Source organism: Watersipora subatra, chromosome 10 (assembly GCF_963576615.1).
Source record: "Watersipora subatra chromosome 10, tzWatSuba1.1, whole genome shotgun sequence".
NCBI lineage: Eukaryota > Metazoa > Bryozoa > Gymnolaemata > Cheilostomatida > Watersiporidae > Watersipora > Watersipora subatra.
The window spans coordinates 53,590,644-53,659,525 of record NC_088717.1 but is presented as its reverse complement, the minus strand read 5'-3'; the positions used below and the strand labels follow the sequence as shown (position 1 = coordinate 53,659,525).

General features: G+C 34.6%; 3 protein-coding genes across 3 annotated transcripts; 2 read left to right on the top strand and 1 right to left on the bottom strand.

Moving 5' to 3' along the window:
* Positions 1 to 8,340: 8,340 nt before the first annotated feature.
* Positions 8,341 to 31,220, bottom strand: LOC137406189 (coadhesin-like). The gene is made up of 7 exons (XM_068092724.1): positions 31,111 to 31,220; positions 30,870 to 30,902; positions 25,731 to 25,883; positions 19,841 to 19,972; positions 12,846 to 13,141; positions 11,285 to 11,458; positions 8,341 to 8,807 (listed from the first exon to the last, which is right to left on the bottom strand). The coding sequence occupies exons 1-7, from the start codon at positions 31,139 to 31,141 to the stop codon at positions 8,652 to 8,654; spliced, it is 975 nt and encodes a 324-aa protein (XP_067948825.1). The 5' UTR covers positions 31,142 to 31,220; the 3' UTR covers positions 8,341 to 8,651.
* Positions 31,221 to 49,426: 18,206 nt separating this feature from the next.
* Positions 49,427 to 60,952, top strand: LOC137406174 (coadhesin-like). Its single transcript, XM_068092708.1, has 9 exons — positions 49,427 to 49,481; positions 49,953 to 49,991; positions 51,140 to 51,286; positions 56,562 to 56,672; positions 56,985 to 57,232; positions 57,580 to 57,741; positions 58,101 to 58,259; positions 59,023 to 59,187; positions 60,054 to 60,952. Exons 1-9 carry the CDS (start codon positions 49,451 to 49,453, stop codon positions 60,237 to 60,239), a joined length of 1,248 nt encoding a protein of 415 aa, XP_067948809.1. The 5' UTR covers positions 49,427 to 49,450; the 3' UTR covers positions 60,240 to 60,952.
* Positions 54,049 to 56,471, top strand: LOC137406140 (uncharacterized). The gene is made up of 4 exons (XM_068092672.1): positions 54,049 to 54,052; positions 54,423 to 54,553; positions 54,862 to 55,212; positions 56,466 to 56,471. Exons 1-4 carry the CDS (start codon positions 54,049 to 54,051, stop codon positions 56,469 to 56,471), a joined length of 492 nt encoding a protein of 163 aa, XP_067948773.1.
* Positions 60,953 to 68,882: the final 7,930 nt, after the last annotated feature.

Genomic DNA, 68,882 nt, shown 5'->3' with positions numbered 1-68,882 from the left:
TGTGTCAGAAATTTACTGTGGTAAACTGTGTCAAAGGTTGGTTGGGATAAACCATGTTTAAGTTGTGTTGTGATCAACTGTCTCAAAGATGTGCTGTGTTAACATATATTTTGGCTTTAAAATGAGATAAGGTGTTTAGTTATATTTTCTAGTGGCTCATGATAATGAGCACAAGAGAACAATAAATAACTTTGAAGAGCTTTTGATTTGCGGTGGCTAAGTTAAATATTTTTCTTTATTTAACCTTTTTTCAAACCAATTTCCTTGTTTGCTCTTACCGTTAATTTATGACTTACCACAAATATTTTACAAAAATAGCCTTGAAAACGTTGCATCTTTGCAAAATACACATTAAGTAAACCTCAGTAGCAGTGTGATAGTTCTGTTCACTACTCTTGAACAATACTCTGCCTAAACAGATGAAAATATTAGGCTATACTACACACGCTAAAGTCAGCACCAAGTTTCTCATGCGACTGATAGCTGAGAAGGCCTCACGGCTATGAGAGTAGCTACAATATGCATTTAGCAACATTAACAGAACCCATACATCTGCATTATTATATAATTCTGTTCAGGTCACATGGAAATAGATGTGTATCGTTACAAATAGAGAATTTTGTTGAGAAATAGTAAGTCTCATGAAAATAAAAATAACAAAAAAGAGCAGCCTTGCTCTAGTAGTCCAGAACCAAAGGACCTGCAAACCACAGGTTGGGGTTGAATTGCCGAAAGGACCACTGGTGGTAACAGAAACAGCATCCAACCTTAAATTGCACTCTGCCACTGGGGATGTCATGTTATGGGCTTGAACACGTCCAGAGCCAATGTTTGTGCAACCTGACTCTTAAAAACACGTACAGCTCCTGCTTGCAGTAAGCTAAGCATATATCACCGTCGATCTTCAAGAGATTTTCCACACTAATATCTGATTCAATATTTGTATTACTGCCTTCTTGTAAGAAGTGTGGTTTAATCAAATGTGTGCATTGCACCCAATAGGGAATGAGACTAAAAGATTTCATAAAGAAGAATCAACTACATATAAGAAAGGCACATTTCCCTCAATTCGTTAGAGATTTTAACTTCTTTGAGCGTTACTTGGCTAGCAAATATTAGCAGTTTGTTTTCATCAAGCTGTCTATATATTTAGCTCCAAAGGTGGTATGGATAAAAGAAGGCAAGAGGTCACAGTTTATTTTAACACGGCAAGTGTACTAGTAATAAATTAGCTAACTGTTCAGCAGGATTAAAACTTCCTTTATAATCTGATAGCGTGTTTTCACTATAGAACCATATTAAAAAAGTACATTTATTAACTTACTGACTTAGCACATTCAGGAGACCATTTTAAAATTATAAAAAAAACACCACTTATTTTTGCTAGTTTTTCTCACAACATCAAAAAGCCATTTGTGGTGGCATGAAAGATATCCACTCATAAACTTCCTTAGCAATAAATAGCAACCTGGAAACTACTATGTACTTTTTGCAATTCTGAGGAAATGGTTAATTCTAAAATTCACTCAATCTATACATCATGGAGCTGAGAGTTACACTTTAGGTTTTGGCAGAACTGCTGCGCTATTTGTACATTGTAAATATTTATTGTTACATAATAGAAGTCTAGAACATCTCATGTAGTTGACAAAATTCTCAAATATTCAAAAACAAGAGAAAGCCATTGTGGGTGTTTCTAGTTTTAGTTAACATTTTACTTGAACAAACGTTTTGCAGTTTATTGCTACTTTTTGTTTATATGTTTGCAAGCTTATCGCTAAACTGATAGGATTGATACATCTATTAGATTTGATAGAGTTGATAGGTCTGGTAAATATTTCAAAGCTGGCAAATCTGGTAGGTCTGAAGGGTTAGTTGAACTGGTAGATCTGATACGGTTACCAAGCCGAGTAGTGTTGAGTTGATAGGTTTGGTAATTCACCTGACGCTGGTGAGTGTGGTAGTTCTGACGGAGCTAGTTGGTCTGGTTGATCTGATGAAGTTGATAGGTCTGAAGGATCTGATAAAGATGCGAGGTCTGGTTGATCCCATATGGTAGGTAAGTGTGGTAGGTCTGATGGGGTTAGTTGATTAGGTAGATCTGATAGAGTTGGTAGGTCTGGTAACTCTCATAAGGTGAGTAGGTTTGGTAGATCTGATAGAGTTGGTAGGTCTGGTAACTCTCATAAGGTGAGTAGGTTTGGTAGATCTGATAGGGTTGGTATAGGTCTGGTAACTCTCATAAGGTGAGTAGGTATGGTTGATCTGTTAGGGTTGATGCATCAAATAGTCAAAATAGTTACTCAGTTACATTATGTTGCACCAAACACTACTCTGTAATGTGAGAGTATTATTTTTGTGTGAATATCATCAGCACCAGATTACAACCTAATTAATTTTATATAAGACCAGCATTGATCTGATGCAAACAACAAACGGAATGATCCAAACAAGATTTTAGTCAGTAAACCACTGATTGATTGCTCAACATTTTTTTGGTGTATTAGATGCTATATGTAAATGCCATAAATGTCATATTTACATTTAATGTCGTAGGCTACAGAAAACTTCTGTCAGAAATTTTTCTATTTCAAAGTTTTTATATCGTTAATGACTTTTTTGCCTTGTGGTTTCTAACATTTAAGCATATTATTCTATATAAAGCAGTCATTTTTGCCTTATCTGTATCAATAAGATAAATGTATTATATAGCACTATTGAATTTGAGGATTTCAGTTTACTAAATAAAATGGCAATTCTTTTTGTAACTAAGTAAACTCAGTATCTCTAGCTGCCTTTTATCAATTATTAAATAACTTCATGTATAAACAGTATTATGAATCTACCAATCAGAAATAGAGCATTCTCATGATGCAACGGTTGGGAAATTTTTGTGTGCTGCCTGTAGTAAGTAATATGGGTAGTGTTGGCCAGAACTACTAATCAAATACTTTTAGTTGTATGTCTTAATATATAAATACACCAACCAACAAGATCAACAAGGCATGCTGGTATGCTATCATAAGGATACATAAATGAACACTCTTACTTTGCTATGACAGGAAGTTAATCTGTGGAATTTGGCAAAACAAACAACCACTTAAAAGAGAGACATGTTTTCTAATTAATCATTGTTTGCTTGAGCAGAATGTTTTAACTATGAATAATGGAAATATTTTATGGATTATAAAAGTGACAAAAAAATACCAGTGTGTCTTCCTTCACCTACGTAGCTCTAACATCACAGCATCATAACTTATTAACCATATTTGTCAGTTAATAAAGGTATCTAGTATCTCTAGTGTGTTGCATTACGTTTTGATGCAACTATCAGTTGGCACTAGCTCTCTATACAGAACAATGCTAACAATGCTAACATGTTATTAATGATAACATGTTAATATTGGTACACTGTTAATACTGTTAACACGTTAATAACCTTAACATGATAATAATGTTACATGTTAATAAGAAAATATGGTAATAGTGTTACCATGTTAATAATGTTAACAGTTTAATAACATTACCATGTCAATAATGTTAACATGGTAATAGTATTACCATGTTAAGAACTTTAACATGGCAATAACATTAATTGAAGGTTTTCAAAGGGCAGTTAAGGTATACACTGAAATGCAGCCTGAATAACAAGGTAAAGTAACGCGCAGACTAAATTTGTTATAAACACCAGCATGTATCTGAGGTTGACAACTTCCCCCAGACACGCTTACATTGTATGCAGCTGAACAAAGGTGACCTCACAGCCCATACAGAATTGCTAATCATCACAACACAACAGTACTTGCTCTCAGCTCAAAACGCAGATCTACCACTCTAGAAATGATCCTAGATGCAGGCTGTGTAAGCAAGCACTAGAGACCATCCTACACATCATCAGTAGATGCAAACAGCTAGCTGAAAATGCATACACTGAGCAACATAATCATGTTGCAGGTGAAGTGTGCAGAAGTCTTCATGTATATGCAATGAGTAAGCCTCAATAAACCACAAAACCAGTGGAAATATTCAAAGATCAACTAGAATAATCTTGCAAAGCTCTTCTGATACTTCTACTTCTGAACTGACAAACTTGTCTTGGCAAACCAGCCAGATATTGTTGTGGCGGACAAGGAGAACAAGAGGGTTACTATAACAGATGTAGCAGTACCTAATGATTGCAACATTGCCAGCAAGGAAAAGAAAAAACTGGAGAAATATCTTCTACACGGAGGGAGATTGAAAAGTGCTGGGATGTATAACTGATGAGAACTTTTCAATCTCCCTCCGTGTAGAAGATTTTTCTCCAGTTTTTTCTTATAAGAACAACTGTAATTCCAGTGTTCGTTAGAGCATTTGGTGCTATGACACCTGCAATAAAACCTGCGCCCGGAATGTGGCCTCCCAAATTCTGTCAACAATCAACACACATCAATTGCAGAAAAGTGGTATTGTAAATGGCTATTACCTTGAGGCGAGTGTTCAAACTCCCAGAACTCTGGTGGGAGACCTGAGCATTACGTAGACAATACCAACCAATCCGGTAAACAGAGGTGAGGAACAAATTTTTATTATATAAAATTACGCTTTTTTATTGTAAACTTAATTTTTACAAATACTAAACTGTGACTAACTGTCATGTGTTTCATTAGTTTTCACAACTTAAATTAATGAGTGCAGTCATTCTTTAGATAAGTGTTAATCTTTGTGTTAATCCTTGTCATATCCTTTGTGATAATCCTTAAGATATTTGTACCTTTTTATAACACTGCATAACATGGTTAATTTAAATGGAAGTACCAAAACCATCAAGACTTATATCCACAAAACAAAACAAAAAAGCAGGAAACTGCAGAGTTAGTGTCCTACACTGGAGTTTAAACTGTATGGTGGCCTTGACATTTGTATCTGGTGTACTTTGTAGGAAGTCCCTGTCAATTGACGCAGAATGTTATAGACATTGACATCACTAATGCTTTCTTAAATAAGCTTTAAGTTATTAGATTTTAATATTTTAGCAAGTAAAATATATTTATTTCCAATAAGCTTACAGAATGTATCTTCGCAGTATCTAACCAACATAAATTTGTCTGAATACTGGATTATTTTGAAAATGCATGATATGAAAAAAGTGAACAGTTACTCCATTTCGTAACAAAACTACTTCAAACAGTTGTTGATCATAACACTAAATTAACAAGTCACAGAAACAAAGAACAAGTTTATACTCCAAACTTCCATTTATCCAGGGAGCCCGTTCCTAAGACAACTCCTTATAAATTTTATTTTGCATGTCTTAGACAGCTATTCCTAGCTGCTCTTCTGCACCGCCTTCTTGCAGACCGACCAAGTGGAGAATGATTAGTTGTTCCGGAAAGGATCATTTCGCATGGAGGACTCTGACAATAAGCAGATAAGACTTAGCTGGTCATGCTTTATAGCTATGTTATACTCCACTGATCTTGCTTTATAGCTATGTTGTACCTCACTGATCCTGCTTTATAGCTATGTTATACTGCACTGATCTTGCTTTATAGCTATGTTATACTACACTGATCTTGCTTTATAGCTATGTTATACTCTACTGGTCTTGCTTTATAGCTAAGTTACACTACACTGACCTTGCTTTGTAGCTATGTGGTACCCCACTGATCTTGCTTTATAGCTATTTTATACTCCACTGATCTTGCTTTATAGCTATGTTATACTGCACTGATTTTGCTTTATAACTATGCTATGTTCAACTGACCTTGCACAATTGCTATATTGTGTTATTACTAAGGTAAATGACTTGCTTCAAATATGTACACGTATTTGAATAATATACTGGTTTTACAGAAAAATCAAATTTTTTGCACAAGTATTGCAAAGCACTGTTTCCACAAAACAATTTTGAGTTTTACTGGCAGATTCGTCACCATTTTTGGCATCTGGTCCTGCAGGAACTGGGCTGCAACAGACTTGACTTCTGGTTCTTGTTCCTATCGAGTTGCGTGGGCCAACAGAAGCTGACCAGGTCATCCAATCTTCCCACATTCCATCCACACTGCACGGCTGTAATACAAGCTGATTGGTCAGCATAAAGCAGGGCTATCAACTTATGAAAACATCCAATGGTAACTGCTGGTGTTAGCAGGAAATATTAATTCAAATTATTATTTCAATTACTGTTTGTTTTATTGCAGTTGTTTTTATTATCGTTGTTTTCTGTGCCACTGTTTTTAATTACAATTACTCTTTCTATCGCAGCTTTTATTACTATGGTTTATGCATGCCATGATTTTTATCACCATCATTTTTGTAATCACTCTCTTTATTATTGTGGTTTTTTGTATCATAAGTTGAAAAATTTATCAAAACGAAATTTTAGCTAACTTGAGGTTTAATACTTGTTAAAAAACATCAAACAGAATAATACCTCTATTTTTGGTGTTTATGATGAATAAAAAAATGCTACTTTTTATAAAAAATTGAACTACCAACTAGTTGCAACAAATAATCAGTGGCAAACTAGAAAGAATTGTATTTAGTAATAATAAATTAGTGTAACTATAGTAATACCTATACAAAGTAAAATAATAGTAATACCTAAAGGTTTCAACATTTTAAAGTTAAGTGACTGCTGTCTATTCAAACCTTGTAAGCCTGCCTTTGTAACTGCCAGAAATGATTATTAAACCTTCCGTATAACAAACATCTTTGGTGTATACTAAAACGTTTTGTCAAATTAGTAATCTATTAACAAAGTACGGTAGTTGCCCTGTTGATGGCATCACTAAAAGTGCCATGGAGAGGATAGCTCTAAGTTTATAGATGCAAACATTATTAAATAGATGCGTATTCCAAACACAGTTACATGTTATTATACATTTTTTTTAAATATTTTGAGATGTTTACTTTATCTGGGCAAGCATAGAAAATTTGAATGCACCCTAAAGAGCCCTTTTTTAAAATACTCGTAATGTAATCTACAAATTGGTGAAAATCAAAGATGAGTGATAAGATCAAACTAACCATTCTTACTGCACATTCGTTCATTAATCATAGGAAGGGAGACATTTTAAATGCAGATAAAGTCATACATGCAAGCTTAATGCTTCCGAGACTGAGCTTGTATGTCAATTTACTCGTGTCTGAAAGCATTATTCTCTACCATACCTAGCGCATACCTAAGGAAATTTTTAGGAGTGCATCGCTAGTTTCAATTGAATACCCTGGAAGTTTTTCAATACTGCAAAAATAAATAGATTCAACTGCGTGTCCTGGGAGATATTCAAAAGTGTAAAGCTAGATTCAACCAGATACCCTGTGAGATGTTTGGGGGTGCAAAACTAGATTCAACTGCATGCCCTGTCAGCTGTGCAAGCGATGAACCGCCTGCGTGAGTAGCAACAAGACAGTTGCGACATGTCCTTATCCCCCTGTCGAGTTCCTGTCCCACAAGTGACACTGCAAAGGGTGATGTCTACCTATGGGTTACCCATGCATTCAAAAGCATTACTGTTGGGGGGAGTCGAAGTAACAGTGGAGGGGGGTGAAGTTGGACATGCTTCTACTTGGAAAGTTAATCGTATATCATTGTTTCCATTGACCGCACACACATTGGTGAAAAATGAACACATAGCAGCTGCGCGGCCATCTGCTGTGTTGTCTCCCAAAATACTGATAGCTGTAGCTATAAGTAAACATCGATATAATAACTATCAGAAAGCTTAACAATTTCAGTGTGCAGTCTAATAATAACAGTGGATCTGTATTGACGGTATCATCATTCTACCTGCTTATTATTAATTGCGAGTGTCTTTAGTTAACCAACTGAGGACTTTAACACCCTCCCTGTGTATGTGAGTTCTATCATAATTCGAGACACAAGGAATTCACTGAAAATTTTAAAACAACTTTGAAGAATAATTTTAGCGCTTGAATTTCACAATAGTGACAAATATTGTTAGTAAAAATATTTATAATTTGTGTTTTCAATTATTATATAAAGCTATATAGAATTATTCTCATGCGATACTGAAAATAGAGCAAGCTAATCAGCCCTCGTTATGTGGTAGTATTTGACTCATTATTCAGAAATGATATGACAACAACAATAATATAGCAATATTTACAGGTAGTTCTTTTCTTTAATAATACTTTCACAAAAGTACTACCTTCTGAAATGTTCTAGCAAAATGTAAAAGGATGATTTAAAAACTGGCTTACCAGTTCAGTCACACATTTGAACATTATCAATTGTATATAGCAGGTATGGTGTTTATATGGTGTTTGTATGGCATGGTATGATGTATGGTGCAAAGAGAACACACAAAATAGCATAGCGTGTTGCTGAACTGGTAATGTAACTAAATTTTATTAGGTAATAAATATGGTAGGTATTTGAGTAGTTTAGAGACAATCCAGGTGAGTGTAATAGATGTTATTATATAAAACTCTGAACAAGTTAAAGTTTCTCATGCAACTGGAAATGCTACTTCATTATTTTTGAACAAATTTTGTAAATACTTTACTAGTCTGAGAATACATGATACCAAATAGGTAAACGATTTAAACTTAAACTAATACATCCGCTTGTATTATGTGTTAGTCATAATGCAATTTTGACCAATCTCAGAAAAAAAGAACAAGTGTATATTTCAAGATTTCATTTATACAGGGAGCCCATTCCTAAGACAATTCCTTATAAATCTTATTCTGCATTGCCTGCCTCGTCGGCGTCTTGGACAGCTATTCTTAGCTGCTCTTCTGCACTGCCTTCTTGCAGACCGACTAGGTGATGGAGGGACAGTACCACATGGTGGACTCTGTAAATCAGACAAAGAAATTAATATGTTACTTGTCACCATTATCATAATGTAATATTATCATATTATTCTTATTTCTAATATTATTACTATTACTACTATTAATCTTGTTATATAGTTAGCATTCCATTATATATAGCAGGTTTACTTGCAACAAAACTCACATTACAGTTATTTGGTATCAAAAGATTCATCATGTCTTACTCTGTTGTGTTGTAGGTGCAAAATATGTGGAAATGTGATTACAAGCTCTTAAAAGCTCAAAAACGAACAGTTAATCGTTGCCATCACGAAACCTGTCGTAGATCGGAATCAGTTTATTTCTCCGACGTAGTCATTCCATTTGGTTATTATTTTGACACGTGATGTTCTCACGTGAATTGAAAGGCCAAAAAAAGGCTCAATATAAAACTTCTCGTAGCACTAGTTTTTGACAAACACTTCGGGTTCTACCGGAAAGCCCGTATCAAATATAGATGCTCGCTACTTAACAGTTTTGGTTCGGCTTGGTCTAATCGTCTAGTTGTAATCAGATCATGTGACCCATACTTCCTGCCAAACAGCGCGAATAATTTCTGCAGCATTTTTCAATTATCACAGGTGACCAACAGGCTCGTCATGTTTATCAGACAAGAATATGTACTCCTTCGAGTTAAGGTTAAAAAATTAATTGAATTTTCATGGTAGGTTATAAGATATCAGTGCTGAAAGTGACAACATTACAATGACGATGAAATAGACGCGTAAGAACAATAGACATGGTTTTATTGAATGTGTGAAGTATATTTACGAAAATATTTTGATGAATGATGTTGCATGAATGTGTAAACAGAAGCCATCTCGTTCATCTATGTCCCATTTGAGCCGTTTTGGATAGAGGTTCTAATCTATGGCGGTTTGGTGATGGCGGCGATTGACTGTTCATTTTTGAGCTTTTAAGAGCTTTTAATCACTTTTCCACATATTTTGCACCTACAACACAGCAGAGTAAGACATGGTGAATCTTTTGATACCAAATAACTGTAATGTGAATTTTGTTGCAAGTAAACCTTTAACAGCGACAAAGCCCCAATCTACTAAAATTCAGATTATTGAAATTGGATTTAGTAGTAAGAGATGTATTTTACAGTAAAAAAGCCGACAAAATCTCAGCTGCTGTACTGCAGCAATCAACGGACAAACAACCACCAACCAGCATCCATCTAATCAACAACCAAATGACTACCAACCAGCAAGCAACCAACTAACTACCAACAAGCAACCAGCAACAACGATTGCAATTTTGTTATAAGAAATGATTTTATGTTGACAGGATGTTTATTTTGCATTCGAAGGTGCTTTATTATTGACATGTTTCAGTTCGAAAGCTTCTTTTCCAAATCTAAACACTGCAAATTCAAAAACTTTCAAACCAATTTAAAATCATATTTTACTACATCTAATTACTTATAAAGACATTTTTTCAGACAAATATATTCCATTTTATGAGAGCCAATACTCTAGATGAGAAGTTCAACTGTGAAAACCAATAAGTGCACACTGAAACATAATAACTTGGTTATTGCTGAAGGGAGACAATTGCTATAAACTAAAACATTTGAATGCCATAGTTTATAGTAATTGGCTGTTTAACATATTCAAATTGTATCTCCAATCTGCCTGACCATCCATTACATCTCTACTTCCCAAAAAACCCCTACACCTTATACCAGACACCAACACCTTGCCAATTTATATTATAGAGCAGCGTTGTGCAAAAAGATGTTTTGTTAATAAACACAATTTATCTTACTTTGCTATTTTTTTTGTTGTCTCATAGTCTGATTTGCTTTAAACGACATTGGTCGGTGTAAATAATGTTAACATCTATCTACCCTATTTAGTTAGTATCAGGTAGTAGTAAGATGAATATCCAGATATATATGATATATCCAGATATATATATATATGATATATCCAATATGATATATTCAGATATATATGATATATCCAGATATATATGATATATCCATATATATATATGATATATCCAGATATATATGATATATCCAGATATATATATGATATATCCAAATATATGATATATCCAGATATATATGATATATCCAGATATATATATGATATATCCAAATATATGATATATCAAGATATATATGAGATATCCAGATATATATGATATATCCAGATATATATATGATATATCCAAATATATGATATATCCAGGTATATATGATATAGCCAGATTGCAAAGGTGTTGAAGAATGTAAGGCTTTTTACCTAGCAAGTAAAAGTGTTGATCTAACTATGACATGAAGCAAACTAGCACATCAATTGGTTTTACTAGTATTCACTTATATGTAAATATGTATTTTATTTACAAAATACTTGGGTATTGACACTGCTACTAAATCTTAGCTCACATGAGCAGAAAACTCCAACATGGCAAACAGTATTTGAGATAAAGTGGTGGCACTTACAACAAAGCAATCTTCTGTGTTGGTTGAGAGGCCAACACAATTTCTTACGTCGGGTCCTGAAGGAGGCGGGTTGTTACATTCTCTCCGGCGAGTTCTTGTTCCTTGAGATTGACATGGTCCGATGCAGGCAGACCAAGTCCCCCATTGACTCCAGCCTGGTAGAGGGGTGCACGGCTACAACACCATGACTGTTTCCATTATGTATAGACCACACAAATGATCATTCAAGACAATTTTTTCTACAAACTTCATTTTCCAACTAATCCTGACTGGAGAACAATAGCAAGAACACACCGCACACTTGACAATGTTTTTTTTAAACAATGGCAAGAACATGCAACAGCTAAAAACTGCCAAAAACACAGCAGATAAAAATAATGTCAAGAACAGGCAGCAGCTAAAACAATATTAAGAACACACCGCAGCTAAAAACAGTGCCAAGAAAACACAGCACTTACAAAAAATGTCGAAAAAACAGCTAAAAATCTTAAACATTTAAAATTACAGTGAGTATTAGGTAAGAGATTATAAACACAGAACATGTATACCTTTGTGTAACATCTCCTTTTACTCAAGTGATATTAACATAATACTGATTCCACCCCAAACACAGATGTAATCTATGTAATCTGACAGTTTTAAACTGTTAACTTGATACAAAGCACTTAAGAAAATCGCACTTGCAAATGTTGTAAAAAGTTTTTTAATTAGTCTAAGATCTTTTATGCCAACTGCTGGTTTATAAAACTTGTGTTAAACAACACAAATAAAGTAAGTTCTACAGCTATAATAGTGATTCAGCAAATTTTTTGACTTTATTGAAAAATTGATTATTGGTTTCATTTACAAATTAAAAACCTATTGCTAATATAATGTCTCGTGACTACATTGTTCTAGTTGTAACGAGACCAGCAGAACGGAGACTCGTAAAAGACTCTTTTGTCGCTCTTATCCCATCAGGTCTCTGAAAGTGTTGGGTATACAGTAGGCACTAAGTCTAATGATATTGCGCTGGATAAACATTCATCTGTGAAATATCTATAAAACATGAAGTTTGGTTAATAGTATTTGTACATGAGCTTTTGATCAAATAATACTCTGTCATTTACGTTCTCTCAATTATGACACCTGAAGGTTTGTACTACATAGCAACCTAAGTCTTAATCACTGTTTGATAGCAAAGTTATTAATTTAACTATTTAGTTAATCTAACCTATTTAATTAATTTGTTTCAGTTTATTAATTAAAGGAAATACAGCACAAATTTTTTTATTATGATTGTAAAACAAAGGTTTTCTTTTGCTATGGTGTCTAATTTATGTTAGCTTTTTGTGTATATCATTGCTTGCGCATATATGACTAAGAAACCCAAATTATTTTTTGTGTTACACAAAGATTTTGCTTTTTTAGCTCAAGTACAATTTTCAATCAGATGAGTTTCTAAAAACCACTAAAACATAAAAAACTAAACTCATAACACGCGCCATATTAGGCTTTTTTGCAAGATCTACAGTATATCAGTTAGTTTGGAAATCCTACCAAGATAAAGTTTATGACTTACTGGAAGGGGGCAAGAGACGAACCGGTTTAGTTGAGAAGGTGGCACAAGACAGGGTGAACATGTTCTTCTCTGCTCCTTAAACCCTTGGCCACAGGTTCCACTGCAGGGAGAAAAATCTGTCCACGGGCTGCATGAGCAGACAGGAATAAAAGTGGGGGATGGTGGACAAGCTCCTACTCGAAATGTTAACCGTATATCATTGTTTCCGCTGGCTGCACATACATTGGTGAAGACTGAACATGTAGCCCTCGGTCGATTGTCTTCTCTTGGATACCCCAAGATATCAATTTCTAGAGCTAAAAATTAACACCAGCTAATTTTGAGAAATTAAAAAATTACTCTCCCCAGCAAAGGAGTATTTCTAAAATGAAAAAATGTCGCAAACTTAAATAGTAAGTCGACCATAAATATTTTGACAAAAACAAAATTCTCTGAGACCAAAAACTGCTGACTTGAACAAGCACATGCTAACAAATCTTTCAAAGTTTTGAACGCTTGTCTCAGACAATCCTACACTGATGTGAAAAAATATAGAAATGATATGAGATAAAGCCTTAAATTACATAATAGTCATGCTTGAAGATAAAAGACTTGTAGGTGTTTAAACAAGATTTTGTTAACTTCTTACGAGAGTTTTATTTCAGAAGTAAGCAACATCAGATACATATAAGTGGGCTGAGCACCCTGCTAAAAATTTTAGACCGTTAATTTTACTGATATCTGTTTTATGCTTTTATATCATGTATTACACTAAAGTGTATCCTGCATATGTCTTGTGCTGCTATAAGACTTGGTGTGCTACAATACATCAGGATTAGCAAACAATAGTCAAGCGCAATGTTCAACGTCCACAGTTTTTGTGGAGCTATCTTTGAAATACTCTGCTGAGTGTATTCACTCTAGATACCTAATATACATCTCAGTGTTTGTCTGTTGTCTGCCTTTCACCCAGCTCAATGCATCTCCTGTAGCTCAATTAGTTATCTTTTGCCTGGTGAGAGAGAAGTTTCGAGATCAAATGTTCAGCAATACAGATTCTTCATTTCAAAATTTTAATAGCTATAGCTGGACAGACCGACGGAGAGACACTGAGATTTATATATATATAGTATATCATATAGATTGAATTCATTGGGCGATATGAGTAGTTATCTAGGTTAAAATAGCATAGTGACTCTGCATTACATTACGGTGCAAGGTCACTAAAATAAATATAGCAATAATTATGGATACTAGCTTGATCAAATTACCCATTGCCAATGTGTCAGGCTAATGGCAAGTGGCAGGCAACTACATTACCTGCCACTGTTTATATGCTAATTTTTAATGCTCGTGCAACGCCGGATATTCTGCTAATATATATACATGTACTATATAGTATATATATATATAAATTTTCCTCACTCCGGTTAACCCATATGGGTGGTAGTTTCTGCTCTAACTCGGGTCTCCTACCAGAGACCTGGGAGTTTGAGCACTTGCCTCAAGATCTTCGCTGTTCTCAATAGCACACTTTTCTGCAACTCACTTGAGTTGATTGCTGTCAGTATCTTGGCAAGCCATATTTTATGCGCAGGTGTTATTGTGCCCAGTGCCCTAATGACCACTGTAATTACAGTAATTCTAACATTCCAGCATTTTTCAATCTCTTCTCCAAGAGGGAGCTATTTCTCTAATTTTTCTGTGCTGGCTATATTGTAGTCATTGGGTACTGCTATATCTATTATAGTAGCCCTCTTGTTCTCCTTGTCCACCACCACTATATTTGGTTGGTTTGCTAAGATATGCTTGTCAGTCCAGATGTAGAAGTCTCAGAGGATTTTAGCACGGTCATTCTCATTGACCTTACCAGATGCCTCCCACCAGTGTTGTCATATGTGTGTGTCACATAGACTTCTGTACACAACAACTGCAACATGATTATGCCGCTCAGTGTATGCGTTTCCTGCTAGCTGCTTGCATCTACTCATGATGTGTTGGATGGTCTCAGGTGCATCTTTGCACAGTCTGCGTCTAAGATCATTTCTAATGTGACAGATTTTTGTTTGGAGTTGCCTTGTTAGGAGCACTTGCTCCTGGACTGTCATGACTAGTGACTCTGTATTGGCCGTTAGGTTTCCTTTGTTCAGCCCCATACATGTCAGGTGGAGATTGCCAATCTTAGATATTTGTCCGGGGGAAGCACCATGAAGAGGTTTCATGTGCCAGTCAAGTTCCTCATAATCACTGTGAAGCTCCATTGTCAGAGCAGCCGATTGAAATTCATCTAGCAACTTATCTGAGGTGGCCATAGAGGCCACATGGGCTTTAATGCTTTGCTCTTCCTCTTTCCCTGTTTGCTGTACACTTTAGGGTCCCCTTCTTCCATCTTTCCTATTGAGATACAATCTAGTAGTATCAGATTTTGGGTGAAGTGCTCCATGCATGGTCAGCAGTTTGGGAGTTGCTATATCTGTTTCCTTGATGGCTTCCTCAGTCTACTTTATTATGCCTGCTGGGTATCTTATTACTGGCAGTGCGTACGTATTTTTTGCTATGACTTGCTTCCTGGCATTGAGCTACTGTACCTTCGTAGGACCTGCCGAACGCGCTTCTTGTATTCGGTAATGGCTTTGTGACGTACTTTGGCAATTCCAGTTCATGGTTGATGTTGCTTTGCATAATCCCCAAGTACTTGCACCCTTCTTCTACATTTTTAATGATACCATTTGACATTTTTACGCCATCTGTGAGCACAAATGGTCTTTTTTGAAAATTCGCCTTCCGAATTTCTCAATACCAAAGGTCATTCCGATGTCCTTGCTGTATACCTGAGTAAGATGTATTAGCAAATCAATGTTCCTCTCCTTGTTAGTGTACAGCTTGATGTCATCCATGTAGAAGAGGTGGTTTATCTTGGTGCCACTTTTAAACTGGTGCCCATATTGAGTCTTCTCCAGCATACTGTTTAGAGGGTTTAGGTATATGCAGAAGAGCAGCGGTGATAAGGAGTCACCTTGAGAGATGCCACGCTTAATTTTGAAACTCGCTAGCTTTTTGCCCCTAGCCTCCAGCTCCATCTTCCATTTGGTCATCGATATCTTGATAAACCCCACAAGAGTAGGGTACAACCTTGGGCACTCAAGTATCCAACTATGGGGAATTGCGTCATAGGCCTTTTTGTAATCAATCCAAGCCATGGCAAGATTGGTATGCCTTCTCCTGCTGTCTTGACAGACCATCCGATTCACCAGCAACTGATGTTTGGCTCCTCGGGTGTATGCATCCAATTCCTTTCTGAGCACTGGTCATATAGTGACTCATGTGTTCATCTAGTTTGTCTGCAACTATTCCTGCGAGCAGTTTTCAGGTGGTGGGCAAGCATGTTATTGGTCGATAGTTCTTGAGAATCGGCCACTGCTTTGGGTCTTTTCAGAAGTACAATTCTTTCTTTGGTCAGCCATTTCAGATGATCACCTTCTTTTATTAGGCATTCCATCTGCTTTGCCATTCTAGTGGGAAGTGATGTTAATTTCTTCAACCAGAAAGTTTGAATAATGTCATGGCCAGATGCTGCCCAGTTCTTCATATGCTGCACTCTGCACTTGATGTCCTCTTCGCTGATGACGACTCCTTGCTGAGCCAGTGTGTTGGTGGCTCTCTTTGAGCCTCTTCAGCCTATTTGCAGTAGTGTTATGAGTAGCCTCCTTCTCCCAGATGTCCTTCCAAAACTTTGAGGCGCTGGATTTGGAAGGATCTGGCATTGGCCACCGTTCTCGCTTTTTGGTGTGCCGCTTCAGCCATGCTGAGAGTGCTACTAACTATTGTTTGGCAGATTCTAGAGCTTCTACTGTGGCTGCTCTTTTTGGACTCTCCAAACTGTGGTTAGACTCCAAACTATGATTTCTTGTGTAAGTCCTTGATCTTATTTTGAAGTCTCATCTGCCAAGAAGGAATAGCTTGAAGCCTTGTTGACAGTGGCTTATACCCATCTCCTCTACGACGGCGGTTGCCGTACTGTAAATTAGGGCATTAGTCTCACTGACCGATTTCATTGAAATCGATTAGTGTCAAGTCATCATTGAAATGTCTCTTATTGAAATCGACTCCAGTGCCCGGTCAAGTCTTCTAACAGCTTTTTCTAACAGCTAACTCTCCATAGTGGTACCATGGCGTAGGGGTACGACCGGGCGATGTCCAAGCCGGCATGCCTTTGGTTATTGCACTCATCATGGAGGTTGTAGACATTATATAAGTAAGGCTTTTGTCGAAGGACCACCCAAAGGGTGCGATTGCTGAGATTTGAACCGAGGACCTAATGATCACTGTCCAGATACCTTACTAACTGCACCACCTGTCCAGTATATATATATATATATATATATACTCATGCTACAGACAGTACTGTTTCGGCTATTGAAGCCTCATCAGTGCAGCTCAGAGCTTAGGCAAGGGACACAAATCCCATTACCAATGAGAGTTGATTTCCTGCCATGAAACAACTAGGTTGCCTCACAGACTTTAAGAAAATCGATGTGCTGGCACCAGAGTGCTCAAATCACAAAAGTGATGAGCTTTGCACAAAGGCTAATAGTGCCGCACCTCTCACAGAGTGCTCAACCAAACCGAAGTAAGGGAGCATATACTCATATATATGCTCATATACTCATATACTTAATATATATATATATATATATGTATATTATATGTATTATATATATATTATATATATATTATATATATATTATATATATATTATATATATATATATTAAGAACTGAAAACTTTTAAAACTGTTTACTACTTAATGTTTCATGGTTGTTACCATTCATCAGGTGAAATTAAAATGATCTGAAGCTCATATGACTGTATGCAAAAACACAACGAGTAGCTTAACGATAAAAGCCAGCTATATATAATACAACAATTTAATTGGTTCATGTCACAGCATTGCAAATCAAGTGCTTATTTGAATGCTTGCACTTTGACACAAGCTCGTTTCGTGAGTTTAAACTTGCAAGCTCAGGTTTGTATAGAATTAAGTGCTTCTCCCAAATGCACAAATTACAGCGTTTACTATGGGCGTGGCTATGGGTTCATATGATGGATCAGAAATATGCGAACTGGTTGGCTGCTTTATGCTACATCAGATAAACCAGATCACAAAAGAGACTTTTGGATTATACCGAGATGATGGACTTGGCGTAGTGAGAGCAACTCCTAAACAAACTGAGAAGCTCAAGAAAAATTTGTACTGTCAACATTATTCCGTCGATATGGGCTGAAAATAACTGTAGATGCAAATAAAAGCACCATTGACTTTTTGGATATATCCTTAGATCTACAGAATGAATTATATAGACCCTTCAGCAAGCCCAATAATACGCCTAGGTACGTGCACACAGGATCTAACCACCCTCCATCATCAAAAACATTCCAGCATCAGTCAACCTGCGCCTCTCCACAATATCATCCAATCAAGATATATTTAGACAAAATACGAAAGACACCAAGAAGCCCTGAATAGAAGTGGATACCATCATAAATTGACATTTAGTGAGAATACAACATCGCATAACACCCGAAACAAACGCAGGAGAAATATACTTTGGTATAACCCCCTTTCTCTAAAAATGTTGCCACCAATTTAGGGAAGCTTTTCTTCAGAGCTCTGAGTGCAGAATTTCCCAAAAATCACAAGCTTTATTCGATGTTTAATAAAAACAATGTAAAGCTTAGCTATAGCTGCATGAAGAATATTGGACAGATTATTGCGAATAACAACAAAGTGCAGCTCTCAAACGAAAAGCCAACAGCAACATGCAACTGTCGAGACAAATATACATGTCCCCTGCCAAATGCATGCACTTCCAATTTTGTCATCTATCAGGCTACAGTTATGACCAACAAACCTGATGCTGCCAAACAAACATACGTTGGCCTAACAGAGGGCCCATTCAAGAAAAGATATTACAACCACTGTAGCAGCTTCAACAATCCATCAAAATGAACATCAACAGTGCTAAGTAGTTATATATGGCAGCTTAAAGATCGATCCATCCAGTACGACATCAAGTGGAGAGTATTGAAGAAAGCGAATAGTTACAATAAGACCAGTAAACGCTGTAATTTGTGTATTTGGGAAAAGTACTTAATTCTATACAAACCTGAGCTTGCAAGTTTAAACTCACGAAACGAGCTTGTGTCAAAGTGCAGGCATTCAAATAAGCCCTTAATTTGCAATGCTGTGACATGAACCAATTAAATTATATTATATATAGCTGGCTTTTATCATTAAGCTACTCGTGGCGTTTTTGCATACAGTCATATGAGCTTCAGATCATTTTAATTTTACCTGATGAATGGTAACAACCATGAAACTTTAAGCAGTAAATAGTTTTAAAAGTTTTCAGTTCTTAATATATTTGATATAAATGCTCTATTTTAATATTGAGCTCTCTCTTCTAGTAAACTGCAACCTTCTTCTTCATCCGTATATATATATATATATATATATATATATATAGATATATAAATTGTTTCCTCGCCATGGTTTACCCAACCGGGTGGTAATGTCTAGTTAAAATCGGTCTTCTATCAGAGACCTGGAATTTTGATCACCCGTCTCAAAATCTTAGCCCTACATTTGGGACAGATAATGCAGTAGTATAGGCGTCTGCATGGTGATCAGAAAATCCGAGGTTTGATTCTAACCAACTGTATTTTTAGACAGTCCCTGGAAAAAGCCCTTATCCATATCATGTGCATAATGAGTGAAAAAACTAGTGTCATACTAGCCCGGTCAAACAAGGTCTACACTGCCTGTAGCTGAACTAAGACAATGCGGTTACAAATGTGCTGCTGATTCAAAACAAATGAAATGGTCTCAAACCAATTTATATTGTATATACAAACTAATAGTAAGTGTTGTTAGTAAGTGTTAGTTTGCGCAAGTACTTTGTAGGAATAGTAGAAAAGGTTTGCTTATTCGAGGCTGCTGTAGAATTTATACTCACATTGTCCATTTCCTGTTGCAGGTTTTGTACCATCATTAATTCCAAAACTGAAGTCTGTACCACCAGGTATAAGCTGGCCTGGGGCAGAGCATAACCGAGTGTTCGCAGGTAAGACTGTGGTTGAAGTGAAATCTGAAGCAAAGACGGGTGGCTGTAGCTAAACTCACTGGTAGTTTTTGAAGAGTGAACTGATAGCACTCATTATTGTTAGCTAGTTATTTTTTCTAATTTATCACAACCACATTAAACTATAAAGTGTCTTATTGAGTATAAAGGAATTTTCTAAAAACATGGTTCACAGTTATTGACTTGTACATAGTTGTTGTATTTTTAAAAATTCTCACCTAAATGCAGATCACCATAAACAGAAGTGTTTTTAAGAAATGCAAAATAAATTTTAAGTAGTCAGGACACTTAAGCAGCCTTTCTTATGTTATACTGCATCCTATGTTATACTGCATCCTACGTTATACTGCATCCTATGTTATACTGCATCCTATGTTATACTGCATCCTATGTTATACTGCATCCTATGTTATACTGCATCCTATGTTATACTGCATCCTATGTTATACTGCATCCTATGTTATACTGCATCCTATGTTATACTGCATCCTATGTTATACTGCATCCCATGTTATACTGCATCCTATGTTATACTGCATCCTATGTTATACTGCATCCTATGTTATACTGCATCCTATGTTATACTGCATCCTATGTTATACTGCATCCTATGTTATACTGCATCCTATGTTATACTGCATCCTATGTTATACTGCATCCTATGTTATACTGCATCCTATGTTATACTGCATCCTATGTTATACTGCATCCTATGTTATACTGCATCCTATGTTATACTGCATCCTATGTTATACTGCATCCTATGTTATACTGCATCCCATGTTATACTGCATCCCATGTTATACTGCATCCTATGTTATACTGCATCCTATGTTATACTGCATCCTATGTTATACTGCATCCTATGTTATACTGCATCCTATGTTATACTGCATCCTATGTTATACTGCATCCTATGTTATACTGCATCCTATGTTATACTGTATCCTATGTTATACTGCATCCTATGTTATACTGCATCCTATGTTATACTGTATCCTATGTTATACTGCATCCTATGTTATACTGCATCCTATGTTATACTGCATCCTATGTTATACTGCATCCTATGTTATACTGCATCCTATGTTATACTGCATCCTATGTTATACTGTATCCTATGTTATACTGCATCCTATGTTATACTGCATCCTATGTTATACTGTATCCTATGTTATACTGTATCCTATGTTATACTGCATCCTATGTTATACTGTATCCTATGTTATACTGCATCCTATGTTATACTGCATCCTATGTTATACTGCATCCTATGTTATACTGTATCCTATGTTATACTGCATCCTATGTTATACTGCATCCTATGTTATGCTGCATCCTATGTTATGCTGCATCCTATGTTATGCTGCATCCTATGTTATACTGCATCCTATGTTATACTGCATCCTATGTTATACTGCATCCTATGTTATACTGCATCCTATGTTATACTGCATCCTATGTTATACTGCATCCTATGTTATACTGTATCCTATGTTATACTGCATCCTATGTTATACTGCATCCTATGTTATACTGTATCCTATGTTATACTGTATCCTATGTTATACTGCATCCTATGTTATACTGTATCCTATGTTATACTGCATCCTATGTTATACTGCATCCTATGTTATACTGCATCCTATGTTATACTGTATCCTATGTTATACTGCATCCTATGTTATACTGCATCCTATGTTATACTGCATCCTATGTTATACTGCATCCTATGTTATACTGTATCCTATGTTATACTGTATCCTATGTTATACTGCATCCTATGTTATACTGCATCCTATGTTATACTGTATCCTATGTTATACTGTATCCTATGTTATACTGCATCCTATGTTATACTGTATCCTATGTTATACTGCATCCTATGTTATACTGCATCCTATGTTATACTGCATCCTATGTTATACTGTATCCTATGTTATACTGCATCCTATGTTATACTGCATCCTATGTTATACTGCATCCTATGTTATACTGCATCCTATGTTATACTGTATCCTATGTTATACTGTATCCTATGTTATACTGCATCCTATGTTATACTGTATCCTATGTTATACTGCATCCTATGTTATACTGCATCCTATGTTATACTGCATCCTATGTTATACTGTATCCTATGTTATACTGCATCCTATGTTATACTGCATCCTATGTTATGCTGCATCCTATGTTATGCTGCATCCTATGTTATGCTGCATCCTATGTTATACTGCATCCTATGTTATACTGCATCCTATGTTATACTGCATCCTATGTTATGCTGCATCCTATGTTATACTGCATCCTATGTTATACTGCATCCTATGTTATACTGTATCCTATGTTATACTGCATCCTATGTTATACTGCATCCTATGTTATGCTGCATCCTATGTTATGCTGCATCCTATGTTATGCTGCATCCTATGTTATGCTGCATCCTATGTTATACTGCATCCTATGTTATACTGCATCCTATGTTATACTGCATCCTATGTTATACTGCATCCTATGTTATACTGCATCCTATGTTATACTGCATCCTATGTTATACTGCATCCTATGTTATACTGCATCCTATGTTATACTGCATCCTATGTTATACTGCATCCTATGTTATACTGCATCCTATGTTATACTGCACCCTATGTTATGCTGCATCCTATGTTATGCTGCATCCTATGTTATGCTGCATCCTATGTTATGCTGCATCCTATGTTATACTGCATCCTATGTTATGCTGCATCCTATGTTATGCTGCATCCTATGTTATGCTGCATCCTATGTTATGCTGCATCCTATGTTATGCTGCATCCTATGTTATGCTGCATCCTATGTTATACTGCATCCTATGTTATGCTGCATCCTATGTTATACTGCATCCTATGTTATGCTGCATCCTATGTTATGCTGCATCCTATGTTATGCTGCATCCTATGTTATGCTGCATCCTATGTTATGCTGCATCCTATGTTATGCTGCATCCTATGTTATGCTGCATCCTATGTTATGCTGCATCCTATGTTATACTGCATCCTATGTTATACTGCATCCTATGTTATACTGCATCCTATGTTATACTGCATCCTATGTTATACTGCATCCTATGTTATACTGCATCCTATGTTATGCTGCATCCTATGTTATACTGCATCCTATGTTATACTGCATCCTATGTTATACTGCATCCTATGTTATACTGCATCCTATGTTATGCTGCATCCTATGTTATGCTGCATCCTATGTTATGCTGCATCCTATGTTATGCTGCATCCTATGTTATGCTGCATCCTATGTTATACTGCATCCTATGTTATACTGCATCCTATGTTATACTGCATCCTATGTTATACTGCATCCTATGTTATACTGCATCCTATGTTATACTGCATCCTATGTTATGCTGCATCCTATGTTATGCTGCATCCTATGTTATGCTGCATCCTATGTTATGCTGCATCCTATGTTATACTGCATCCTATGTTATGCTGCATCCTATGTTATACTGCATCCTATGTTATACTGCATCCTATGTTATACTGCATCCTATGTTATACTGCATCCTATGTTATACTGCATCCTATGTTATACTGCATCCTATGTTATACTGCATCCTATGTTATACTGCATCCTATGTTATACTGCATCCCATGTTATACTGCATCCCATGTTATACTGCATCCTATGTTATACTGCATCCTATGTTATACTGCATCCTATGTTATACTGCATCCTATGTTATACTGCATCCTATGTTATACTGCATCCTATGTTATACTGCATCCTATGTTATACTGCATCCTATGTTATACTGCATCCTATGTTATACTGCATCCTATGTTATACTGCATCCTATGTTATACTGCATCCTATGTTATACTGCATACTATGTTATACTGCATCCTATGTTATACTGCATCCTATGTTATACTCCATCCTATGTTATACTGCATCCTATGTTATACTGCATCCTATGTTATACTGCATCCTATGTTATACTGCATCCTATGTTATACTGCATCCTTTGTTATACTGCATCCTATGTTATACTGCATCCTATGTTATACTGCATCCTATGTTATACTGCATCCTATGTTATACTGCATCCTATGTTATACTGCATCCTATGTTATACTGTATCCTATGTTATACTGCATCCTATGTTATGCTGCATCCTATGTTATGCTGCATTCTATGTTATGCTGCATCCTATGTTATGCTGCATCCTATGTTATGCTGCATCCTATGTTATGCTGCATCCTATGTTATACTGCATCCTATGTTATACTGCATCCTATGTTATACTGCATCCTATGTTATACTGCATCCTATGTTATACTGCATCCTATGTTATACTGCATCCTATGTTATACTGCATCCTATGTTATACTGCATCCTATGTTATACTGCATCCTATGTTATACTGCATCCTATGTTATACTGCATCCTATGTTATACTGCATCCCATGTTATACTGCATCCCATGTTATACTGCATCCTATGTTATACTGCATCCTATGTTATACTGCATCCTATGTTATACTGCATCCCATGTTATACTGCATCCTATGTTATACTGCATCCTATGTTATACTGCATCCTATGTTATACTGCATCCTATGTTATACTGCATCCTATGTTATACTGCATCCTATGTTATACTGCATCCTATGTTATACTGCATCCTATGTTATACTGCATCCTATGTTATGCTGCATCCTATGTTATGCTGCATCCTATGTTATACTGCATCCTATGTTATACTGCATCCTATGTTATACTGCATCCTATGTTATACTGCATCCTATGTTATACTGCATCCTATGTTATGCTGCATCCTATGTTATGCTGCATCCTATGTTATGCTGCATCCTATGTTATGCTGCATCCTATGTTATACTGCATCCTATGTTATACTGCATCCTATGTTATACTGCATCCTATGTTATACTGTATCCTATGTTATACTGCATCCTATGTTATACTGCATCCTATGTTATACTGTATCCTATGTTATACTGCATCCTATGTTATACTGCATCCTATGTTATACTGCATCCTATGTTATACTGCGTCCTATGTTATACTGCGTCCTATGTTATACTGCGTCCTATGTTATACTGCGTCCTATGTTATACTGCGTCCTATGTTATACTGCGTCCTATGTTATACTGCGTCCTATGTTATACTGCGTCCTATGTTATACTGCGTCCTATGTTATACTGCGTCCTATGTTATACTGCATCCTATGTTATACTGCATCCTATGTTATACTGCATCCTATGTTATACTGCATCTCATTAGAACACAAATTTACATCTCAGTGAATTTGCTTAATATGAAAATAATTATAATTATATATATAATTATGTATATAATAATATATATGAAAATAATTATTATTGAAGAAGCAAATGCAAGAATTGGCACCAAATTGACAGATTTTCAGTGAAATTGAGCACACTTATTAATCAATTCTATACAAGAAAAACTTATTTCATTTCTATGAAACATGAAAACTGTTTTTAGAGCTAACTTTGATTCTATTATTATGGTTAATTACCTAAAGTTACAATAAACTTCCTAAAATTTCTAAAAGACATTTTCTGAAATTTATTTTGAATACACACATTCAGAACCTTTACAGTGTTTAATGAACTGCTTGTTTACAAAATTAAATTTCCCAAATTTATTGCCATAAATGAATTACAAGAGCAGCAAGAAACTTCTACTCTGAATGCTAAACCCAGATTCTACTTACTATTTTGAAGACATACACCATCTGCATTTGACGCATCGTGGTCACACCCACTTGAGGTGGTCCAAGCTATGCAGACCTGCCGTCTACCCTGGTTGTCACAATTTCCCTCAGAGTAAACGAAACAATTTGCTATTGTGATACAGTTGTTGAAATCTACAAATATGAGCAAAGTTTGTTTGAAGCTAATCAGACAGTAGAATTATCACTCTTACAAAATACCTTTTAGACATGACCTTGCTCCTACAGCTTTAAAAACCTAATTTTTTTGCGCTGATGACCTCATAAAATTACTGTCTTTAAAACTGATAAAACTTTGTAGATGATATTAAGATAGCTTTTCGCCATTTATCATGCTAAAAAATCATTTGCAGATTGGCTTGTCGTTAGAGATTTTCAGGAAAATAGTGGAAGTAACAAAATGACTGGAGCTGTAATAGCAATGGAAGCATAGTTACATTTAGATAATACTACTAGCTGCTTGTCTACTGCCTATGTATTTGATTCTTCTTAACATAATAAAAGAAAAGTTGGGTGTTTATGTGCTTTAGAAATCTTACAGCCTGAAGTTTTTAGTGATATACAGCATGGTAAATCTATATATATCCACGCATGCACTATTATAACTGTGAATAGCAAATACTGAATCTAATTAAGGATGAAATGCGTGAGACTGAACAAGTTATATTAAAAATGTCTGTTTTTTAATTAGTTTGCTTGCAATAGGTCGCTAAAAATCTAGGTTTAACTTCAAACAGATATAATGAGCTATACGAAATAAGTTTATGATTTATGGACTGTTGGTTGGATACTAACAGGTTGGATACTAACAGGTTGGATATACGACGCCCCTGTTATATGATTTTTTTGACTTATGAAGTGGAGCATGATGTTTTGCCATCTTTGCCAAAAAAAACAAAAGAATTATTCAACTTTATTTCGCCATACGATACCAACAGAAAACTTTCTCAAGTATGCAGATTAAATCGAAATAACATATGCACTGGTATGATATTCGCCGAAATCTCTCACAAAATGCCTGAAAAAGATGCGATGCCAGCTCTCTCTCAGTTCAGCTTTATTCGTTATTAGTTATAGAGAACACGAAACCGGAAACAGATAGGTGATAAAATTTTAAGCTGATGACGAGCTTGAAGATGACAAGTTTATGATTTATGGACTACTTTGCAGATTGGTGTGAAAAGATTGCTTTCAACTCCTTATATTAAATTTACTAAGCTGAGCTCAGAACATCTCATGTTTGTTGAACTTAGTGTAATGGCCGAAGACATCGGTGCACAAGGCTGGAAAGAGCCTTCACGTCTGACCGATTGCGTTTGAGCTACAAGGTTGACTCGGCTTCCTTGAACTAGTAAGGAACTAAGGAAGAGCAACCGAGACAGATCTCGACTCGATCGAAGCGCAAACACCTGACTGCCAGTCGTTAGGAGATAACCAAGTGACCACTGAGTCGAGAATAAAGACACCTAGTGACTATACCGAGCAAAGAAAGAGAGGCCAAGCTATAACTAAACCAGTAATCGAGAGACCGACCTTCTACCAAGTCAGCTATCGAGAAACCGGCCCCCCTCCCGACTCGGCCTTTGAAAGAGACCATTTACCGAGATAGCCCTTCCAGAGTAAAAAGTAAGGCTCATCAGTGACCACAACATATAAGGAGCCCTAGAAGAGATGAATGACATAGCACGAGAAAGACTCATTGCTTGCAGTTGTCTGTTGAATGCATACATTGTACGTATTCATATATATTTCTTTAAATATATATAGTCTTATACCTAGTAGTGCTTTGGTTCCTTGTGGAGAAAAAAAGGAGCGAAGCGCACTCCTTTACATAAGGCCTACATGTACGCTTGCTGAAAACAACTTTACACTTTCTAAAGATTTACAAGTGGTAAAGATATTGTTTTAGTAGCTGTATATAAAATATATGTACATGTATATGCACACAAATATATCCTATATCTATATAGGATATATTTGTGTGCATATATATCCTAAAGTTGGATCGATAAATCTGTAAAAGCTAAACGGAGAATTGTTTTTCTGTTTATTTTTCTGTACACTCATATTTCTGGTTTCGGTAAATCTGTGAAATCTAAAGGCTTTTCAAGTAAACAACCATATTATCTTGAGTAAGAATTGCCTCTACATTTTCTCTCTGTTTGGTCAGACAAAGTACATGTACCAATGACGACAGTCTGATATCTCATTTTTACGCTGTAGCCTATGAGTGTCTAGCGGTACCAGTATCTAGCGGTACGAGTATCTAGCGGTACGAGTATCTAGCGGTACGAGTATCTAGCGGTACGAGCATCTAGCGGTACCAGTATCTAGCGGTACGAGTATCTAGCGGAACCAGTATCTAACGGTACCAGTATCTAGCGGTACCAGTATCTAGCGGTACCAGTATCTAGCGGTACCAGTATCTAGCGGTACCAGTATCTAGCGGTACCAGTATCTAGCGGTACCAGTATCTAGCGGTACCAGTATCTAGCGGTACCAGTATCTAGCGGTACCAGTATCTAGCGGTACCAGTATCTAGCGGTACCAGTATCTAGCGGTACCAGTATCTAGCGGTACCAGTATCTAGCGGTACCAGTATCTAGCGGTACCAGTATCTAGCGGTACCAGTATCTAGCGGTACCAGTATCTAGCGGTACCAGTATCTAGCGGTACCAGTATCTAGCGGTACCAGTATCTAGCGGTACCAGTATCGTCGTATTCAAATTTTTGATGAATGGCTTCTGCTGCAACAGTAACATTTTTTATACACATACACTTCTATGTACTCATTGTTATTATTAGTTAACATATTCATGATTTTTATTTTTTTTCTCAGTTTGTATTAATAGTATTATTACCAAAGTCATTTCTTATTGTTATCGTAGCAAAACAGACTTTATTTAGCCATTAAATGCTGATTATTTCACATTTGCACTTGAACACTTTTACAGTTGTTTTATTTTTCTATTAATTTATTTCAATTGCACAAAACTCTTTTTTTATGATATGAAGTTTGAAAGTTTGAACACATCCTATTTACTGAACTCCCTCTTACAACGCCTCTTTTAGGCGTTGTGAGAGAAATTTTGGTGAATAACATATCGGCATCATCATTATTTCCATGTAATCAGCATACCGACTGCCAAATTTTAATTCCGAAAGAACTTTTTGTTGATATTGTTTGGAGAAAAAAGTCAAAAATCTATTGTTTTTGTATGGCGAGGATGGCAAAATATCGTGGTTCACTTTGTAAGGTGAAAAAATTATATAACGGCGTCTTAGTCTCTTGTTGATAGAAGGTGGAACATTTGCATAAATAGAATTCCCCCAGCACCACGAGCTCCATAAGATCTTTAATCGTAGTTACATCAAGGTCAGCTATAGTTGCTGCACTAGCATAAAGAACATTATAAGTGCACACAACTCTCGACTACTGTCAACTAACAACAACGACCATCACATCAGACAGTGCAACTGCAAAGTCAAAGCTAACTGCCCCCTCAATGAGAAATGCCTAACATCATCTTGCATATATCAAGCCACATGCAGTAACAGCAGAAAATACTGATAAAACTTATGTAGGGCTAACAGAAGGTCAGTTTAAGGCCCGATACAACAATCATACTGCAACCTTTTGAAACGAGGCAAGAAAGCTGAGCACTGAACTCAGTAAATATATTTGGCAGCTGAAAAACACTAACACCCATTACTCAATTAAGTGGAAGCTACTGAAACAAGCCAATGCATACAGCAGTGCAACTAATAAATGCAATCTATGTATATGGGAAAATTTTTTCATATTATGCAAGCCTGACATGTCGTCCCTAAATAAGCGAAATGAACTTGTCTCTACATGTAGACAAGCGGCCAAATACCTGCTTAAAGGTTGACTTGCAACAAAATTCACATTACAGTTATTTGGTATCATAAGATTCGCCATGTCTTACTCTGTTGTGTTGTAGGTGCAAAATATATGGAAATGTGATTACAAGCTCTTAAAAGCTCAAAAACGAACAGTTAATCGCAGCCACACGAGACCGCCCTAGTTTGGATTCGCTTTCCAAAACGGCTCAAATGGGACGTAGTTGTTACAGGATGGTTTCTGTTTACACTTTCATGCAACCTCATTCGTCGAAATATTTTCACAAATATACTTTACGCATTCAATAAAACCATGTCTATTGTTTTTACGTGTCTGTTTTATCGCCGTTGTAATGCTGTCACTTTTAGCACTGATATTTTATAACTTACCGTAAAAAATCGTTAAACTTTTTAACCTTACCTCGAAGAAGTATATATCATTGTCTGATAATCATGATGAGCCTGTTGGTTACCTGTGATAATCGAAAAGAGCTGCAAAAATTATTTACGAAGTATTGGGTCACATGATCATATTACGACTTGACGATTAAATAATGCCGAAAGAAAACTGTAAAGTAGCGAGCATCTATATTTGATATGGGGTCTTTGGTAAAGCCCGAAGTGTTTGTCATAAACTAGTGCTATGATAAGTTTTACATTAAGCTTTTTATTGACCTTTCAATTCACGTGAGAACATACATGACAAGACGATAACCAAATTGGAATGACTACGTCAGATAAATAAACAGATTCCAATCTACGGTGGCATTTCGTTTTTGAGCTTTTAAGAGCTGGTAATCACATTTCTACGTATTTGACACCTACCACACAACAGAGTAAGACATGGTGAATCTTTTGATACCAAATAACTGTAATGTGAATTTTGTTGCAAGTCAACCTTTAAGAACAGTAGTGTAACTTAGCTCCTACCAACTTATTTCCTGATTCAGCTTTAGTTTTAATCTGTATGCTTGTGACTACACCCTGTGTATATTTACTGCTTTTATTGAACAAAGTCATTTTATCTGATAATTGCCTCGCAGAGGCATAAAACTATTTACTAATAAATTGATTTGAACTCAGACACACGTTTTTCCTGTAATATTTTAGTTTTAGCTTTGCTTTATGCATTGAGCACTCTGATTTCAGTTTCATAAGTTCACTGTATTTATATATCTATAATTATAAATATATGCACATTTACACATAAATGTACATGTGTAAGTATATATACATATACATTTGAATTTAACTCACCCTGTCCTGTGGTCCACCACACCAGATACAGACCTGCAGTATATACATTTCAGTAATGTAAGAACAGTATGCGTAACATATCAATAATGCATCAGATAGATTAATTATATCTGCATCTATTTTGGGTCAACAAAAATTCTTTTAAAATTGAACCACATTAATTTACTTACAAGTACTTAATACTATATGTATGTTTTCAATGATTCACAGTATTTCTCACAAACCAACGAACTGACCTTACCTAAACCGAGGATCGCTGATACCTTTTGCATGGCAGTAGAACTTATTCTGCTAACTGTTTTCTGGCTTGTAAATATTTCTCTGACTAGTTCCTGTGCACTAGGTCGCTCAATTTACAGGTTGAACTTCAAACTGCTTGAATCGTTGAATCAAAATAAGTCTATGATTAATAGCCGTTTGCTTATTGGCTTGAGATGGAAACTTCGAACTTCTTAAATTAGATTTATTAGCCTGAGCTCAGGAGAACTAATATTTTTGTAATTTACATGCACCTGTGCTGAGAGCTCCCTGACATTTTTTTGTAACCCTAAGACACAGAACTCAGACAAAAGTAGGACTTTTAGACAGACAGCAGTTTTTAACACTTTCAAGCTGAAAAGACCCTTACACATGCACATAGGGTAATTAGCATTCTGGTAGTCTGGTAGGCCATGAGAGATTGTCATGAGTGGTGATAGACCACAAAGAATAAGTATGTGCCCAACTATTCAGAAATGCTGAATGGCAATAGATTAGCACAGTTGTTGGAGTGCTGTGTTGCCAAACAGTATCTCACGAGTTTATATCCTGTAAGATGCTATTGTTTGTGTCAACCTTTAACCCTGGCATTGGACAGTTGGAGGAATTGTTATTGTAATAATATTATAATAATATTATGATAATATTATAATAATATTATTATAGTAATAAATGATAATGCAAATTATTATAATAATAAATAATTATATAATAAGTATTATAGGAAGTTACTATAATATATGATCTGTCATTATCTTCAGCTATGTCAGAGATAAATGATGTTTCAAAAACCTGCTTGAAAAGTTCAAAAGTTTCCAAAGTCAGTTCCACAACAAGCTCTTTCAGCGTATCATGTTTGAGTTATTATAAACCCTTAAAACCATGTAAAAAGGCTATGTGCAGTCTAACTTATTGAAGACTCTATACTGTATCTACACGACGCCAAAGACATTTTCTTGGTAAAATGAAGAATCGTAGACAGTTATGTTAGAACAATGTTCAGTTTACTGCAGGCTCATCATCATCATAGCAGTTGGTGGGTGCGACAATGACTGTCCTCATTTTGGTCTGATCAAACATCTCCAATCATCTTTATTCTTAGCTCTTTCTTGCCAACCATTCCTGTCCATATCCGGCTTCTTTGTATTTTGCTTCAAAATAGATTTTTGATTAACCATTTCCCAAGAACTGCTTGCAAAAGGGTTTAAAATGCTCCTAGCCTTTGCTGAACTTGTAACACACACTTGGCAGTGATAAGGGTTCTCAGAGGCAAGAACAGGCCAAGGCAGAGTAAACCCATCTCTTGTTGCAGTGACCAACTAAAAGAAAATTTGATTAATCCCTGCTCTAGTGGCTCTGTGCGTGTCACATTACACTGACTGGCATGACCCACCACAGACCTGTGACAAATGTCAGGATGTCCAGTTCACCCATCAGGCTTGAAGGCCTGGTGGTAAGTTTATTCGCTGACCTCTCAACCTACTAGACAGGTCGTACCGGTTTTTATGGTTATCCGATAGCGGGTATAATCACATGACCTGACTCCTGGCTACATCTCTACAAAAATGATTGCTGTCCATAACCGATTGTGTGACAGAACTAACATCTATATTAATAATTCCTACATTAACATTGTGTGTCTGTCTGTTAGTCTGTCTGTCTGTTAGTCTGTGTAAATGCTATTCATTTCCATTTTTTGCCTGTTCCATCCATATTTCACTAAAATATAAAACTTCACTATCACTAAAATGGTTGGGTTCAAACCTTCATTTGGCTCTTGGGAACCAGCTTTCTGAGCTTCCAACTGTGGGCAATCTGGTTAATAATGAAATGAATCTCAGGCATCACTGGGTTTACTGATAGCTTTTTTTATAAACAGAGCAAAGTCAGCATCGTTGTCTTTTAAAAGTTGACTTGCAACAAAATTCACATTACAATTATTTGGTATCAAAAGATTCACCATGTCTTACTCGGCTGTGTTGTAGGTGCAAAATATGTAGTAATGTGATTACAAGCTCTTAGAGCTCAAAAACGAAAAGCCGTCGTAGATCGGAATCAGTTTATTTCTCTGACGTACTAAATCCATTTGGTTATTGTTTTGACACGTGATGTTGTCACGTAAATTGAAAGGCCAATAAAAGGCTCAATATAAAACTTCTCGTAGCACTAGTTTATGACAAACACTTCGGGTTTTACTGAAGACTCTGTATCAAATATAGATGCTCGCTACTTTACAGTTTTGTTTCGGCTTAGTCTAATCGTCTAGTTGTAATCTGATCATGTGATCCATACTTCGCGAATAATTTCTGCAGAATTTTTCGATTATCACAGGTGACTAACAGGCTCATCATGTTTATCAGACAATGATATATAATCCTTTGAGCTAAGGTTAAAATATTAAACGAATTTTCACGGTAGGTTATAAGATGTCAGTCCTATAAGAGACAGCATTACAATGGCAATAAAATAGACACGTAAGAACAATAGACATGGTTTTGTTGAATGCGTGAAGTATATTTATGAAAATATATCGACGAATGAGGTTGCGTGAAAGTGTAAACAGAAGCCATCTTGTACAACTACGTAACATTTAAGCCATTTTGAAAAATATTCTAATCTATGGCGGTCTCGTGTGACTGCGATTAACTGTTCGTTTTTGAGCTTTTATGAGCTTGTAATCACATTTCCACATATTTTGCACCTACAACACAGCAGAGTAAGACATGGTGAATCTTTTGATACCAAATAATTGTAATGGGAATTTTGTTGCAAGTCAACCTTTAAGCATGTAATGAATACAAACTAAAGGAGGTATGAAAAACGCATAATCGACATATTTTGCTAAATTTGGCACAAAATATAACTTTAAATCACAATATATTCTTCAAACAGTAATTTCTCTGACTGCTAAAAACCATTCTATTACCATCATTACTGAGTTTTAATTGTTACAATCATTCCGCGTTCCTTTATACCACCACTTTCCTTAGAGTATGACTTACATGTAAGGTAAATGTGCTAACTAAAGAAACTAATAACATTGGACCTCATTTTTAATTACCTGCATTGCTAAAAAACTTCAGGTCAAGATGTGTTGCTGTCTATAAATATGTGTTTATTGTAGGCAAGCATGGAAAAAATGTTTCCCAGCATTAGCTACACTATATAGTCTAGTTAAAGCTGGGCAATTGTTTGCTTGTCATAAATGATTTAAGTGAGTTTGATAGAAAAACTTAAATACAAACAGTAATATTTTTCTGTACTTGCATCCATTAAACACATATTTATAGAACGCAACACATTCTGCCCTGAAACTTTTAGCAATGCAGGCATAATAAGGCAAATAGAAGCAGCACAGATATTTAATCAACAGTATATGAAGGCATCATTGTAGAAATTAAAATGGCGTAAGGCAACCTACATTTAGTTTTGCTATGAAGAGCACTATGAAAATAACAGTTCTTCTAGAAGTCTCTAAAATTCTCACATCACACACCAAGAAGGAACAAAAACAATAAAAATTTATACTTCATATATTTTTTCTGAGAGGCTTTTAATAAACATGTATAAAACTTAGTCTTATCTGTCTGGTAGAGAGCCTTGCTATGATGGTAGGTGTCTAATTTGTGTTATTACAAACTACTAGCTGTACTACCCGACGTGCCCTGGTAATAAAAAGTCTGGTCAGAAAATTGATTTGTATTTAACACATAACAACATTTGCTATTTTAACTTTCAAAATGTATATCATGAGAAAGGTTCTGATGGATAGCTTTTGATGAAGCAGTACCCTTTTTTATACACACACTTCTATGCAGAAATTGTTATTATTAATTCAACATATTCAGGATTTTTATTTTGTTTTCTCAGTTCGTATTAATTGTATCAATACCGAATTACTGAATGATCTTTTATTGTGATTGTAACAAAACCAACTTAATTTAGCTATTACTTGCTAACTATTTCACATTTTCATGTAATCTCTTTTGTAGTTGTTTTATTTTTTCTCCTAATTTATTTCAACTACGCAAAACACTACAACAACAACTACACAATCGATACTGGTGCAAATGTAAAAATGAGATATTGTACTGTCTTTGTCCGGCCGAATGGAAAGAGAATGTTGAAGCTCTTCCCATGAATGTCCGAGTGAGAAGAATTGGCCTTGACCCCATATATAGTAATTGAACCTCACGAAAAAACAGTTTTTTTAAATTAGATGGTGATGTTCTGGTTCCGGTTTCCATGAGCTCATGATAATGATCAGATAAAACTAACAAACACCTTACAGTAAGTGATCTTTGGATTAGCAGAGGATGAGTATAATGCTCACCTTTATTTATTTAACCATGCATAAAATTAATTTCCTTGTTTGCTGTGGCAGATAAATTATCACTTAATAACAAAATTCAACTAATAGTGCTCAAGAATGTTGTGGCTTTACAAAGTACTCATTTAGGTCAACCTAGTTGGTGGTTAGTGGCACAAATTCTGTTTACTCCCTATATAAATCACTGTGCCTAGACGAGTGAGGATATCAATCTGCATATGCTAAAGTCAACTCATATTGACGTTGGTCTAAAAATCCTTTCTAATAAGATGATAGAACTAAAGGCATCAAAGAAAACTGTTGTAAACAGAATTTCTCTGATGTTTTGATAATTTTGATTAAAACTAGTAAAAAACAGATAAACATCTTTATAAAATCATCATTTTACAATGATGATTTTATAATGGTTGGCAATTTTATATTATTTTGCGAAAATAGTATTTTGTTTACTACCATCTGATAGCAGTTTAAAATTTGATGCAATCAATTAGGTATGAAATCAGCAGACAAGAATCGTGCCCTGCACATGCAAAAACAAAAAGGGTGATAAAAAGTGGAGTCTTTCATTTTTGATGAAAAATGGTTAACTTTCAAGTATTGCACAAACTGTGACTTGGTTTTATAAAACCGATTACATATGCATTTAGCGCAAGAAGTGGAGTTACAGCGATAATAGAGGGGTAAGAGGGCATATGAATGAAGGCGTAGATGGGTTGTCTATTAAAGGCTTGACCGTTCTTTTAATATAGTTTTCAATTGTCATTTCATCAATACATTGGTGAAATTTACGATGTCAGTCGTGCCTCAGTAGTTCAGACTACTCAAACCGAAGTTGGCTTTGAATTCACAAAAAAGTCATCCATGGTAACACAACTCTCTACAGCTAGGCGTGTCTCCAGTCATCAAAGTTTCTTTGCCATTTAACTCAGACATGTTTAGTCAAGATAACAAAGATGTTGCTTGTAGCACAATATTAATAATGCTATTAAAACACACAGAGCCTCTGTTAACAGTAAGTCAGCAGACATGCTCAACTTTCCAAAAAATTTTTAAATTTTTTGGAAAGTTTTCAAATTATTCAATAAAATAGCTGCATTTAAAGACGAATTGGATTTGTGGGAAAGTCGCAAAAATAACATCTTTTTTGCATTAAAGCATTTGGACAAAATCAGTTGCCTCTGCTTTTGAAGGAGTTTCAGCATCACTTTTCAAGAAGTGCAGACTCAACAACTGCCAGTGTATGGGCTCATAACCTTTTTCAGAACTCACCAAGTGAATTCAAGATTTCTGGCCGTAAATAAGGTTAATTGCTAAAAACATTCAAATACTTTATAGACAAAATTTCTGTTGGAGTGCCAAACCTAATCCCACACTAAAACATCTGAAAGTGACACTACAGCACTGAAAAGGCTGCTGGCATTTTCAAAATTATACTTGTGTGAACCAAGACCTTTTGTAGTGATAACAAAAGCAATCATGAAGTAGACTGGATGCAAGCCCACACACCTTTGTCTCCAGTTACTTTTCGTTGAGCTCAACTAGTTTAGTTTTGTTGAGACATTACAATGGACAACCAGTGAATTACATTGCGAATGAAGTTGGCTATGTCATTATAGTACTATCATACATAGCTGGCTACTTATGGAATAGTTACAGATTACTTTTACTTGCTTAATGTATAATTCCAGGATAATTCTTCTGCTATAACACCTCTCTATGCATATATATATATATATATATATATATATATATATATATATATATATATATATATATATATATATATATATATATATATATATATATATATATATATATATATATATATATATATATATATATATATATATATATATACTTGGGATGTCTCTTACCAATTCATTGTAAAATCAGTACTGGAATAAAGAACATTACAGTGAGAACACAACAGTAACTTCATAGCTGCATGTATTATCATGTTTAGAAAATGACACAGTGTATATATAAATTCTATTATACCTCGTATATTTTGTTTTTGACAAACTTAAAATACGCATTTCCAAGAGTATATTTTGCTTTTGAAGTAATCAAAAAATAACAAAGGCTAAAGACAGGCACTTTGAAACACTAACTCGCACAGCCACTCCTCAAGATTTTTGCTGATCACTCGTAAATGTTGAGCATAACATGAAATATCTGTGCACCGCTCTGCTTCTTGCCTCAACCAAGTGTATGTAGGGTCAAATTTATTAGCAGTTGTGATGAGCTAACTTGGTCTGCAGCAAACCTAATGCAGGATAAACAATCAAAACTGCTTTGCTCCGTAATTTTACTGCATGTGTTCATAATGGAAGAGAAAAGCGTCAAAACATAGAGTTGGTTTGTGGGTTTTTCGGAGTTGTCCTCTCGGTCAACAAAAGCTTCCCACAATCCTTGTTTTACTCTTTATCATTGTGAATGTACATTCCATTGTCTCCTGATATAAAATTTCAAGTGTTTAGCATTTATTTAAACACCAATTCTAAAACCTTTTCACTAAGTTTTGATCGAAAAAACTAATTCTTGTTATACTTTTAGTTCATCCGGAATGTACATGTCATTGTCTCCTGATATAAAATTTCAAGTGTTTAGAATTTATTTAACCACCAATTCTAAAACCTTTTCACTAAGATGGTGCATGTTAGTTGTTGATAGTAATATATCCCAGTACAGCACAACAATAGTATTCACAGAGAGCAGCCGTGTCTCAGGGGTCTAAATCCCTGGGCTGTAAACGACTGGTTGGAGTTCAGTTGACAAAAAGGCCACTGATAGTGACAAGAATGACATCTACCCTTAAATCATTGTTTAAAACTGGCCTTGCCTCTACTCATTGAGGTTTATCTGGCTCAGACGCACGCGAAAAAAATCAAAATGCTAATGTTTCTATAAACAAGCATACATTCAGCTTGCTGTAAGCTAAGGTGACTACACATCTTCAAGAGATTGTTTACGCGCATGTTTATGCACATAATTTAGTTTCTACCAGAGCAATTTAAAGTTGAATGTCATTCCTGTCACCACTGATGGCTTCCTTTAGGAATTTAACCTCAACTTGCTGGTTGGGTGTTCTCAATATCTAGGCCACATTACAATTATATATGATGTACTGAAAAGTAATAATTGTAGTTCCACTAACCATCTAATAGCATCTAATAAATTTAGCTAGTAACTAGCTAGTTTCATACACTAAAAACCTACAACGTTAGTCGCATTCCTGGCAATTCTGTCTTGTCCTTAAGTCAAGTTAGCCCAAACTTTAAAAAAAGGCTACAACTTCAGGGCACAAAGGGCCTAAAACTTTCACTGGGTTGCAATAAAGGAAGCAATTAGAATTACTCTTTGCAACTTAAAATCTTTGGAATTAATTTTTGGAAGTACAGTAGGTTGCTTGCAATTGGGAAATTCTTTTAATGACATTTTTTACCCAAGAAACCTGGGCTCAGTTCAATTGTAAAAATTACCTGTGGAATTTCTTTTTTCTTTTTTCTATCAAATATTTGCAGTTCTTTTGCATCTTGAAACTTCACTAATTCTGTCAAATAAACTTTTTAACACTGCTTTGGCATACTTGAGTTACCTCGAAGTCACTACTCCATTTCACTAAAGTATTGATACTCTGAAACCAAATTGTTTTTAACTCCTGTAAGATTCCAGAGAAGTTTTTGTAAGATTCCACAAGGTCAGGTATGATCCTGTAAAAAGCTCAGTTAGATTCTTGTAGAATTTCAGTAAGAGTTTAGTAGAATTTTACTTAAAGTTTAGTTGAATTCTAATGATAGTTTAGGATGCTTCCACAAAGATTCCAGTAAAACTCAGGTTAGACTGCAAAAATATTTTGGCAAGTTTCCAGCTATTAGTTTGAATGCTCAGTTTCTGTTAGCGAATTATATATTAGGATATAAATTATTTATCTATAAAACTTTTCTAATATAATCATTTTAGTTGTAACGAATTAAAATATTAGAGCTACAAGTATTCTATAATTAGCTAGATGAGAATGCTTACTGCACCAGTGCATACGCTAATCAGTTCAAAATGGAAACTCATAAAATGTAAATATTAAATAAAAAAGTAATAAATTTTTGTCGCAATTACTGATTTTCACAATTTTTTTAGAGTTCAAAGTTACCAAATACAATAAATTTCGGAAAGTTCAGCATTGATACTGCTCTTGAGTCAACTCAAATTTGGTTGATGAATGGAAAAAATTGATGTGTTGCTGCAGGTGGAGATAAACACACATGCTAAAACATATTTTCTGAAGTATATTTACTAAACTATATTTACTAAAATATATTCACGAATTCATAATAGAAAAACTGTCAAGAGAAGCTGTCAATCATGCACAAGAACATATGTTTGTATAACGCCTTAGCTAACTGTACGTATAGGTGGCTAAAATAATAAACTAGAATCAACTGTTGCTATGGAGACGGTTGTGATGAATCAAGCACAAGATTATCTCACAAGACCATAAAACACAGGTTGCATTTGGAAAGACATTCATTAACTAGCAAGCTTAACCAAGTAAGGGCTGTATCTAATTAGGAATAAATATAAAATATTCACAAAAGTATCTCCATTTTAGAATAGATTACCTCCATTTAAAACATTGATCAATGTGTTGATAGCACATTGATCAATACAATTCTTGTGCTGTTTGTATAACTTATTACCATGAAGATAACATTATGCTAGTAATTGCTCTAATACTAAGTCTGATGTCTGCTTTGTTTGATGTAAGCAAAGGCTGTGCATGTTTGTAAGTACATTGGTGTCTAAAAATAGCTCTGTTATCTTAGCTGTATCTAGTAGCAAAGGAACCTCAATGGCCGCAGGCATGCCTAGTTGCGAGAAGCAATTTGAGGTTGGGTGTCATACCTGCTACTACCACTGTAATTTTGCCACCACTCAAAATGTAATTTATGTTTGCTACCTAACAAACGTCAACAGAAATTAGCAAGTTATAAAGACCTCCGTATGATAAGTGAGTTATTCTGACAAAGAAAAGCGTCCTGCTTCATAACTTCTTAGGAGCATAGACAATATATTTGTAGTCATGATTCTATTTACTGTATATCTCAAATTTAAATTGATTTTTATAAGGTAAACAGAAAAGTGTCTCCCCGTATCAATAATAAAACATTCCTTCAGTTTGCAGTTGTCGATTCAGAGAGTCAATCGTTAGGCTCTCTTCCATTGCAACCTAAAATAAATTATTTTTAAGCCATAACTCGAGTAACCGTGGCACACAGCACAGAGTAAGCTTTACTATAATAAGAGCCATATCCATCTGTCTGAAGCAATGGTTAAAAGTTAAAAAAAGATTGCATCATGTGAGATTGAAACCTGTGTCATTCAGTCAACATTGTGGCCCTTTAGTCTTTTTCCAGGTTAATCGTCCACCTTTCAGCAGGTTAGAATAGTTAGAAATAAATATATATATATATATAGACAAAGTGGATGCTGCACAGTTCGTTACAGAGTGCTCAATGAATGATAAATCTGAGCTAGATTATAAAATGTGTATAAGTGGAACTTCACTCTATAAGTTAAACATTTTATTACTAATAGTTTCATGTGGTACAATAAGTATCACACTCTTCAGATAAAATGTCTAAATCTATATATATATATATATATATATATACATTTATATACATATATATATATACATATATATATATATAAATTGTTTCATCACCCCAGTTAACCCGTATGGGTGGTAAGCTCTGCTCTAACTCGGGTCTCCTACCAGAGACCTGGGAGTTTGAGCACTCACCTCAAGATCTTAGCTGTTCTCAATAGAACACTTTTCTGCAACTCACCTGAGTTGATTGCTGTCGGTATCTGGGCAAGCCACATTTTATGCGCCGGTGCCCCAATGCCTAATAGAATTACAGTTGTTCTTACATCCCAGCATTTTTCAATCTATTCTCCAAAAGGGAGATATTTCTCTACCTTTTCTTTTTCTTTGCTGGCTATATTGTAGTCAATGGGTACTGCTATATCTATTATAGTAGCCCTCTTGTTCTCTTTGTCCACCGCCACTTTATCTGGTTGGTTTGCTAGAACATGCTTGTCATTCCGGATGTAGAAGTCCCAGAGGATCTTAGCGCAGTAATTTTCATTGACCTTACCAGAAGCTTCCCACCAGTGTTGTGGTTTATTAAAGCTATACTCATCACATAGACTTCTATACACAACACCTGCAACATGATTATGTCGCTCAGTGTATGCGTTTCCTGTTAGCTGCTTGCATCCACTGATGATGTGTTGGATGGTGTTAGGTGCATCTTTGCACAGTCTGCATCTAGGATCGTCTCTAGTGTGATAGATTTTTGTTTGGAGTTGCCTTGTTGGGAGCACTTGCTCCTGGGCTGCCATGAGTAGCGACTCTGTATTGGCTGTTAGGTTTCCTTTGTTCAGCCACATATATGTCTGGTGAAGATCGCCAACCTTAGATATTTGTCAGTGGTAAGGACCATGAAGAGGTTTCGTGTATCAGCCAATTTCCTCATCATCAGGGCGAAGCTCCATTGTCAAAGCAGCCGATTGAAATTCAGCTAGCAACTTATCTGAAGTGGCCATGGAGTCTGTATAGGCTTTGATGCTTTGTTCTTACTCTTTCACTGTCTGCTGTAAACTTTTGAGTCCCCTATCGCCATCTTTCCTGTTGAGATACAATCTAGGATCTCGATAGGATATCTTTAGTATATATATATATAAACACAAAATAATTTTATTTATGGTCACGTCATCTATAAAAGTGCTCTAAGTATCCTGAGCTGATCTAAAATAGATAATAAAAAGTGTGAAAGTTTGATAAAACTGTATGACTTAGAGTTTCGTGCTGGCGGTAAAAAAACATGCACTCGTCAGACACTGGTGATAATTAATGTCTGTTAGTTCTTATATATTATTATAACCAAATAATCTAAGGTAAGCTAAACAGTTAAACTCATTATAGATAATTATGAAGGTTAAAATTTAGAAAGCATGAATTTACTTAAATGGTGGCAAGATGAGATAAGACCTCGTTTGTTGTTAAGACCAGCCATTTCTGGTTTGCATAGGATGTAATACTTCCCAACGATACAAAGGTTGCACACATATTTTTCATTATAGTTTGCAGCGGCTTTGGTGATTATTCACCAGTCGATGTTGTATTCGACTTCGTTGTCTTTAAGCTGCCAAACATATTTGATGAGTTCAGTTGCCAGCCTTTCAATTTGGTGCCGAAAAGACGCTGTATGATTGCTATACCTTGTTTTGAACATGGTCGATGTTAGGCCATGTGACATTAGTAATATTATCTATCAGGCCACTATCAGACTCAACGATTTGACCAAAACTTACATATATTGCCAATTATATAGTCAAAAGGTATGTCAAAGTTAAACCTTTAGGCGCAAAAAAGCAATTTAATGACACAATCACATTTACCTGAATTATATTACAGTTTCTTAAGCGCACGATTTGAAAATGAGATCATTTATTTTCATAAAACGGCTATAATTCTTTGTAGATTTTTTATTTTCATGCAATTGGTTTGGTACACTACCTAATCTTCTAACCAAACCATTATCATAAACTTGAGCTGAGGCTAAAGTAACTGAAGCTGATTAAATGGTTTAGCTGTAATTTATGTACAACTAACCTATCAGCAAACAAGTGTAATTCAGATCTATGTATGTTAGCAACTTTGCCTGAAAATTGTTGCTTTGGCATTCAATGCATTTAGGAAAGCCCTTTTTTCCAAAACTAGGAAAGTTTGAGCCTAGGCTCTTGTAAAACATTATTAGCTGCATTGTTAAGGAGAAACTTAATTTTTAGCTTTCAACCGCATTACGCTTTACAATTTAGTGAATTATATGTGAAATACTAGCATTTATTTATAGAGGGGCTTGCTGTGTTTCATAATACCTTGCACACTTTTCTTTACTTGAAACCTTTGAAAAACTTAAATAGGATGTCTTATTAACAAAGATAGATGAAAGATATTCATAATTACATGTACATAATTGCAAACTTTTTCCTAGTAAGTATTTTGCTCAGTCATATGACAGAGTGATTCAACTAAAGCAAAGAATGTGATTTTGTTATGAAAACATAAAATGTTTTACACACCAACTTTAGCTACTCCCCAAAATATTTTATTAAAACTGCGTAGAGGACATTCTTATCTGTATCAGCCTGAATCAGGTTACCATTAATGACTATAATAGGATTAGCAGTGAAAGCCTTACATGATCCCCTGTCAGATCTGTAAGTGGTTAATATTTCAACACGAATGATAAGTACTTTGCCAAATAAACCTTCATAGCAACTCAGCCAGTGTTTTATGGTCGCTCTCTTTGTACTTTATCCCTTGCATTAAATGATTATAGAAAATCACATTTTTATTTGGAATTGCTTTCAATGCCTGCTTAATGATTTTCAGTAGTCACTCAGAATGAAGCAATCAAATTTTTTAAATATTTATAAATTGATTAAAACCCAGTCTATAGTGATCTACTCAGCCTTGAAGGGTTGCAAAAACCTTGCTGAAAACGGCTAACATATATGTAACAGAGAGAGTTGCGGTTATGGATGTATTACATCACAAACACTCTAGAAACATTTAACTTTTTGACAAACTTGGAGAGAGACATTACTAGATACAGCTGACTTTTCATGAAACTACCCATTAGCTGTTTCTGTTTCTAGTTATACATACTAGTTATACATACTAGTTATACATACTCGTTTTACGCACTAGTTATACGTACTAGTTATACGTACTAGTTATACATACTAGTTATACGTACCAGTTATACATACTAGTTATACGCACTAGTTATACGTATTAGTTATACATACTAGTTATACGTACCAGTTATACATACTAGTTATACATACCAGTTATGCGTACTAGTTATACATACTAGTTATACATACTCGTGTTACGTACTAGTTATACGTACTAGTTATACATACCAGTTATACGCACTAGTTATACGTACTAGTTATACGTACTAGTTATACGTACTAGTTATACGTACTAGTTATACGTACCAGTTATACATACTAGTTATACGCACCAGTTATACGTATTAGTTATACATACTAGTTATACGTACCAGTTATACATACTAGTTATACATACCAGTTATGCGTACTAGTTATACATACTAGTTATACATACTCGTGTTACGTACTAGTTATACGTACTAGTTATACATACCAGTTATACGCACTAGTTATACGTACTAGTTATACGTACTAGTTATACGTACTAGTTATACGTACTAGTTATACGTACTAGTTATACGTACTAGTTATACGTACTAGTTATACATACCAGTTATAAGGACTAGTCATCCGTACTAGTTATACGTACTAGTTATACGTACTAGTTATACATACTAGTTATACGTACTAGTTATACATACCAGTTATAAGGACTAGTCATCTGTACTAGTTATACGTACTAGCTATATGTACTAGTTATACATACTAGTTATCCGTACTAGTTATACATACCAGTTATATATACTAGTTATATGTACTAGTTATACATACTAGTTATACATACCAGTTATCCGTACTAGTTATACATACCAATTACACGTACTAGTTATATGTACTAATTATACATACTAGTTATACGTACCAGTTATATGTACCGTATAACTGGTATACGTTACAATTCAATTGATTCGTGCACCAATAGTTACAATTCGATTGATCAGTGCACCAATAGTTACAATTCGATTGATCCGTGCACCAATAGTTACAATTCGATTGATCTGTGCACCAATAGTTACAATTCGATTGATCAGTGCACCAATAGTTACAATTCGATTGATCTGTGCACCAATAGTTTATCCAGACAAAATTTAGCGTTCTGATACTGAGTTTGAAAATTTCCGTGGATATTTCTGTGGCCCTAATTAACTTAATACTAAGCATTATTAGCATGTTATTATTGTTAGTTTATTACTAGATGAGCAATAATATATTTGTAGTTACAAAAAATAAAAGATGTTCACTATTGGCTATTTAAAAAAAAACTTATTTAAGTCTACGGAGAACTAGGATTCTCACCTCTATAGCCGGGTATAAACATTATTTTATTGTATTGTTTTATTAACCTATTACCTCACCATACTTCAAGTCAAGACTTGCTATGAGTCATTGATAGGGATGGTTACAACTGCGGTTTAGTAAGCTATGCTAACCTGAACCATAATCCAAAAAGGCTTACCATTAAAGTTGCCTTAAAATGATAAGAAAAGCATTAACTGGTTTAATACCAACATAGTTTTTACACACCTTCAAATAAGGAGAGGATTAGATTAATAACTAGATAGAAAGTGACATCCTAAAGGGTGTAGATAGAAAATATTACTATTCAACTATATTACTATTGTTTAGACATACAACAAAGGAGTTTTATCCGTGCAACTTACAGTTCCATATATGTTCTACAAGATCAGTTCCTGAGTACAGCCGTGACAGAATAAACAGGTTGACCCCTTTTGAGGAGCAGATGTTATAGTTGTTCATAATCCGAGCTCACCACAATCAAATGCAACCAAACTTGTACTAAGTATGAATACCTTCTCCCATATTTTCACAATAAAAAGATGATACTATAGGACCTTTTGTCAACTGCTTGAAGATGAAGTTGCTCAAAATTTTAGTAGATTTTATCAGAAATTATCAGTATTTTTCTATCATTTGTGATTGTTTTTGATGCCTGAGATGGTCTGACTGCCCGAACGTTTTAAGATTAAAATTGACAAAACCTTATCGCAGTTAAAATACTCGGATCAACCGCAAGTGCGAATATGTTATATAATAGTTGTAAAATGGCCGCCAGAATAGACTCTTACACTGTAACCTTGATTGTAACTATCAACTATAGCAAAGATAGCAATTAGTGAAGTCATTTTGAGTAAATTTTTCTTCTGAGTGTTTTAATTTCGATCAAATTTTATCAATTTTAATCTTGAAACATTCTGGCAATCAGATAACATAAAATATCAAAAATGATCACAAATGGTTAAAAATGATACTTTCAAAAGATATCTTTCAAAATTTTGTGTCCATTTTCAAACATATATTCTTTTTCATTTTTTCTTCTCAACCTGTTTTACTCACCCTTGTCTGAGTTCCTTGACTGAATAATTGGTCTGAATCTCACAGATCTTATACATCTGTAGGTTATTCATAGCAATTACTGGTAGTGTGACAGTGGCACATTCTATTCATTCTATGATAACAATTTACATATAGATCTAGGTACTGATCATATTGGTATCATAGCCTGCCATAACCTGTCACAGCCTACCATATCCTGTCATAATCTTTGAGAATCTGAATAAAACACTTTGCAACGCACTGAAGTCATTTCGCTGTAACTATCATGAAAATAGTATTTTGTTGTGCAAATAGAGATTTAATACCACTTTCTTAGCAGAACTAACTTCGAATTAAACCTATCATCCTATTTTTAACTAATTAATTACCACAATAGACAATAAATGTCTCCTGCTACAATTCACTTGCCTCTAGCAGTTCTACAGTACAAACTAATTGAAATACTAATTGAAATACTAATTGAAAGCTCAATTAAAATATTGTTATAATCATTTTCCTTTAACAGCGACTTTAACAGATACTGTTTAGCTGATCGGAGAAAAATAGAAAGTGCTTGAACAAATACTAATGAGCTCAGAGAGTTTTTTAATTAACGTGGTAGTAAATACATATTTTAAATGTCAAAAAGCTTATTTTAAGCAACACATGCAGAGCAACCTAGTTCATACGAATGTTGTTATGAAATAATTTTGAAGGTGGTTTTTATTGTGACTGATATTTGGTTCTCAACTTAAACAGCTTAAACTTGTATAAAGATCAAAGCTCTCTTTGTACATTAAGTTTCTAGTTTGCTCAAAAGTACCATTAGTTCAGTGATCGTCCCCTCCAGCAACCCTATATGATAAATTGATTCCATAAATTATAAACTAGTGGGTTGGAGTCAAATTTGTAGTTAATATATGGGTCACAAGGGCATGACTTGTTTTTAGAATAGCCCCAGAAGACTGACATATTATCGTTATCTGATAGAATTGAGTCTAGTAGTACGTACAACTATTTAATTTATAGTTGCTGCCATCCTTACTGACTAGCAAACTATTCAGCGATGTGACCTGTTATATCTGATGATGTTTACTATGCATCCGCGGCTAATGACAGTCATATAGTTAAAACAAATTAATCAACGTGTTACATTGTTGCATTACATGGAATTACATGACATTACCTGACATCACCTGACATCATATCATATCATGTCATGTCATGTCATATCATGTCATATCATGTCATATCATGTCATATCATGTCATATCATGTCATATCATGTCATATCATGTCATATCATGTCATATCATGTCATATCATGTCATATCATGTCATATCATGTCATATCATGTCATATCATGTCATATCATGTCATATCATGTCATATCATGTCATATCATGTCATATCATGTCATATCATGTCATATCATGTCATATCATGTCATATCATGTCATATCATGTCATATCATGTCATATCATGTCATATCATGTCATATCATGTCATATCATGTCATATCATGTCATATCATGTCATATCATGTCATATCATGTCATATCATGTCATATCATGTCATATCATGTCATATAATGTCATATCATGTCATATCATGTCATATCATGTCATATCATGTCATATCATGTCATATCATGTCATATCATGTCATATCATGTCATATCATGTCATATCATGTCATATCATGTCATATCATGTCATATCATGTCATATCATGTCATATCATGTCATATCATGTCATATCATGTCATATCATGTCATATCATGTCATATCATGTCATATCATGTCATATCATGTCATATCATGTCATATCATGTCATATCATGTCATATCATGTCATATCATGTCATATCATGTCATATCATGTCATATCATGTCATATCATGTCATATCATGTCATATCATGTCATATCATGTCATATCATGTCATATCATGTCATATCATGTCATATCATGTCATATCATGTCATATCATGTCATATCATGTCATATCATGTCATATCATGTCATATCATGTCATATCATATCATATCATATCATATCATATCATATCATATCATATCATATCATATCATATCATATCATATCATATCATATCATATCATATCATATCATATCATATCATATCATATCATATCATATCATATCATATCATATCATATCATATCATATCATATCATATCATGTCATGTCATATCATATCATGTCATATCATATCATATCATATCATATCATATCATATCATGTCATATCATATCATATCATATCATATATCATATCACATCATTTCATTTACCCTCACTCAAATAGTTAAAAACAGAAGCAGTACAGAGAAACAAACCCAAAAAAACAAATTACATATGGAAAAATTTCATATATGAAAGGATACAAAGATCAGAACCACTGAATGGTTCTATGAAAGGCTTTAGTATGCTTGCTCTTTCATTTGGTTATGCACCTCTTCTGTACATTTCTATTGCAAAGAGAATAGAATTCATTATCTTTAACTTTCAGGTAATGGTTCACTCATATATCTTTAACTGCTAAGTTTCAGTAAAGATATGTACCTCAATCTCTGTCTATAGAGTGTATTATCCAAATATTTTGCAATAGCTAGTATTGGGACACACCTGTTTCTGGCTGACAGCCTTCGCTGAAAAACAAGGTTTTTTCAACTCACCATCAATTCTGGATTATCTCCGTAAGCTTAGAATATTAATCTTTTAAATGGGGCAATTATCAACTAGTGTTATGATATATAAAATAAGATATAATCTCATGGGTGGCAGTCTCAGCTCAACCCCTTCACAAACACGTCGTAGGGATGGGGAGGTTTACTTGTCTTTTAGCTATTGGTGAGATTTATTGCATTTTAGCATGTGTAGTTAAAATTTACCATTAGCAATGTTAATCATAAAAATGATGTTTTTCGCTACATACTGACAGAAAAATGACAAACAGAAATAAGGAATTATTGACCGAGTTGAAAAAAAGTGTTTTACTACTTAGTAGTCTAAAAGTATTGCGTAAAAGTTGAGAGAGTGAACTGTAGGTTGTAGTAACTGAAAGTTCATAAAATGAAACAAATGATGATGGATGTAGTGTTTTAGTGTCATGAAATAGAAAATTATGTTTGTCGTATGTGTGAGAAGATAATTACAAATATTCTGGGCAATATATTTCTATACATTGCCTAATATATAGAAACTATAGAATATATATAACTAATATGAATTTCTATATCTAGTAGTTCTATTGACAATATAACTACTATATATTACACAGGTTATACCAAGCTAACAATGCTTGCATTTACATTGTTGTAGGTTTTCTGGTTTTTGGACTCGACTGCTGCCATGGCCAATGTAAGTTGATATTGTATTGTACTAACACTGTTTTGACATATATTATGAGACAAACAGATCACACATTTAAGTTTTTGTAGAATTTGGCAATTCTCAATTTAGCTTTTAAAAGTATAGCCTAAAACAGATTTGAGCTACAATCATGCCTCGACATACTATTTTAAAACGTTCTTGGACAGAGCTCATACGCCACTTCACTTGTGTCTTAAGGCACTATTCTTTATATACAACAACTAAATACAAATTAATCCATTACCCTGCTATGAAAGACCACATAAAACAAGATATTGCGGTGGAAAAAATGTTTTTAACAGTTGTAACTCAGTACCTATGCTAACAAAGTGACAATATATTAATTTAGCAGTTAAAGCCTTCAAAAAAATGGAACATTACTATGCACGCATGGAACATTACTATGCACACTACTGTAAGTTTTTACCTGCAAGACAAACGTAGTAATTAACGGCAATTTGAGAGACTTGACAGCAACAAAAACTTTGAATTTAGTTTAAATTAGTTTAACGTACTGAACACCTAAAGTTAAGTTTTAAACATTTTCTATACTTACTTTAATTTTGTCGTCTTAGCCGTTACATTATCTGTTTTTGGTTTGGCACTTTTTGCCTCGTGCTCACTATAACATTTAGCCGACCTTTTAAAAACTGTTCAAACTGATTTGAGGAGAAAGACGTAAGTGATGCAGTTTTTCAAAGCGGCCTCTTGTTCACTTAGAAATATAATGCCCATCAACAACCGGCTTGTATCTCCAAGATTACTCGTATGTTAAAGTTTAAACTTGCTTAAAACTCTTCTTGTATCTCAATTTTCTTAAATGTAGGTATGATTGTAAATAATTTGCTACAAATATAACAAGCTATATATGTTAAAATATTAAAATGTATTCAACCCTGTAGCTGCTACTTCACTTTAAACATACTTGGGTAGTATGCTGTTTTGCCACATATCAGGGTGAACTCAGGGTCAAGGTGAAAGCATTATTTTTCTAACAAAAATTAAAATACCTCATACCTGATAAGAGTAAAAAATAAGGTTTTTGGGTAAAGCAAGTTGTAAGCTGCGTAGATGTTGTAGCAATATATAGACGTAATAGTAGATGTGCAACAGATACTTGCATTGTTGTTTTATAGTGACATCATGCGCTGATGTCCAGAGTTGTGTTACCTACCTAGAATCTTCGGCGTGTAATGCTTTTGGACAGAGAGAGACGGTCTGCATCACTCATACTTCTTGCTCCCAAATTACCACAGACATCACATCAGGCTGCGCAAATGCTGGTAAGACCACATGAGGCATTACACGTATTAATATTACACATTGATACAATAAAACATAATGGGATAGAGTGCAAAATATGATGTAGGTTTCACTTTATGACCTATAAAAATAAACTCTATTTTTGTGGGTGTATGTGTGCCTGTGTGTAGTGTGTGTGCGTGCGTGCGTGTATGTGTGTGAGGGGTATGTGGTGTGTATGTGGTGCGTGCGGTGAACGCAGTGTGTGCCGTGTGTGGTATGTATGTTTGTAGTGCACGCTGCACGTGTTTTGTGTGTCTGGCTGTTAGCCCATGTAAATGCGGTGCTCCCGCATTTTTTTTTCAACTTCATCCAAACTTCGCACGTACATACTCTGCTCTACAGCAGGTTGCTAAAAATATTTTGATTTCAAAGCTCTACAGTTCTTGTGAACCAGACTCTTATGCCCCCACCAATCTTAGCTTAAAAATTAAATAAATCCCAGACATCTCCGAGATTACACCTAATGTGAGATATAACAAAATTGAGATTCAAACAAATCTTTTGAGTTTATCTTTACTAGGTTGATGATTGGTGTTGCGGGTAATAAAGTCTTTGCACAGACAATTTACTTTAATTTAATATATAAAAACAGTTATCATTCTAACTTTCAAACTTACTCTCACGAGAAGAATGTTTTGTGAAGTTCAAATAAATTGAGAGAAAAAATAAACATTTGTAAAGGTATTTAAATGCAAATGTGAATTCATTAGCAAGTAATAACTAAACAAGGTCTGAACATTATCTCTACACATTGACTTTTTACTGAACATTACCTCTACACACTTACTCTTTACTGAACATTATCTCTACACACTTACTCTTTACGGAACATTATCTCTTCAAACTTATTCTTTACTGAACATTATCTCTACACACTTACTCTTTACTGAATATTATCTCTACACGCTTACTATTTACTGAACATTACATCTACACACTTACTCTTTACTAAATATTATATCTACACACTTACTATTTACTGAACATTATCTTTACACACTTACTCTTTACTGAATATTATCTCTTCAAACTTACTATTTACTGAACATTATCTCAATACACTTACTATATACTGAACATTACATCTACACACTTACTCTTTACTGAACATTATCTCTACACACTTACTATTTACTGAATATTATCTCTTCAAACTTACTCTTTACTGAACATTATCTCTACACACTTACTATTTACTGAACAATATCTCTACACACTTACTCTTTGCTAAACATTATCTCTACACACATACTCTTTTCTGAACATTTCCTCTACACACTTAGTCTTTACTGAACATTATCTCTACACACTTACTATTTACTGAGCATTATCTCTACTCACTTACTCTTTACTTAACATTATCTCAATACACTTACTAGTTACTGGACATTATCTCAATACACTTACTATTTACTGAACATTACATCTACACACTTACTCTTTACTGAACATTATCTCTACACATTTACTATTTACTGAATATTATCTCTACACACTTACTATTTACTGAACATTATCTCAATACACTTACTATTTACTGAACATTACCTCTACACACTTACTTTTTACTGAACATTATCTCTACACACTCACTCTTTACTCAACACTATCTCTACAAACTTACTCTATACTGAACATTTTCTCTACACACCTATTCTTTACTGAACATTATCTCTACACACTTACTCTTTACTTAACATTACATCTACACACTTACTCTTTACTGAACATTATCTCTACACACTTACTCTTTACTTAACATTATCTCTACTCACTTACTCTTTACTTAACATTATCTCTACACACTTACTCTTTACTGAACATTACATCTACACACTTACTCTTCTCTGAACATTATTTCTACACACTTACTATTCACTGAACATTATCTCAATACACTTACTATTTACTGAACATTACCTCTACACACTTACTTTTTACTGAACATTATCTCTACACACTCACTCTTTACTCAACACTATCTCTACAAACTTACTCTAAACTGAACATTTTCTCTACACACTTATTCTTTACTGAAAATTATCTCTATACACTTACTCTTTACTGAACATTATCTCTACACACTTACTCTTCACTGAACATTATCTCTACACACTTAATCTTTACTGAACATTTCCTTTACACACTTACTCTTTACTGAACATTATCTCTACACACTTACTCTTCTCTGAATATTATTTCTACACACTTACTTTTTACTGAACATTATCCCTAAACACTTACTCTTTACTGAATATCATCTCTACACGGTTATTCCGTAATCAGCCCCTGTATCGAAGCTTGTCTACACAGTCATTTCATTGGCTACCTTTGACTTCTCATGACCTCGCTGATTTACGTTTATGTAATCAACAAACAGGCTGTACGTACAAGTGCTGTTATCTTTAAGTAGTTTTATCATGTAACTTTCAGAACTGTCTACAAGCATTTCTCAAACAAAATCTATTAGGTAAGAAGCTCGTTTTAGTACCTAGTAGAGAAACTGCTGGTTTCCTTTACTGTTCAACATGATTAAAGACACTGAGTGCAACAAATAAGACAAATACATATCTTATGAATATATATAAATAAATGTGATCAGTGTGTGCACATACATCAGAACAACATGTAAGAGACTGCCAACTATCTCTGTCTCTTGCAATCTTCTGTCTCATTTTATAGGTGCTTTCACTTATTAGGCTTTCACTCGTTAGGCTCCGCTTCTCAATCCTATTAGTCAATGGGTCTGTTTGTCTGCTCCTCCCGATCTCTTTGTCTGCTCCTCTTTAAAGGCCGAGTTGACTCACCTACTACCAAGTCTCCCGCTGGGTCAAGACTCAGCCCAGCTATAGTGTCAGTTCTTGGGTTAACTAGGCAGCCGATCCTGGTCTCTGCGCTCTGCCATCACAGCCTATTCATCTGCTTCTCTCTTGCTAACTCTCCTAGTCACCAAAAGTTTTTTTCCTGTTTCATCATCTACCTCAACTCATTAATCGAGTCTTTTAGAGTTGTCATTTAATCAAGTCTTTGTATCTATCTATACACCATTATTATTTAGCCATACTATTCTTTGTCACTGGCCTTTGGTATATCTCAATAGTGTACAATGATCAGTTGATCGCCACCCTCATAACACCAAATTACATTTTAATACAATGCATGGTGATGTATTGCATCAAATTACATTGCATTGCACTTTATCACAATGCATTTCACTGCATTACACAGCATTACATTGCATTGCAGTACACCCTATTACATCGCATTGTTGCAATGTATCATAAGGCATTGAAATGCATTAAATTTAATTTTGTTGCAGTAAGTTGTATAGAACTACATTAAAAGACATTAAATTATGTCATACTGCATCACATTGTATTATATTGTGTTGCATTGCTTTAATTTGTGTTACATTGCATTACAATGCATTACACTGCATTCAATTACATGAAATCACATCAAAATCCAGTAAATTATACTGAATTACATTACCTTACACTGATATCTATTAAACCACATCATACTGCACCTCATAGCCTTCCCTTTATATTAGATCATCTTTCATTGTATTGCATTTTATTACACCACACTACATTGCACCACACTACATTACACCACACTACATTACACCACACTACATTACACCACACTACATTACACCACACTACATTACACCACACTACATTACACCACACTACATTACACCACACTACATTACACCACACTACATTACACCACACTACATTACACCACACTACATTACACCACACTACATTTCACCACACTACATTTCACCACACTACATTACACCACACTACATTACACCACACTACATTACACCACACTACATTACACCACACTACATTACACCACACTACATTTCATGAAATCACATCAAACCATAGCATATTACACCACACTACATTTCATAAAATCACATCAAACCATAGCATATTACACCACACTACATTTCATAAAATCACATCAAACCATAGCATATTTTTTGAATGATATTAAGGTGCATAAAAATGCATTAAATTACATTGATTTGTGTATTGCATTAAATTGCCCTAAAATACACTAGATTTGATTGCATGACACTAAATTGAACCATATTGCATTATATATGCATTGTATTACAATAAATGCATTGAATCAAGTTGCATTGCATTTGCGTTGCATTATATTGCACTGCACTACTTTGAACTACACTGCATGGCCTTATACCGCATTGCATTACAGCACTTTACAACATTGCATAACATTGTGTTGTATAGCCTCATGCTGTACTGCATTGCGTTACATTACATTGAATTGCATTGCGCTGTGTTATATCGATTTAAAATGTATTTTATAGCATTACAACACTAAATATTTACAAATACTAATATATTAAGTCAAGGAAGGAGGAGATAAACGTTTAGCGTTAAAGAAATTCAGCACATTTGCCACAAGCACAGTGCATTCTGGTATTGCTGTCTGGTTCTCACCTACTCACTTACACACATATATATTTATATACAACCAGTGTGCCAAGATATATATATTTATATATATATATACTAATAAATCATTTAAAAGCAATACTTCTTAGCTGAAAAAAGATAAGTATTGCTTTTAAATGATTTATTAGTATATAGCTGCTCCAATATATTTGTTGAGCACTCTAATTTTAGTAATACTAGCCCATAATTCTTAGGAATTTATAGTTTATATATATATATATATATATATATATATATATATATATATATATATATATATATATATATATATATATATATATCTTAGCACACTGGTTACCACATTGATGTTTAGGATCGTCCACCAGTTCTTGACTAATTTCGAATCTCAGTAGCGGTCCAGTTTTCTCTCCAACCCCTTATCCGATAGAAGCTTCAGTGACTGTGAAATTGTGGTTCTATTGATTAGTCTGTACCCTGTTTGGTTTTTGTTCTTTTTTCATATTCCCAACTAAAGCTTAAAAAATCTGATTATTGAAGAGTTGCAAATCTAAATTGGGCTTTACGACTTTTACTTTAGTAGAACTTTGCCTTTGAGTTTTTTGGTTTTTATTATTCCAACATAACTGACAGACTACTGCGGGACCTAACTACTGTCTAGAATGCTGCTATGTTTTATCATCATATTTGTTAGGAATAAATTTTATACCATTTTTTTAAAACCTAAAAGCGTGCTCTTTGTTAATGTGTCTCATGTGAAGCATCGCAACTGAGGTCTGACCTGTTTTAGGAACTCCTGTAGTTCCCTTTAGCGTTGGACAAACTATTTGCTCACCAACTCCATTGCTTGGAGGAAGCTCCTATCAGTTTGGGGTTCAAGATAGTGCCTCAGCTGCTTCTAGTAAGTATACTATACACTATATAGTTGATAAGTGTACACTAATCCACAGCTATAAATATAGAAACAGTAAATAAATATAACCAATGGGAACCATTTACAAAAACATCTGGTAATGAGATGAAATTCTGTTAATTTCGCTAACCGATTAATAGAATGCTGTGTTTTAAAACCTATAAAATTTTCTTTTACAATGGTTCATCATATAAAAATATAACTATGCAAAGTGACAACATAGAAGCATGATACTTTTTGCGTAAAATGAATAATATAGTATATAAAGATCAGCGTTAATTTTTCCTGCACCCATTTTAGCTGCGACACTATCTCTCGGTGGTAAATCAGTTGCCTGTACATTTTCATCAACGGCCTGTTCTTCCGGTGGTAATGGCTTTGTACTCTCTCTCACTGTCACGAGTTGTCCATGTGCATGTGGCGCCTGGTCTAACTGGGGCGGCTGCAGTGCAACCTGTGGCTCAACAGCTGTACAAACAAGAACACGTACTTGCAATGTTGGCTGTTTAGACCCTACTTCTTCAACACAAGCTTGTCCCGGTGTACCGGTAAGTGTCTTATATCTGTCTATCCGCTAGTTGACCAACTGAATCCCTTGTATTTAGATTTGGAGTAACACTTTTGTGCTGCATTTGCAAATTTTTGATATATGTTTTTGAACCAAGGAAAATTATATTTTTAATACACATCCTTCAAAATAACAAGTTTATTTCACTATATGGGAAAAAAAGCCAAACTTTGTATTATAATCAATCACATATTATTATATTATAAATACTAATAAGTAGATGGTTTCACTTATCTGCAATCTCAGTGACTGATAGTAATTTTTAAAGTAGCTACTTGCAACAGCGTAGAGAAATGTTTGAAATTTTTTAAAATTTTTTTCTGATAGACAGTCTGTGGCGCTGATGGAACATGGAACACTTGGGGTTCATGGAGTACATGCTCGGTGACTTGCGGTGGATCTACCCAAACTCGCACACGCACCTGTAATAGACCAACAGGAGGAGCCGATTGTGTTGGAAGTTCATCAGAGACACAGAACTGTGGAACGGTAGCTATAAAATTCTTTTACTTTTAAAAATTAACCCTCTGATACTTGTCACTAAAATAAAAATAAATAACAGGATTGTGTAGAACTTTGATGCAATTTAAAAACCATTACAAATACCGACATGAAACCTTTCCCTACCATGATTAAAATGTTGAAACGAAACCTCTTTTCTCTGAGATTAATTCTATTTTGCTTGCGTTTTTGTTGAAAATCAGTAAATAGCAACTGTTACCTGGAGCAAATAACTTTTGAGAATATTGCTTCTGAGTGCCAATATTTTGTATGTCTCTGCTCCTATATCTCCTTATATTTAGTGCACGGGCATCAAGCATACATTAACAAAGAACTTGAATGTTTAGGCTAACTGCCCTGCTTGTATGTGCAACCCATGGCAGAACTGGTCCGTATGTTCTGTTTCCTGTGGTGGAAATGCTTTTCGAACAAGGACTAGGACCTGCTCTAACTGCGTCACTTTCATGCCTGTACTTGAACAAACAGGTGTCTGCCAAGGAGTTGCAGTAAGTACCACTCTGTTGTTGCATTGAATCTTATCAGTTTAGAAATCACCACATCGGCAGCATTTTATGTTGGTGGTTTTTTAACAGCAATTTTCAGTGGATCAGTATTTAGGAAAAATATGGCACGGTAAATTTTCAAAATGTTTTCTGACGGTTTTAAGTAGCTATGTTCTTGTAGCAGCTGTTTTTCACGATAGTATGATCTTTCAAAAGTGAGTGTATACTTGATTACCCAAAATGCAATTACGAAAGAAATTTACATTTACATTCACTCGCATTACATTAGTTCAAAATTGCTTTAGATGCTGCAATTGTGAACACAACAAGAAATGTGGTTGTGCACCAAACAAACAACAGATATGATCAGAATAACCAAAAAATAATTACTTTACAAACATATTTTATAAGGTTGTTCATTTGCTGCCTTATATTTGCTGCCTTCATTTGCTGTTCATTATATTTTAGTCCTGATAATTGTTTACTTGTTTTATACAATCCAGAGTAAGTATCTATCTACTATTAATAGTTACCTGAAAAAAATTATTTTTTAGCTAATATAGCTTTTAGTAATTGCAAACTTGTAAATGTAAAAAACACTGCTGTGCTGAAGGCTCTTTAACTCCGTTAAATAGTTAATAGGTCTAATTTTAAACACCTCATGAAAATAAATCACAAATGGGAGATATCTCTCCTTTTCTGGAACTGCCAGTTCAACGTTTATTGTATCGAAGATATATTAGAGCGTTACACAATACTTGAACAGGCAGAGTGTCCTATGGATGGAATGTGGACACAGTGGAACAACTGGAATGCATGTCCAGTAACCTGTGGAGGTTCAAGCCAATCTAGAATGAGAATCTGTACTGATCCAACAGCAGGAGGTCAAGATTGTCCCGGCTTAACACAAGAAAGCAGACCTTGTAACCAGGTATTTAATAGGGAGTTACATACATAGGTATTATTGCAAGATGATTATCCAAAAACAATCTTTTTGCTTACAGACTGAAACACATTTTTCAGACAGAATTAAAAAAACTTATAATAAGGTAAATGTACATTGCTGTTCCAAGTACTTTAGTGTCTCAAACACTCTTAAAGTCTTCAGTTATTATACCATACTTGACAAGATGAATTCTAACACAATTGACTAGTACCTTGCCCTCATTGATAATAATGAAAAGTGTCACATTTAAGCTTATCATCAGGTAAAATAATTTTTTCTAAAATCCTTGACATAAACTTTCAACCTAATAATTCTGATCTACGGCGGTTTCGTGATGGTGGCGATTAACTGTTCGTTTTTGAGCTTTGAAGAGCTTGTAATCACATTTCCACATATTTGCACTTTCTACACAGCAAAGTAAAACATGGTGAATCTTTTGACGCCAAATAACTGTAATGTGAATTTTGTTGCAAGTCAACCTTTAGACCTCTTCCTTAGCACTGATCTTACTGACATGCTGATCAGTACACAAATAATTAGAGCTCACAAGGGATGAAAGAGCTGCAAATAGTTGTGAGCATGTTTATACATTATACAATAGTACAAGCAAAATTAGCAGAACCTGCTCTGTCTTAGATATGAAAGTTTGTGTAGGAACAATAGACAGTATCTACATGTATATAAAATGCATATAATATTTTAGAATTGTTAATTCAGTAGGTGAAATTTTGTACAACAAATAATTTAGCCTTAAAATTATGGTATCATACTGTTTCAATAGCTTCATACTTGAAAACAAATATTTATTGAGAAAACCTTGCTAAATTAGGTTTAATGTTTCTAATTTGCAGGCTGTTTGTCCAATTCCAACATTTCCTCCACCTCGCCGTGGCAACAGAAGACGGGGTGGAAGAAGGAGAGGAAACAGGAGCAGAGGAAGGCAGAGAGGATGCAGAGCTATAGCCTTACGTGGAGCTTGCAGAAGTGCTAGAAGAGGTCGTGCAAGAGCAGCTTGCATTGCTAGACAGTGTGGATAACCTATAACTTTAAGTGTAATATATACTAAACATTCGGTGCGGAGTTTTAAAATTAATTGTGCTCGAAAATTTTGAACATCTCACATTTAAGCTTACACAAAGTGTATTTTTAATAATATCTATCATGTTGATCTTAAATATGACTATTAAAAACCTTTATGAAGTCAGTTTTTAACAACACATGAAACCGATATTGCTTATATTACTATAGAATTCTCAATATTAAAAAAATTATTATACGAAGCTTGAGAATATTTGTATTTCTACAGCTGTAAAACAAAGCAGTTATTTGTATATTCAGAGCATGCAACACAAGCACGAGTAGTATGACATGCTTTTGTTATACTGTAATTGACAATACTTGGATTATTTCATGTCCTTGAAATGACTTAGCAGGACTAATTAAACTGTCTTGGGTGGTCCTAGCGCTGACCAAAAGCTTATCTCAATTGAAATCTCCTGAGTCAGAGGAACGGCGTAGCCACTGCATCTGAGTGAATTACGAGTGCGAGAACTTCAAAAATCCTTTTAGTACTATAACGCTGTAATAGGTCTTCAAATCCATGTTATGTTAAGGTACAGAAGAAATTTAAGTTCAGAATCCAGATACTCTTCTTGACATCCCGGGAGCAAGGCTGAAGCCATTCATTTGTCGCTTTTTAGTCAATAAATATTTCATACATATTTCTTCTAATAAAAAAACTTATAATGTGCTTTGGGTAGATTATCTCTTCGTAATGGTTTAGTAATATAGGGTTGTTGATGTTAGTTACTCCGCAAAGGTTTAAATTGCTGGATTAAAAACCTTTTGAATATCCTGATTTTTTGCCAGAATAATAAACACTTGGAGCAATAACTTACCACAAAATGTATGACACAGCAGTTGGCCATACATTAGGTCACACAAAGCACCTTACATTTGTCACATGGGGCTTGGCACATGAGGCATGAAAAGTGACAAATGATATATGACACTTGCCACCAAAAATATGACACAGAATGTGGTGCGTAACACAGGGTACAGTAGATGCTCCTATACTATAGTGAATACATCCTAAAGCAAAAATTCCAGATATTGTAAAAAATTTATGCCAAGTTTTTGATTCATCCTGCGTAAAAATTCCATTTAACATTAAATGTCAAGTAGGGGCAACTTCACAAGTTCGATTTGAATGGTAACATATCTCGTCACATTTGTGATAAAAAAACGTGCATACAGCATTATATCTATTATATATACATGTACTGCCTCCATAACATTTTAGTTTGTCATGATAAATCGTCGGAGGTGTCGACAAAGCATAAAATAAGTAGTGGCGCAATTGTTAATAAATACTTAAACGGTATCAATTGGTACAGACATTACAGTGTCGATCTACCAATCTGAATGTCACGAGTTAGGAGTATTGCTGGAAATTATCTTTTATCCGAACCTTGATTTCTGGATGCAGATAGACGATGAACAGGTAGACGCCGCTCTTTTTAAAGTAACAAATATTTCTGTTCTGCTTTATTGTAGACGTATAAAATATTTGATTTTAGTTTGAATTTTTAAAATAGACTTTGGCCTTTAGAAAAAATGAACAAATTGTTGTGTATGGACGGTAAATATGTGAGTTCTCTTCAACTCATTGGAAAATTACCACCAACATAGTCTACAAAACCAGTGAAATTGACCAGAGTTGAAGAGACAAGTTGTTGATACAAACTAATAATATTACAGTTATGGTGCTGCCAACAAGTTAGAAAGTTGTCTAGTTTTGTTTTACCAAAAAGGTGTTTGGAAAGATCTTGAAATGAATTAGGAAATTTCCATGTATTTTACTGTTGGTAAAATGTAAAATTCCTATAACGTGAACGTTTCTGGAACGAATTATTTACGTTGTAGAAGCGTCCAATGTACTTCGTATTTGCTACATGAGACTCGGCACACTACATATGGCAAAGAACAATTGGCATATGACACTCGGCATATGTCACATGAAACATGCCAAGTGTCATATATCACATGACATATGACCCTTGGCCTGTAATGCTTGAATTAGCACATGAATCGGAACAAGTAGCCCATGGCTCATCTCATTTTGCACATGAAATTTGACACTTGGCACTTGACACTGGAAACATGATTCTCGCAGAATATAGTATATAGAGCTACAGACATTTTGTTACTAGAGAATATGAGACTATAAGAAAATTATCACTATTTACAACGAAGGTACTGCATGAAAACTATAACAACAACAACAAAGTTAAAACATCAACACACTAGCTCAGTAGTCTGAATGCAGTGAAGTACTAGTGAGTAATACTAATAACTTGTTATAAGGGTTATTTAGAAAAGGCTAGGTGAGAGAGCTTTTCAGTCTGGATTCTGTATGCTCTGTGTATCTATTAGAGATATCAGAGTATTATATAATGCTATTGACTATGCCACTTGAGAGTATTGTAAAAAACCATCTCAAAATACCGCTGTTATTAACTGCTTGACAGCACTGCGCAAAAATCTGCTATTGGATGCAGTAAAAATATCTTGTTTTATTTTTAACTTATTTTCCAATACAGAGAAAACAATTCCAAAGTGTTTCTTACTTTTATGCTATGCCAACTCCAGCAGCAAATTGAACAAAATGTGTTTATTAATAATAATAATTTTGAATTTTTAGTTAAACTTTTTAACAGAGAAACTTATTTTACATATGCAACTTTTTTATGTAAACTACTTATATTTGAGGCACTTATCTCTATCTTCTCAATATACTTAATGCCTTCCCGATGAACTTAACAACTTCAAGTAACCAGAAATTTGGTTGAAGCTAACACCTCACTAGCCCAGCCTCTATAAGCACTAAAATATCCAGTCTGCCAGACATATTAATTAAAGCTCACTTCAGGCAAAAGACAATCTAAAAACTCTTATCCAGACAGACAGGTTCTGTTAATAGTGTTCAATTAGTTCTCTCTGTGGATACTCATACTGACTTTTAACTACTGATGTGATCTGATGTTGTGACTCTTTATTTACTCATGGATTTGATCACGGAATGATTTATGTTTAAGTTGAATGGCATGTTGTAGGTTATTAAAAGTTCCAACTAAGTTAATAATCAGCTTACAATACAGTAAAAGTGAATAATGCTGATAGTTAACAAAAATGACTCATCATAAACTAAAAATCAAACATTTTAAAGAACAGCGGTGGAATGCTGATAGCTAATTGATGATGATGATGATGCAGTGTCAGGCAGCCAAGTACTAGCATTGAGTGTTTTGGCTGAAAGGTCATTAGTTAAGCCTGGTTCCTATATTGATTGCGAGACTCCGGCGGTAACTTGCGCAGCAAAACGATTGCGACGCCAGGCTCGGCGGCATCTGCTCACATATAAAGCTGCATCGCTAAACATAATCGCATAATCAAATAAAATGTTCACTCGCCATGTCGTTTCTATAATGGTGACCTTCACCTGTACAGTGAATTTCAGGAAGGTTTTGCTTGGAACTATTGCCAGGAACTATTGCCAGGAACTATTGCGTTGCCGCCGGCAACTACCGGCGGTCCTCGGCGTTACCTGGCTCGTAGATTCCCATTTCATCGCTAATAGCGTCCGGTGCTGTCGCCAGTGCTTTGCGACGTATATGGGAACCAGGCTTAAGTGTCATGCACTGTGAGCAGAGAGTGATTGCATAATAGCCAGCTTGGCTAGCAGGATCAAGTCAGCCCCGCTGCGAAATCTTGTCCTCAAACAGGTTTACCTATGACAGTAAAATATTGGCTCCTGATTGATTTTAGTAACTGAGTTTTAGTAACCAAAACTTACATCATTACATTAAAAACTAATAGTTATAATTAGAAAAGAACACAAAATTCCAAATGGCGTAGTAAAAATTATGTTATCATTCAAAGAGTGCTGTTAAAACGTAAAAGGGCGCTCACTCATTGATTTAAACCATTTTTAATAAAACTTTGGAATTTTGTGTTCTTTTCTAATTATAACTATTAATTTTTAATGTAATGATGTAAATTTTGGTTACTAAAACTCAATTACTAAAACCAATCAGGAGCCAATATTTTACTGCCATAGGTAAACCTGTTCTGAAAAAAAAAATTTCCTGTCACCTTGGGCCGCGGGCCCAAGGTCGCAGGAAAAAAAATAGAATGAGCTTGATAAGAAGGACAAGGCTGAATATAATGAGCTTGATAAGATAGCTGAGAAAGCGGCAAGCTCTCTGCATTTTGTTGCTTGTTCTTGTTACTTGCACAAGCATTGACTTCATGTACCTTCTATATATATATTTCTCAAAGTTGGTCGTATGTCTATTCGTAGGTTTGATTTTAGATCAATCCGTCTATTATAGATCTTCAAATCTTGGAATAAAGATTTCATGCTGAAGAAGATGCGATCTTGGACCCTGCCATTCGCCACTCTGACTGCCTTACCCACTAGACTACAGAGATTGAATTGCTAACTTGCCAATATACACTAAGTCATTATATGAGAGCAAGTACCCAGCGGAATTGTGGGTCATAGCACAACATCACGAGATGCTGTTCGATCACACTATTAAACGTTTTGGCTGATAGCGCGCTGGCTAATAGCAAGCAACTCTCTACTTCTCATGGTTTATAATACAAAACACTTTTCTCATGATATGTAGTTTGAAAGTTAGAATGGCAAATGTTGTTATATGTTAAATACAAATCAATTTTCTGTCCAAAGACTTTTCTATTACTCAGGCAACGCCGGGCAGCACAGCTAGTTTGTATATATATTGCTCAAACATATATTTGCACTGGTTATTCACGCGGTATATTTGCTCTTGTAGAGAGTAAAGGGAAATGCTCTTTTGCTTCACAATGACTCAGCAGAAAACAAAACTTTTAAATATTAGTCGTGGGAATGAAGAAACACGAAGAGGGTAAGAAAATTAAAAGAACAGAACTTGCTTACAGAAAGAATCACTAGTAACAAATTAAATATAGCATTATGGTTGGTTTTTAGATAAACAAGAGAAAAATAAAACAATTACAGAGAAACAAATGTTTGTGTATTATAGAAGCAGACATGACTCTAGAGATGACAACTCCAATTTGATAGTAAAAATGAAAAAAAGCTTAGTAATTTTTAAATTTTTAGCCATAATAGTTATTGACCAGACTACGGTATGTTCTCATTTTAGACATTCACCAAAAACTATTACAAATTATGGAAGTGACAAAATTCTGACATGACTGGTAGTTTGATGTGATGACAGAGTTATTTGTAACACAAGTGTGTAAAAGAATCTATTCACACTCACTTATATAAAGATTTATTTCTAAAATTCTTAAGTAAACGAAAATCAAACATGAGTTTGTCATCATGATAGACATTATTCAACACAGTGTTCTTTCTAGAAACAAAAATAGTACATTATCTACATATGGTTCAATTTATATTAAGTACATGCATGTGAGCATGTACATGTATGCATGTTTTATCATTGTTGCAAGATACACTTACACCTGATTAATACGATAAAAGTAAGTAAGTTGGTGGCTTCTCAGGTAACAATAAGTGTTAACAAACTTGCTGATTAAGTCTGAAACTATGATATAGTCTGATATAGTTGACGGCGTACAGAGTATTTTACATATCTGAACAGTATATGGCTTATGATAAATATAGTTGACCGCTATTGATAAAAGTGAAAATGTAACAGAGTTGTCTTCTCCTGTTTATTATTAGTGCAACTTGTAAACACATGCGGTTTTATATTGCTACCATTAGCATTTTTTAAAAGGTTAGTTACCAATTAGTTACAAGCAGCGAGAGGATTTGAACAATATACATTGTACTTATAACAATTATTTTGCCCATTGTCCTGCTTACTGTTTAAAAGGATGATTTAGTTAACCAAAGCAGATTAAGTAAGTTTAGTTTTTTATTAAAACAAAAGCATAATACAAATATTGAAATTTGAAGGGAAGAAAAAAATAACTTGCACTTTATTTTATATAGAAAAATGTATTTTAAAATTTATTAAGGCTGGTCCACTTATAGTTATTTCAAATAAGTATACTTAAAATAACTATAAATAACTGTAACTATAACCTTGTAGTTATTTAAAATAACTATAAATAAACCAGTAAAAATGAGTATTCAAGTCTGTATTGGTTATGCAATTAAATGAGTAGCGTTGCTGCGTAGCTTAACACCAACAATACAAAATTTTAATTTGGTGTGCATATACAAAATACTACAGAATATTATATACCTACATGGCAGCAAAAGAATCATTATGATCGCCTTTCTGCCATCATGAATATTTACCAACTTTTTCTGGAACAATTATGCATAGACAGTTGGAGTAGTCTGCTCTTTCAAAATATAGTTTAGAGCAGGGATGTGCAACACGCAGCCCAGGGGCCACAATCCAGCCCAAAGGCTAAGATATGTGGCCCCTGCATTGCAATGCTGGTGTTTTAAAGTTATCTTTTCAATAATATTATTTATGCATTCTTTGAACCGGACATATTAGACGTCAAGGTTGAACAGACATTTTATGGTTTACTGACCACGAACCAAAAAATCACGAAAGATTATTGGTGGTAAGTGCTAACCAAAATGAAAATAACTCTTCTTTTAAATAAAACGCATGTGAAAGGTTAACTCTATTGCTAGCCACAATAGAGTTAACCTTTAATAGAGAGTGATTGCGTTCATCCGCGAATAAATTAGTCGGCGAATATGCATGAAAAGGGCAATTTGCGCAAAACTTAACTCCGCGAATATTTTCATCCTGTAGGGTATTTTCTCAGTCCTTTGACATAGTACATGAAGGCAGTTCTGACCGCTATCCAATGAAGCTGATAGAATTACAATCAGATGCTGATTTGAGGAGAGCATAATACTCATAATACCTAATAATCATTATTATACTAATAATGATTTATTACTAAATCATTATTATACTAATAATGATTTAGTAGCCTTTTATGAGAAATATGTATTTGGAAAGTATCTAAATCTAGAGCTGCATGCTAGAAACATGTTATCCCTTTTTGGCAGTACATACTGTTGCGAACCGTTTATTTCAAAAATGAATTTTTCTAAAGAAATGTACCGAAGTCAACTCACCTATGAACACCTGAACAGTCAACTTCGAGTTGCTACTACGTCAGTAAAAGCAGGCATTGAAAAGTTGTGTAAAAATGTAAAGTACCACACTAATTAAGTGCCACACGTAAGTTTCACACTAATTATTCGATCTGCGCTTTATTTTTTGTCTGAATTTCTTGTTTCAATATTACAGATTCACGCTAATAAAAGTTTGTATTTATTGTTTGCAAGAAATATACTTCCTTATATTACAAAATTTTCTTGATGTCTTGAACTCGAGACAAAGTTTTCCATTAAATTACATTATTTTGGATTGCTGGGTCTAGGTGTTGTTCAAATATTGAAAAGAGGCCCTCAAAAAACATATTGTACACTTTTGGTTTAGAGCAACTACCAGTTATCATGAGCATGGAAAGTAAATACATACAACTGGAAGCCTGGCTATCAGAAGTTATTTAACAAAGAACAGAAGATCATGCATTAGCCTACTTACTAAATCTGCAGATTATTGCAGAACCCTCTACTTAAGTATTCAAACTGTCAGTCAACAAAAACTGAAAAACATAAATTTTAGACATTTTAAAACATTGCAGATATTTGACGAGAAAAAAAGCTAGTTTTCAGCTGTTAGTTTTCTTACTTATCGCTGTAAAAGCTTTAATTTTTAGTTGATGACTAGCTGTTCTGCCGAACAGATAGAAAATTTGGACTGAAAATTTATTTGTATTTAACATATAACAAAATTTCCAATTCTTAATTTCAAATTACATTTCATGTGAAAAGTTTTTGTGTAACTGAAATAAATTGACAGAAAAACTAAAAAAAACTGTAAAGGTTTTTAGACTTTGTCAAACAACTGTAACTTTCAAGCTTCATACCATGAGGAAAATATTTTGTGCAGGTCAAATAAATTACAAAAAATTAAACAACTATAATTGGGGTTAGGAGATAAACGTGAAATAATTAGCAAGTAATAGCTAAATTAAGACAGTTTTGTTACCATTACAGTACAAGATGATTCAACAATGATACAATTATTATGAACTGAAAAACAAAATAAAAGTCCTGAATATGTTGAATTAATAATAACAATTCCTGCATAGAAGTGTGTGTTTAATCCTTTCACTGCCATCCATGTTCAAATTTAGCTATCGGCCTACTGCCAGCCATTTTACCGAAAATTGCCGATTTTGCTTCATGATGAGTATACAATTTTTTCACTTTCAAACTTTATCTAGAACACCTTTGTTATATATTTTATTTTGCCAACACAGTAACAAATAGTGCTATGTTAAAAGTTCAATGTATCGATACTTTGTGCATTCTAAAGCTATGTGAAGCTACGATCCCTACGAAGCTAGAAAGATCCTCTACAGTGTTCATAACTCTTACAAAACTATTGCTTTCATCACCATCAGAGTCATGCTGCTAATTTAATTATCTGTGTAATCACATAAATCTGAATCTGAATTGGCTATAATGTCATCAACATAAGTAACTAACTGTTGTCTAACTCGGGAGGTGTTTACAAAACTTACACAAA

Bases quoted from the DNA above. Each gene is read 5' to 3' on its own strand.
- LOC137406174 (XM_068092708.1), top strand. From the start codon at position 49,451: ATGGGGAGGTTTACTTGTCTTTTAGCTATTG. The intron at 49,482-49,952 runs GTGAGATTTATT...ACATTGTTGTAG, and splicing joins TACTTGTCTTTTAGCTATTG to GTTTTCTGGTTTTTGGACTC. The intron at 58,260-59,022 runs GTAAGTACCACT...ATACTTGAACAG, and splicing joins GTGTCTGCCAAGGAGTTGCA to GCAGAGTGTCCTATGGATGG.
- LOC137406140 (XM_068092672.1), top strand. The intron at 54,554-54,861 runs GTACACCCTATT...CCTTTATATTAG, and splicing joins CAGCATTACATTGCATTGCA to ATCATCTTTCATTGTATTGC.
- LOC137406189 (XM_068092724.1), bottom strand. From the start codon at position 31,141: ATGCAAAAGGTATCAGCGATCCTCGGTTTAG. The intron at 13,142-19,840 runs GTGAGTATAAAT...GTTAATTTTTAG, and splicing joins TGCAACAGGAAATGGACAAT to CTCTAGAAATTGATATCTTG. The intron at 8,808-11,284 runs GTAAGTGCCACC...TCTGATTTACAG, and splicing joins ACACAGAAGATTGCTTTGTT to AGTCCACCATGTGGTACTGT.